Source organism: Nuphar pumila, chromosome 6 (assembly GCF_984573655.1).
Source record: "Nuphar pumila chromosome 6, dmNupPumi1.hap1.1, whole genome shotgun sequence".
Classification (NCBI taxonomy): domain Eukaryota; kingdom Viridiplantae; phylum Streptophyta; class Magnoliopsida; order Nymphaeales; family Nymphaeaceae; genus Nuphar; species Nuphar pumila.
In genome coordinates this window covers 90,033,763-90,105,851 of record NC_143254.1, presented here as the reverse complement: position 1 = coordinate 90,105,851, position 72,089 = coordinate 90,033,763, and the positions used below count along the sequence as shown (strand labels likewise).

At 39.9% G+C, this 72,089-nt stretch overlaps 2 protein-coding genes across 2 annotated transcripts; both read left to right on the top strand.

The window, feature by feature from the left end:
- The first annotated feature begins 46,849 nt into the window (after positions 1 to 46,849).
- LOC149835108 (thylakoidal processing peptidase 1, chloroplastic-like) lies at positions 46,850 to 49,948 on the top strand. The gene is made up of 6 exons (XM_090011695.1): positions 46,850 to 47,827; positions 48,353 to 48,421; positions 48,514 to 48,582; positions 48,661 to 48,747; positions 49,242 to 49,309; positions 49,529 to 49,948. The coding sequence occupies exons 1-6, from the start codon at positions 47,141 to 47,143 to the stop codon at positions 49,647 to 49,649; spliced, it is 1,101 nt and encodes a 366-aa protein (XP_089867821.1). The 5' UTR covers positions 46,850 to 47,140; the 3' UTR covers positions 49,650 to 49,948.
- A 13,571-nt stretch (positions 49,949 to 63,519) lies between these two features.
- Positions 63,520 to 66,176, top strand: LOC149835107 (salicylic acid-binding protein 2-like). Its single transcript, XM_090010405.1, has 3 exons — positions 63,520 to 63,923; positions 64,011 to 64,157; positions 65,759 to 66,176. Exons 1-3 carry the CDS (start codon positions 63,558 to 63,560, stop codon positions 66,035 to 66,037), a joined length of 792 nt encoding a protein of 263 aa, XP_089866531.1. The 5' UTR covers positions 63,520 to 63,557; the 3' UTR covers positions 66,038 to 66,176.
- The last annotated feature ends 5,913 nt before the right edge of the window (positions 66,177 to 72,089 follow it).

Here is a 72,089-nt window from a genome sequence, read left to right as displayed (position 1 = left end):
AATATTAAATATCTTGCAATTAAACAAAAAATATTATGGCAATAATTGCACTCGATTTTCAATCGGTTTCTACTCATTACTTGAGTATCTCGTTGTCATGCCGGATCATTTGATGTCATCTTTGTTGGAGTGTGGAGCCTGATTTCTACCTTTGTATAAATCTTACAATTAAGAACATGCCACAAGACTCATACTTTCATATTACATAAACAAAAATATGATGACAATAATTGCACTTGATTTTCAATCGGTTTTCACTCATTACTTCAGTGCTTTGTTGCCATGCCGGATCATCTGATGTCATATTTGTTGGAGTGTGGAGCTTGATTTCTACCTTGATATAAATCTCTAATTTTTGCGGATCCAACTTCGCAGTAAGTTGGCGGGGGTTGTAGGGTAGCCAACGCTACCCGAAGCAAATTTTTTTTGGAGGGTAGCTTTGTAATTTTACTAATAACAAAGATTTTTTACCTTATCGTACGATACACCCCATATCATACGATACATGCATATATCGTATGATATAGCCACAATACACACTTGTTTAGCGATGCGAGTGAGTATCATATCAATATTCTAAATAGTAACGATACATATGGTACTACACACAACATTGGTATAGACGCTCAGTTGATAAAGTTAAGTATAAACATTAACTTAAACCCAACACTTCTTTTGAACAAGAATGAAACATGGAAGTACCTTGTCCCCACCGGTCTAACAACCCCATGCCCCCCACCTCTTGTTGATAGCCAACCACTGGCCTGCAACGGAAACACACACAACCAACATCTCACTGTAAAGAATTCTAAATCCGGACCTGCATAATTTTAAAAATTTAATTTTATTAAAAATATATAAATTACTCGGATAGAGTACTTTGGCCAAAAAAACCGATTCGGGTCTGATGCCCAGCAAAAAATCATGACCCAAACTCGGCCTGTGTATTGCTTGGGTCGGTTTTGGGTTGAACCGAATATTATTCAGGTCGGCACCTTACAGGCTCATACATGACAATTCGGGTTCGGGCCAGGTTGAGTACACGATACAAACGGAACCATATTGAATTTATTTATTTTTCATTAGCTTTGGGTGGTTTTTACAATTTTATTTTACACATCTTTCTGAATTTATGTTGTAGGTGTAATTAACAATCCACACACTTGGAGCACTAAAGTGTCCTGCACACTTGGTTAATGCGAACTGGATCTTTCCTTGACTGGCCCAAAAAGAAAAACAAAATCCACAGCCGATGGATCTGGCGGGGCCAATGTACTTATCTGACCTCAGTTAATGAACCCAGGCCCAGTATTATGGATCCTATTAAGGGCATCAATTGGTCAGGTTTGACCTGGGCCGGATCCATACCAAACCCTATAGGGTCAGGGTTTGGTGATAAATAAGGTCTGATTAGAATCCGGGTCGGACCTGAAGGGTCTGATTAATATATGGAGCCAGGTATGGTTTGTGAAATTTCATACCAGATCCGACCCAACACAAGTTCCAATTAAAATCCACAAATTTTCAATGTAAAGATGCTAAAACATATTATTTTACCGGGTATAGTTCGGATATAGTCCATGTAATCCTTATAAGATCCATGTATGGTTTCTCTTATGGTCGGTCTGACTAGACCCGAGTCCGGACCTGACACCATCATCTCAAATCAGATTTGGGTCTGGTCCCACCTGGGTCTGAACCAAACCCAACCCCTTGACACTCCTAGATCCTATAGATGAGCCCTGAAAGATCCCTTCTCCTAAAGATTATGTTGTGACCAGTTTTAGGTTGGATCAGGGTCCTACTCATGGTTAGATGGGTTTTAAGTAGAGATGCAAATGGGTTGGATCCAAGATAGAGGTTTTACAATTTTTGACTGTTCCGGATTCAATCGGATCCGACTCTCACATGTATTTAACTGTTCTGGAACCCACCCGTTCACAACCCTAGTTTTAAGATGCTAAGAAGGAACCCTACGAATTAAAAGGTCCCCCACTAGCCTGTTAAGATTTCTTAGGCTTTTGTGACCTACCATCAATACATATGTTTGATATCAAACATGGTCTCACTTTTAACATCTGCCAAAGGAAAAAAAAGTATTGTACTGCTTGTAATTTTAACTCCTTGCCTTTAAATTGTCCTATCCCCTTTATAGGTGATATATTTGCATGGTTACTAACTTGCTATGCTTTTGCCATAGCAGGTCTAAACTGTCCTGACACACTCTTAGGCTAAAAATGGTCTTAAAATCTTGGTGTATATCATTGGCCTTCATCATTTTGATATCAAGACAATGTTATATGTTAGTTGTTAGTGCACATTGCACATGACCAAATTCAATATGAATATAACTTTTGTGGGCTGCATTTTTTATGCCTTTGGCTGATTTTTTCAACTGGGTGCTCTTTGTTTTGTATTTGTATAGATATTATTGTGCTTTTCAAAACGTGTCGTCTATTTTAAGATAAGCAGGTGGTGGTCATTTTTTTACTTGGATATTTTCCTTTATTAAGCTAGTTTATGCTGGTAAAGCTTTACACGTGTTGGCATGTGGAGAAAAAGATAAAAAATAAATTAGAAGATGAATAGGTTAAAGTAGGGATGGCAGTGGACCCGGGCGGGGGCGGGGGCGGGGACAAGGTCTCCACTCCTGCCCATCTCAAAATCTTGCCCTCCATCCCCATTTTATGTCCTCCATTCCCGGTCCAAACGGAGTGAGGCGGGGCCGGGCCGGGCCGGGCCTTGTTTCTCCTCGGTCCATTGGCATCCCTAAAATTGGGGATGGGGCGGGGCAAGGTGGAGATTGGAGACTGATTCGGGGATGGGGCGGGGTGGAAAAAAGCGTAAGTCCATCCCTGCCTCCATTCCGACATAGGTTTTGATTTTAACCTCCATCCCTGTTTCATGTCCTCCGTCCAAATACAGGTTAATATGCTGTTGTATCAAGTTAAGTAATATTTTATGATGACGCAAAATCACCCTTGTGGTTTAGAGGGTGTCAACTGTCACTTTGACTGTGGCTTTGTTTCAGTATGGTGTAAAACTCCATGAGTACTCCCAGGGGCGTAGCTAGGATTCATGTGAGGGGGGGGGGGGCAAACAGGGGTGTAGAAAAAAAAAACTAATTGTGTGATAGTCGGGGGGTTCGGGGGCAGCGGCCCCGAAAAAAATTTTTTTTTGAGATAAAATAAAAAATGGCGACGATTTTTAATAAAAATCTATTTCATATGGACAAATCAAACTATTTGCTGCAGTAAGGGCTGGGCTAGGACTGGGCTGGGCTAAAAAATGGATAAAAATCTATTTCATATGGAATCAGGGCAGGGCTAGGACTGGGCTTTAAAAAAAAAAAAAATTAACTGTTTGGGGAGGCAGGACTGGGCTACAGCCCAGTCCTGCCCCCCCCTAGCTACGCCCCTGAGTACTCCTTTACCACCCTTCGATGTAAGTTTTTCATTGTCTTCCACCTTGAATGCCTTAAAATAACTTGTCTTGGGAGTCCTTATAGCTTTTGTTATGTGAATCTACATAAATTTTTTTTTGATAGGCAAGCTGGCGTTAGGCAGACCAGTACCAGTTCATTAATTATGTTGTAAAAGTAAAGTATATAAAATTCACCTTTGTATCAGTGAGTGCCAATCTTGGAGGAGGTGGGGTGAGTGATCCTTCCATGTATAGGTCATCCTTTCTCTTGCTAATCTAGCTATATATTTCACCAAAAAATGAGGTTTACAAAAGTTGTAGCTAAATTTAATCCTTTCAAAACTGTACAATTTATCTAAAAGTCCCGAATGATGTTCTCTTCTATGTCTCATTCATTCCAAACCTTTCAAAAGTTTATGAAATAAATCCATCCAGCTTATTTTTAGGGATGGCAATGGACCAGGGTGGGGGCAAGGGACAAGGTCTCCACCCCACCCCGTCTCAAAATCCTGCCCTCCATCCCCGCACGGGTTTTGATTTTAACCTCCATCTCCACCTACATCCCCGTTTCATGTCCCCCATCACTGGTTTAAATGGAGCAAGGCAGAGCCCCGTTTCCTCTCAATCCATTGCCATCAAGAAATGGCGATGCGGCAGGGCAAGGCAGGGATTGGGGCAGGGCGGGGGAAAGCGTAAGTCCATCCCCACTTCCATCCCCGCACAGGTTTTGATTTTAACTTTTATCCCCGCCTCCATCCCCATTTCATGTCCTCCATCTCCGGTCCAAATGGGGCAAGGTGGGGCGGGGCCCCATTTCCCCTTGGTCCACTGCCATCCCTACTTATTTCGATGATAATATTCCCTGCAACACCTACTATTTTAAGGATATTGTGCCATGCCTTCCATTCCCTTTCTTTCAAATTCCCGTCCTCATTGAAGCAGCCCACTTTCATTATGTAGCACCTACTATTCCACAACATAACCTTCATGTATAGGGGTCTGGGGGGTTTGTGCCACTTGGGGTCGACCATGAAGTCTTCTCTCTTGGAGTCCTTCCTGCATTTTTCGGGATCCCTTTCTTCAGCATCCACATGGGTTCTATGAGTTGTAGGTAAGTTGGTCCCCTTCCACATGTGTTACTTAATTCTTTCAAAACCCTCTTGCCGGGTTTAAAACCTTTGAAAATCCCTTTGTTTTCTCTTGTTCTTATTGGATATCGGCTGAACTGGACTGGATCCTATATTTGGATCCAATCCAATTCCAACATTGTGCATGATGGGAAGGGCAATGAACCTTGGGGGCACTTAAGTAAATTTATCTCCTTTCGGTCTAAGTCAACCCTACTGATGTCAGTCAGGGGCAGCTCAATAATTTTAGTCCCTTCCGGTTTTGATTGGAAACCACCATTCATTTTGGAAGAATCTGGAAAGGTGAGGTTACTGCAGTCTAGGGATGGCAGTGAACTGGGACGGGGGACAAGGTCTTCACCCCCACCCCGTCTCAAAATCCTGCCCTCCATCCTCACCTCTATTCCTGCACAGGTTTTTATTTTAACCTCCATCCTGGATCACGTCCTCCATCTCCAATCCAAACGGGGCCAAGAGGGGCCTTGTTGCCCTTTGATCCACTGCCATCCTTAAAGAAGGATTGAGGATGGGGCAGGCAGGAAAAACGTAAGTTCATCTTCGCCTTCATCCCCGCATGAGTTTTGATTTTAACCTCCATCCCCAGTCCAAATGGGGCAAGGCGGGGCGGCACCCTGTTTCCCTCAGGCCACTGCCATCCCTACTGTCGCCGGTCTCTTATTTGAGTATAATAGTCGACCTCCACATATTCTCTCCTAAAACAAACCACCACTCACACGATAACGAACAAATTGTAAAAACACAAAGTGGTTTGGTATAAACCTACGTCCACAGATAATCTCTCTCTATTCTAACTCACGAATAGAAGTTCCCTTAGGTTCTCTTTATATGTGTTACATTGAAAGTTCAAAATAGCCAACGTTACATGTGGATAAAGTGTTTTAAACTTAGTCAACATGTGATCATCCTTATCATTTTGTTTTGATAAAACCGTATGGACTTTATTGAGCTTGTGAACTCTTCACTCAACTGAATTATCGTGATCTTCTGGAAGTTCATTTGCTTTATCCTGCTCTTCATCAGGACTCTTAGTAGTCACGCCTCTTAGTCAGACTCTTGTGGAGTTCTCCGAAACCGTAACTCTAAAAGCCCCCCTCAAACCCAATGGGTCTTTACGCACATTGAGTTTGAGCTGCAGAAACGAGAATCTCTAAGTCGATAAGGGTTTAGTGAACACATCAACCAGTTGATCATGAGTATGTAAATAACGAACTTGCAGCTCTTTCTTGGCAACTTTGTCACGAACAAAATGAACATCGATTTCAATATGTTTCGTATGCAAATGAAACACCGGATGAGAGGTAAGATAGGTGGCACCAATGTTGTCACACCAAACGATAGGAGGTGGTCCATTGAAACCGAGTTCCCATAGAAGATATCCAACCCATGTGACTTCAGTCAGAGAATTAGAAAGTGCACGGTACTTAACTTCAGTGCTTGAGCGGGAAACCATGTGTTGTTTCTTGCAACTCCAGGAAACTAATTTAGGGCCAATGAACATAACATACCCATTGGTGGATTTTCTGTCATCAGGGCAACCAACCCAATCTGCATCTGTGAAAATTGAGAGTTCAAAATTAGTAGATCAGTGTATAAGTAATCCATAGGAAATCATGTACTTAAGATAGCATAGAATACGCTTGACAGTCTGCAAATGATCGAGAGTCGGATGATGAATGAACTGACACACTTTATTCATGGCAAATAACACATTCAGTCGAGTTAGGATAATGTATTGCAAGGCTCTCACAATGTTGCAATATAATGTGGGATCTTCAAAGGCAGTGCCACTAAAGGTTGTCAACGATAGACTGGTTGCCATTGGGGAAGTAATGGGTTTGGCCCCAAGTATGTTGGACTGACTCAGTAGGTTCATAATTTACTTGCGGTGGCATAGAAGCAAACCAGTAGAAAGAGAACGAACCTCGATGCCGAGAAAAAATATAGTGGACCCAAATCCTTGAGAGCAAACTCATACCCCATATCATCTATGAGAGACCGAATGTGCGATGAAGAGTTACCAGTCACAATAATGTCATCCACATAGATAAGCATGAACATAATAACTGACAAATTTCAAAAAATAAATAAATAAGTGTTCATTTGGGAACCAATGAAACCCACTGTAAAAAAGAATGCACTAAGGTGATGATACCAAGCATGCAAAGCTTGCTTCAGTCCATACAGTGCACGATACAACTTGCACACATAGCAGGAAAATCGAGGGTCCTGAAAACCTAGGGGTTGTGCCATGTACACGTCTTCATTAAGAACTCCATGAAGAAAGGCATTTTGTATATCAAGTTGTCGGATCAACTAGTTGTGTCCAACTGCAAGAGCAAGAATAATGCAAATAGTGGTGGGTTTAACCACTGGGCTGAATGTTTCAAAGTAATCCACACCTTATTGACTGAAGCCTTTGACTACAAGTCAGGCTTTAAAACATTCAAGACTGCCATCAGATCGCCGTTTAATTTTGTAAATTCATTTGCAACTAATAATGTGATGGTGAGTTGGAGGAACCAAGACGCATGTACCATTTTGAATAAGAGCATTAAACTCTAAGTACATAGCTTCCCGCCACCGAGGGTCTTGGTTGGCAATGGTAAAGGAAGTGGGTTCAACATCTTGTGTTAGCCCGAAAAGAAGAGCAACTGAAAGATGATGTTTGGTGGAAAGGAACATTTTCGGTTTGCAAGTGTCGTCCATGGTGCGAGTAACTATGGGATGAGTGCGAATCGACACTAGGGATGGAGGGACGAATCCTGAAGAAACGAGGTCGGTAGGTGGAGAAGGAGGGGAAGGTGGGTCCACACTAATCGACTGGGTAGACATCACAAGAATTTTGCAGATTAGCGATGGACACTATCCGACGTGAATCTTTCGCAAATCCATCACTAAACTATTTAGCGATGGTTTCGTGATAGTTTAGCGACAGATAGCGTTCATCACAATTTCCTGGTCGCTAATTAGCGACATAACTGATTTGTCGCTACTTTTGTTGCTAATTCGCGTTGGATTATCGAATGTCATGATTCGTCACTAATTCATTGTTAAATAAGCACTTATTTTTTTTTGCAACAGATACATACCCGTCACTAAAATTTAACGACGAATACGTATCCATCTCTAATATTTGTCGCTAATTTAGTGACAGATTAGCGATGGATTACATTCTGTCACAAAACATCAATTGATTCAATTTTTGAGACAGATAAATATTTGTCCCTAATCCGTCGCTAAATTGGTGATGAATATTAGCGATAAATATTATCCGTCGCTAATTCTTCGCAAAATTTAAAATAAAAAATAAAAAAAATTTGTTTGAAATATAATAAATATCAAGAAAAAATTTCTATAACCTGTGTATAAAAAACAAAGTATATATAAAAAATACATATACAAAGCAACTATAACAAATTTAACATAGGATATAAGTGAAACAAATTTAACAACCCAGTATAATCCTCGACAAGTTCGAATTAGTTACAAGTGTACATATACAAAGAGTTTTGTTTGAAACAACAAGTACGCAAAATAAATTCAACACATGAAGCTAATCCACGCCAAGATTCAGAGCATCACCCTCTTCATTGTCTGGATCTGCCCCTTCATCCATCAGCTACTCTACGGTGATCATCTCCAGCATCCTAGAAGAGAACTAAAATGTTTGTATTGATAAACAAAATATAATGAAATAAATTATATGCAATGCACCTAATCTAAGGCAATCAAAGTAACATGGTTGAATGGCATATAGACTAGCAATAAAGTGAAGGACATTAACAAAATTCAAAGGTTGTCAAAAAACTTTCATAGTGATTCAATCATGCATATATGTATTATAAGGAAGTCAAAAAACTTTTATAGTGATGAAATCATGCTTATATGTGTTCTAAGATTGTCAAAAAAAATTCATAGTGATGAAATCATGCTTATATGTGTTCTAAAGTTGTCAAAAAACTTTCATAGTGATTCAATAATGCATATATGTGTTATAAGTCATTCAAAAAATTTATAGTGATGAAATCATGTATATATGTGTTCTAAGGTTGTAAAAAAACTTTCATAGTGATTCAATAATGCATATATGTGTTATAAGGCATTGAAAAAATTTCATAGTGATGAAATCATGCATATATATGTGTTCTAAGGTTGTCAAAAAACTTTCATAGTGATTCAATAATGCATATATGTGTTATAAGGCATTCAAAAAAATTTTATAGTAATGAAATCATGCATACATGTGTTCTAAGGTTGTCAAAAGACTTTCACAGTGATTGAATCATGCATATATGTGTTTTAAGGTTGTCAAAAAACTTTCATAGTGATTCAATCATGCATATATGTGTTATAAGGCAGTCAAAAAACTTTCACAGTGATGAAATCATGCTTATATGTGTTCTAAGGTTGTCAAAAAACTTGTATAGTGATTCAATCATGCATATATGTGTTATAAGGTAGTCAAAAAACTTTCATAGTGATGAAATCATGCTTATATGTGTTATAAGATTGTGAAAAAACTTTCATAGTGATTCAATCATGCATATATGTGTTATAAGACAGTCAAAAAAATTTCATAGTGATGAAATCATGCTTATATGTGTTCTAAGGTTGTAAAAAAACTTTCATAGTGATGAAATCATGCTGATATGTGTTCTAAGGTTGACAAAAAACTTTCATAGTGATTCAATCATGCATATACGTATTGAAATCTAACAACATGAAACTAATGACATAAAACTTTATACCTGACGGGCACCAGAGCTTATGTTGAATGCAGATGAAGTTCTCCTGTCCCGAAAAAAGTTGCACAACTCATTATGGATAAGGTTAAGAATGACTTCATGTAAAAGGTCACGCATTGTGTCCTGAAGAAGCTGACGGACACCATCCCAAGAAATAGCAGGGTCAATCGGCTGCTGGGAGTTGATGCTGGTGGGAGAACTTTGAAAGCTCTGGCTGGAGGAGGCAACGACTGGTGTGGTATTCATATTACTCCTAAACCTAAACACATGACCTTTTTTGGGTTCACCGGTTGTAGTCACTCATGCTGTAGGATTAAAAGGCAGATGCTGAGTGGAGTCATCGCCATATCGCTTTACCATCTGCTGCTCGTATGACTCCTACAAAGTAATGATTACAATATGAATTAATAATTAAAAATTACAATGTTTATGCTAATGTAATTCATGGTAACTTATATATTACAATATTTATTAAAACAATAAATACATACCATTGTCACTCTCGCCTTCTCTGATATGAACTCTTTCGTGCTCTTACGTTTATGTGTTTCAACAAACACATCTTTGAAAGGCACAATGCCTCCTTTTTCGGCTTCCTGTAAGGTTAAATGATAAAAAAATGAATTAGAAAGTATGCAGAAATACTTATAAATTTGATCATATATATTGATGAGTTACCATTTTCTTCTAGTGGCTCCCGAAAGTCCTCGAACCACCTGTGTGAAGGTGAGCATCAGACATCTTCGCTCGATTTTGTGCAGCCTTTGCTGGGCGGTTTCAAAATTCATGGCTCGCCCACTTGTCGTACATTGCATCCCAATAATCTGACTGGATAGTAGAAGGATCATGGCCCTTCCATTGCAGTGGATCATCTATCCCACCAACTGCTTTTATTGTTGCAGTCTTCATATTGTGAAGTATGTCAGCAAATCGACTGACAGTCACCTTCTGCCATACTACCCTCGCATCTTGCTCCTCCTTCGCAGTCGCGAAGCGATTCAAAGCCTACACATAATTTCAGAAAGTTAGTACACATAACCATAACAAAAAATTAAATATGAAGCACATTAGCTATGATAAACGTTTGTATACCATGAATGGGGACTATAATCTGTCCAACACCTTCTTAAGGTACTCTTTTCATTGAGTGACTGATCCTGAAAGATGCTGAACTAGTGACTTCCTAATTTCTCGAATCACTTCTTGTGGCTCGAATCTCGTACTGCATATGAATTGGTACACATTAGCAATTGACTATCGATATACACTATTTATAAGATAAGTATTGGACAAGTGACAATAAAATACTTACAGTTGACTATCGATATACACTATTTGAATGAGTCAGCATGTGTCAGACTGAGAAGACCCTGTATTTGGTGTTGTCTCATGATGTGTATGAGTGATTGGTGTACGTGGGTCATGTGCAGACAAAACATCTGGACATAAAACAATGAGTTAGAAATTCACACAATCATATTTAAACTAATCAAGTATATAATTATTTAAATGATATACCTATCAAAGCATTACGTGAAGACGAAGACTGAGACTGACTATCACTGAGTTGGGATCCTATAAAGACGATTACCAAGTAATAATTTTTATATAAAGATATAAGTCAAAACATAATAAATGCCTATATTTAAATAAAACACAAAGACATCTGCCTAATGTTGTAAGATCTCGTGTTTTCGGACCTTAGTAAATTCATGAAAACTTGGAAATTTGGCTAAGTCTGGTAGGAAAATCGTTTGAGGCTCGAGTTTTAGACCAAGGTCTTAGAGTTTGGGTTTGACCCAAGTCTCATCAACAAGGTCTAGACAAGCCAATCGAAGTGTGGCAAAGAGTTTTAATTTCAACCTTTAAATTCAAGCGAAATTCAAGCGACATTCGGGTTATTTTTGGGCGAAATTCGGAATTTGATATTCATGTAATACATCATTGGATGCGTCTCGAAATTCTGAGCGCAATGGTATTTTACTTCTTCAAATCCGAGTTACGGTTTGTCCAGAAATCACGTTTTTCTAAAATTTTAGCAGTTTGTTGGAACGAATCCGAAATTGAATCAGGTTTCATTCAGGGTGTAGGATCCAAATTTTTATGGATTTGGGTCCTAGTTGGGTCCTATAAAAATCTGGAGTTGATATAAGTCTTAATCCAAATTTTGTATGAGTATGGGTTTGGATCTTGGATCCGGATCCGATCCAAAACCCAAGCTTAACATTTTTATGACTTTAAATTTAGCTGGGAGCTTTAAATTGGGGTTATTAGCATGTAAAAAGTCTCCATGGTCAACATGGCCAATTTTGGGAACTTTTGAATACCTATTAATAAGTAAATTCAAAAAAATAAATTTATTAATTTAATGATTTTTATTAATTTTGGGATTTGGGTTAAGAGGGTTTAGGGTTAACTCTCTTCCCTAATTAAAAAGGGTATAGAGGATTCCATACCTTTTAGGATTAGAAGGTCAAATAGTCAACCAAATGTTAATTAGTAAAGGAGTCCAAGAAATTTTGGAAACTCCCTAATGTGGGAGAACCAAATCTGGAAACTCTCTAAAGAGTTTCCAGCTACTAATAGGAGAAGGAAGGGGGGGCGGCAGCCCTTTCTCTTTCTTTTGGCTGGAGAGAAAAAAAACAGGAAAAAGAGGGGAGAGAAGAAGAGAGAGATAGATAGAGAGAGAGAGAGAGAGAGAGAGAGAGAGAGAGAGAGAGAGAGAGAGAGAGAGAGGAGAAAGAAAGGAGGAGTGCAGGAGGTAGAAGAAGAAGGTGGGAGGCATCAGAGCTCAGCCCAAACGCCCTCCACAGCCTCTATTCTCTTTTTTCAAAAAGGTACGGGTACTCCTTGAAACGAATGAGAAATAGGGTAAAGATTGGATTTTCCATGCATCTTTTGATGGAAATCCATAGAAGAACAGTGGATCATCGATTTCCACGGTTACCCATTCATATATGCTGTATTTTTATTGTTTCAGAAAAATATATATAAACAAACAAAAACAAGGTAGGTGATAGATTTATTAAACAGTTTTGCAAAATCGGTGGTATGCTGTTGTTTTGACAGCATACACAGTTCCAAACTGGACCTGTGTACATGCTTTTGGACCCAGCCGACAGGGTCGGCTGGGCTGGGTATTCTTCTTTCAAAAAAAAAGAGAGGTATATGAATTAATAAAAGCCAGTTTTTTTTTTTCTGTAGTGCTGTTGTTTTTGACAGCCTACACAGGTCCAAACTGGACCTGTGTACACGCTGTTGGACCCAGCCGACAGGGTCGGCTGGGCTGGGTATTCATTTTCCCTTTCAGAGAAAAAAAAATCAGTTTTTGTGTGACCTGTTTTGCTATCGTTTTTGACAGCCTACACAGGTCCAAACTGGACCGATGTGCGTGCTTTTGGACCCAGCCGACAAGGTCGGCTGGGCTGGGTGTTTTCCCCTTTAAAAAAAAAAAAAAACACATGATAATATTAGCAGACAGTCTTGCGTAAATAAATTTTATATGCTGATGTTGTTGACAGCATACATAGGCCCACACTGGGCCTGTGTATATGCTGTTAAGCCCAGCCAACAAGGTCGGCTGGGCTGGGCAGGGTTGTAACAAAAAAAATATATATGCGAAACCTGTTTTATGTTGGGTTTCGGCTGTTGGTTGGCTGGCTGGCAGCCAGCCGAGTGGCACTCGGCTGACTGCTAGCTGCTGGCCGAGCCGACAGGCCCAACCAAGTGATTGGCTGGGTGCGGTACTAGTTTTGGCAGGACCAGGGCAGGCCCAGTCGACCCAGTCGATTGGGTGTTGACTTGGAGCCTTGGGCATTGAAAAACAGAAAAAAAATGTTATATATGTATTTGCTGCATAGGTGAGGGGTTTCTTAATAGCTTACACAGGCCCAATTGGGCCTGTGAATGTGCTGTCAGACCCAGCCGACAGGGTCGGCTGGGCTGGGTGTGTTCCTTTTAAGAAAAAAAAAATATATAAAGTAATTAAATGGTGGTTTTCGAAATATATTATGCTGTCATTTTTTACAGCATACACAGGTCCACACTGGACCTGTGAATATGCTGCCAGACCCAGCCGATAGGGTCGGCTGGGCTGGGTTTAATCTTTTCACATACATATATATAGGTCTGTGTATATATATATATATATATATATATGTATATATATATATATATATATATATATATATATATATATATATATATGTATATATATACATATATATGCATATATGTAAACAGGGATGTTAGCATATGACTTCCCTTTTGTGATACGTTTCCGAACAGCGTACACAGTCTCTGTTTTGGGCCAGTGTATATGCTGTCACACCCAACCGATAGGGTCGGCTGGGCTATGCTGTTATTTACAAAACTTCTCTTATGCTGGGAATCATGCCATGTTAGTAACATAGGTTGTTAGCATATGAAAACAGAGACTGGCTATGTGATTGGTAAAGTTAAAATTCTAATCTTTTGATGCATGATAAATCTTGAGCATGAATTATGTACCTACAGTTTTATTTCTCTTTATGTTAGGAGTTGAGGTGGTTTATATATGTGTTGGAACATGCTTACACATTATTCCATGATAAAGTTGTTTTGAGTGCTTACATATTGATGGACTTAACATGTGTTGTTGCATATACATAAATACATGAATGCTCTTTTGTTCATCTCAATACAATTCATGGTTAGAACCATATGTGGTAATAATTGCATAAAGATGCATGCATGCGCTTACCATGCATATGCACAGGGAAAGGGGTATAACATGGGCAGTTTAATTTGCATATGGGAATGTCATATCTCATGTTCATTATCAATGAATTAATTTGATACATATATGACTAAACCTTGCAGACATATTAAGACCACTGCATACATTACATATGATATTGATTCTTGCATTAGTGCTTCGGTGATCAAAATGAATCATCGAGGGTTTGGTAAACCCGAGTTGTGGAAATGTTTTCCCTTACTCATTTCAATGCATTGCAAAGATCATGCTTTATTAATATTTCAGCTTTATTGCACTGTTCTATATGTTTTCACAGGTCGGAGTCCTATGATGGCTCTCGCGAGGTAGATGCGAGCTTTTATCTTTCTTTTTGCATATGATGTTGCAAAACTTAAGAAATTAATTTTTAATAAAAAGTAATAATAAAGCACAGTGTAATATACCTTCTGGGATCACCCATCTGGAGAATGGGGATCTTAGAAATCCGGTCTTGGGGAGACTGTGAGGATACAAAACTCCGTGTGCTTAATTTTGGTCCCCTGAACCCGATATTGAGGTTCCTTCTCCTGGCCACGGTTTTAGGGAGAGTCCGCCACTTTACCCGGGAGTGGTGTGTTTGACACAGCTGTTGTTTTTGGTACCAAGGAAGTGACCCTTGTGGGCGTGGGGTGTCCCTTGTGTCCCCGACATTAGATGTGGAGGTCTAATATTTCGAAGGTGATTCGGTCAAGGGCTAAGTTTGGAACCTAGTAATAAAATCCAAATTGTGTGCTAAGCTACCCTGAGAACCTAACTTGACCTCGGGGTTTGTACCCGTTTGGTGTATCCGCGGGCAACGGTAATTAAAAAGAGAAACTTAAAGATGTATGCATTTAATCAGGCATGCATAAGGAAACAAAAAACTTAATGGAAGATAATAAAATGATTCATGCATTGCACAAAAGACATGCATTTTTCCTTTTATGCATTAGATCATGCATACTTTAATGGTTTTCTTACTCAATACATGATGGTAAGTGTTGAATGTTTATTTCTTGTTGCATGCTGAAATTTTAGTAAATGCTACTGCTTTACTGTCTTTGCATGTCTAGCATTTATGATTGTTGCATGAATAAATTCCCAAATGCTATAAACTGTTTTGTATGTATTTCCCTCAACTGTTGCATGATATCTTATCTTAACTCTTTATCTCACTTGTTTCATTAAGAAGTAGCTGTGCTCAAGATTTCGATTCTGACACCCTACTTCATTGTTTTTTCGCAGGAACAGGTGATCAGTGAAGTCGACAGCTACTGCGAGGGCGCGGGAGTCACAATGAGTTTTGACAGTTTCCTTTGTGGACAGAGTGGCTCTTTATTTTGGTTTTTCAGTCTAGTGTTCTTGTTAATTGCTTATTGTCATCAGTGGTTACATTACTTTCTGTTGAGTCAAACACTTTATTTTGAGATTAGATATTAATTCATGAATAAAGGTATTGGTTAGATTATGGATGTTAATTGCAAGTTCTTTTGTGGTTTGTGGCTATCCAGTTGGAATTGGAACTGTGAGGACCCCGGGTCTCTGGGAAGTTTTCCGCACTGTTTAAAAAAAAAAATTCCGCATTTTCAAAGGGAATGAGTTGGGGTCGTTACAGGTTTGGTATCAGAGCTACCACAATTACTTGCAATTTTATCGTCTTTGAGTGTTTAATTTTCATAATTGGTATGTGAGCCCTATCCTGAAGCGTCTACAAGTTGTGACTCATCCTCCAGAGCAGTCTTCTTCACTGGTATGGCTGTTTAATACTTTTACTTAATTTATATAAGTTCTGTGTGATTATGGTAATTATAGTTAAATGCTCTTTGGTGTGAATTAAAAGTCTAGTGTGATTACGGGGACGATTATTGTTCGTGATCAACCCTAAGGGGGTAGTATCAATAATAGTCTAATTTGTAAAAGGATGTGCATTGTAGATGTCGCACTATACCCGTAGAGGCGCTTCGTCTTCTACTGCTGCTCCCACGAACTGGCAGGAGCAAAGAGATTTCATGATGGAGGCCATCCATACCCTCACGGAGACTATGACGGCTCAGGCGACACAAACAGCGCAGGCGCTGCAAGCGACTCAGAACCTCCAGGCGGCACAAGCTGCACAAACGGCCCAAGCGGCACAAGCAGCCGTGCAGGCAGCGACTCGTGACCCTCCGGTAAATATTGTTCCAAACGTAGGCGGCGTTTCTTTCGAAAGGTTTCTGAAGTTGGACCCGCCTTCCTTTTCAGGAAAGGCAGACCCAGACGCTGCCGAGAGATGGGTCGAGGAGATTTAGAGGGTGTTTGATGTCTTACTTGTCCCTGAGGAGAGAAAGACACCCTTTGGCACGTACTGCTTGAAGGGCGATGCCAAGAACTGGTGGGACACCCTGCGAAGGGTGAAATTTGCTGATTGGGATGAGATTCCTTGGGAGACGTTCAGGGAGGAGTTTCTGGACGCCTACTTTCTCCCTTACGCCGAGGAGCAGATGCAACAAAAGTTTCTCGATCTGACTTAGGGGACCATGAGTCTCGTGGAATACACTACTAGGTTCCGGAGTCTTGAGAAGTATAGCTCAAACCTCTTCAAGAATGAGAAGGCAAGGGCGGCTAGATTCGTGCGTGGACTGAAGGATGGGTTACGAACTCGTCTGCTCGGGGGTCGTCCTTCTACCCTGGCCGAGGCGATCGAGTTAGCCACCGTACTGACCGAGGACTGGGAACGATCCAAAGGTGGTTTTCAGAAGAAGGGTGGCAACAAAGGGGGTTCTTCAGGCGGGACCAGGAAGAATCCTCCAACAGGAGGGGGAGTGCAGAACGGGAAGAAGCAGCGGACCCGTGACGGGCGACAGCAGGGCGCGCAACAGGGCCGACCTCAGCCGCGGAGACAACAGGGGAAGGCCCAGCCGGCATGTCGCAGGTGCGGCAAGAATCATCCACTAGGTTTTTGCCCATCGTTCAAGGGGGTCTGCTACCAGTGCCAACAGCCAGGGCACATTGCCCCCTTCTGTCCGAACAAGCCTGCGGTTCCGGGTGGACAGCAGCAACAGAGGTCTCAACAGCAGCAGGGTCAGCGCAAGACCAATGGATGAGTCTACGCAGCGACAGCAACCTCCCAGGATGATCAGGATGATCAGGCTGATCTGATCGAAGGTATATTCTTAGTCGCCAACACTTTGCACGTGTTATGTTTGATTCGGGTGCAACACACAGCTTTATTTCCTCTTCGTTTGCAAAGTTGCTTGATTTGGTTCCATCTAGCCTCGAAAGGGCTCTTGATGTGATGTCACCTATGGGTGCATCCTCTTCCTGCGGGAAGTATTTTCCATCCGTATGCGTGGTGATAGAAGGTCATGAGTTGTCTGCCGATTTGGTCATTTTGGATATGACATTTTATGATGTCATCTTGGGTATGAACTGGTTGTCCAAGCATAATGCGACCCTCCAGTGTCGGGGCAAGAAGGTAATCTTGGAGAACCCCAAATTGTCTGTATTGTTGTGTCATTCGACGAGACCGACCGATGGGGTGAGAATCGTGTCAGCTTTGAAGGTCTCCAAGTACCATAAGAAGGGTTGCATGGTATTCTTGGCCAGTGTTTCTGCTCAAGACAGTCAGGCGACGCCCTTGGATCAGTTAGATGTTGTCCGCGAATTCCCGGATGTTTTTCCCGAGGATTTGCCGGGTTTGCCTCCGCATCGAGAAATTGAGTTCTCGATCGAGCTAGTGCCTGGTACGGCACCAGTTTCTCGCGCCCTGTATCGCATGGCACCTGCTGAGTTAGGGGAACTGAAAAAGCAGTTGCAGGAGCTTCTTGACAAAGGATTTATTAGACCGAGTGTATCCCCTTGGGGTGCTCCGGTCCTCTTTGTTAAGAAGAAGGATTGTTCAATGCGACTTTGTATTGACTACCGCATGCTGAATCAAGTAACGGTGAAGAACAAGTACCCTTTGCCTAGGATCGATGATTTGTTTGATTAGTTGAGAAGGGCCAAGGTGTTCTCGAAAATCGATCTTCGTTCGGGATATCATCAGTTGAGGATTAAAACCGAAGATATTCCTAAGACAGCGTTCAGGTCCAGATATGGGCATTATGAATTTCTAGTGATGTCCTTTGGACTTACAAATGCCCCTGCGGCATTTATGGATCTGATGAACCGGGTTTTCAGGTTGTGGCTGGATTCTTTTGTCATCGTGTTCATAGATGACATCATGATATATTCAGAGAGTGTGGAAGATCACCTAGAGCATTTGCGACTCGTGCTGCAGACACTGAGAGAACATCAGCTTTACGCTAAATTCTCAAAGTGTGAGTTTTGGATCGATAGGGTGATGTTTCTTGGTCACGTGATATCCGAGAAAGGTGTAGAGGTTGATCCAGCCAAGGTGGAAGCTGTTTTGTCATGGGAACAACCGAAGACGGTGACAGACATTAGGAGTTTCTTGGGATTGGCGGGTTATTATCGTCGATTCATTCAAGATTTCTCGCGTATAGCGGCTCCGATGACTCGATTGTTGCAGAAAGGAGTGAAGTTCGAGTGGTCCTCTCACTGCGAAGACAATTTCCAAGAGTTAAAGAAGAGGTTGACCACAACGCTGGTTTTGACATTGCCTTCCGGTACAGGTGGTTTTGTGGTATACAGTGATGCGTCGGGGACTGGACTGGGTTGTGTTCTTATGCAGCATGGAAAGGTCATAGCATACACTTCCCGACAGCTAAAGGTGCATGAGAAGAATTATCCCACACATGACTTGGAGTTAGCGGCAGTAGTTTATGCATTGAAGATTTGGCGCCACTACCTTTATGGGGAAACGTTTGAGGTCATGTCTGACCACAAGAGCCTCAAATATATCTTCACCCAAAGGGACTTGAATTTGAGGCAACGTAGGTGGTTGGAATTCCTAAAGGATTACAACTTCTCCATCGCTTACCATCCGGGTAAGGCGAATGTGGTGGCTGATGCACTTAGTAGAAATGCGTCAGTCACAACAGCTAGCTTGATTGGACGCAGTTGGAATCTGGTCGAGGAGTTCGTACGATGGCAACCTTTTTCTGATGACTATGAGCGCATCCTTTGTGCCGGGATGCAGGCACGACCAGAGATCATAGATCGATTTGAGGAACTCCAACCAGAAGATCCAGACTTCGAAAAGTTGTGCGAAAGTGCTCAGAAGCCAGAAGCGCAGTTTCGCCGGGAGGAGGGCGGAACCATTATGTTCGGGGACCGATGGTGGGTTCCAAAAGCGTTACGAGAAGAGTTGATGAGTGAAGCTCACAGGTCGAAGTATTCCGTTCACCCTGGCTCCACCAAGATGTTCAAAGATCTTCAGAGGACTTATTGGTGGAATGAGATGAAACGGGACATCGCGGAGTTCGCATCTCGGTGTCTTACTTGCCAGCAAGTGAAGATTGAACACCAGAGACCAGGTGGTCTTTTGCAGCCTCTTGAGATTCCAGAATGAAAGTGGGATGATATCTCAATGGACTTCATCGTAGGGCTGCCTAAGACCCGACGACAATGAGATGCCATATGGGTGATTGTGGATCGTTTGTCAAAGAGTGCTCATTTTCTTTCGATCAGGATTAGTCAAAGCTTGGAGAGCTTGGCCGATCTCTACGTAGAGGAGATTGTTAGGCTTCACGGAGTGCCTCGTTCGATAGTGTCAGATCGGGATCCGAGGTTCACATCTCAATTTTGGCGACAGCTTCAGAAAGCCCGTGGCACTACCTTGAAGTTTAGTACTGCTTTCCATCCACAGACAGACGGGCAGTCAGAACGGACGATTCAAACACTCGAGGATATGTTGAGAGCGTGCGCTTTGGACTGGGCAGGTGATTGGGACAAACATGTGAAGCTTGCAGAGTTTTCTTATAACAATAGCTTTCATGCTAGTATTGGCATGGCCCCGTATGAAGCACTGTATGGCCGACCGTGTAGATCTCCGGTTTGTTGGGATGAGGTTAGAGTGAGAGCAATGGAGTCCCCAGAAATTGTCCAGCACTATGCGGATCAGGTGCGTTTAATTCGGCAAAGGTTGATTGCAGCTCGGAGTAGGCAAAAGAGTTATGCCGATCAGCGGCGTAGAGAGCTCAGTTTTGAGGTAGGCGATCACGTGTTTGTTCGAATATCGCCTACAAAAAGTATTTTCCGGTTTGGTAAGAAAGGCAAGTTGAGTCCTAGGTATGTTGGACCCTTCGAAGTCCTTGGACGTGTCAGAGAGACTGCGTATCGAGTAGCCCTTCCTCCTCAGTTTTCGCAGATTCACGATGTTTTTCATGTCTCGATGTTGAGAAAGTACGTACCTGACCCCTCACACGTAATTCACTATGAGGCAATCGAGGTACAACCTGACTTAACTACGGACGAGAAGCCGATAGAGATTGTGGAACGTCAGGAAAGGGCACTACGCAGTAGGACGATTCCGTTCGTAAAGGTGTGTTGGCAGCATCATGGGCTAGATGAATGCACTTGGGAGCCTGAGGCAGATATGCGCCAACACTATCCTCTTTTATTTGGTACGTTCTAATTTCGAGGACGAAATTCTTTTAAGGGGGTAGGGATGTAAGATCTCGTGTTTTCGGACCTTAGTAAATTCATGAAAACTTGGAAATTTGGCTAAGTCTGGTAGAAAAATCGTTTGAGGCTCGAGTTTTAGACCAAGGTCTTAGAGTTTGGGTTTGACCCAAGTCTCATCAACAAGGTCTAGACAAGCCAATCGAAGTGTGGCAAAGAGTTTTAATTTCAACCTTTAAATTCAAGCGAAATTCAAGCGACATTCGGGTTATTTTTGGGCGAAATTCGGAATTTGATATTCATGTAATACATCATTGGATGCGTCTCGAAATTCTGAGCGCAATGGTATTTTACTTCTTCAAATCCGAGTTACGGTTTGTCCAGAAATCACGTTTTTCTAAAATTTTAGCAGTTTGTTGGAACGAATCCGAAATTGAATCAGGTTTCATTCAGGGTGTAGGATCCAAATTTTTATGGATTTGGGTCCTAGTTGGGTCCTATAAAAATCTGGAGTTGATATAAGTCTTAATCCAAATTTTGTATGAGTATGGGTTTGGATCTTGGATCCGGATCCGATCCAAAACCCAAGCTTAACATTTTTATGACTTTAAATTTAGCTGGGAGCTTTAAATTGGGGTTATTAGCATGTAAAAAGTCTCCATGGTCAACATGGCCAATTTTGGGAACTTTTGAATACCTATTAATAAGTAAATTCAAAAAAATAAATTTATTAATTTAATGATTTTTATTAATTTTGGGATTTGGGTTAAGAGGGTTTAGGGTTAACTCTCTTCCCTAATTAAAAAGGGTATAGAGGATTCCATACCTTTTAGGATTAGAAGGTCAAATAGTCAACCAAATGTTAATTAGTAAAGGAGTCCAAGAAATTTTGGAAACTCCCTAATGTGGGAGAACCAAATCTGGAAACTCTCTAAAGAGTTTCCAGCTACTAATAGGAGAAGGAAGGGGGGGCGGCAGCCCTTTCTCTTTCTTTTGGCTGGAGAGAAAAAAAACAGGAAAAAGAGGGGAGAGAAGAAGAGAGAGATAGAGAGAGAGAGAGAGGAGAAAGAAAGAAGGAGTGCAGGAGGTAGAAGAAGAAGGTGGGAGGCATCGGAGCTCAGCCCAAACGCCCTCCACAACCTCTATTCTCTTTTTCTAAAAAGGTACGGGTACTCCTTCTTGAAACGAATGAGAAATAGGGTAAAGATTGGATTTTCCATGCATCTTTTGATGAAAATCCATAGAAGAACAGTGGACCGTCGATTTCCACGGTTACCCATTCATATATGCTGTATTTTTATTGTTTCAGAAAAATATATATAAACAAACAAAAACAAGGTAGGTGATAGATTTATTAAACAGTTTTGCAAAATCGGTGGTATGCTGTTGTTTTGACAGCATACATAGGTCCAAACTGGACCTGTGTACATGCTTTTGGACCCAGCCGACAGGGTCGGTTGGGCTGGGTATTATCTTTTCAAAAAAAAAAAGTGGTATATGAATTAATAAAAGCCAGTTTTTTTTCTGTAGTGCTGTTGTTTTTTACAGCCTACTGGACCTGTGTACACGCTGTTGGACCCAGCCGACAGGGTCGACTAGGCTGGGTATTCATTTTCCCTTTCAGAGAAAAAAAAACCAGTTTTTGTGTGACCTGTTTTGCTGTCGTTTTTGACAGCCTACACAGGTCCAAACTGGACCGGTGTGCGTGCTTTTGGACCCAGCCCACAAGGTCGGCTGGGCTGGGCTGGGTGTTTTCCCCTTTAAAAAGAAAAAAAAAACACATGATAATATTAGCAGGCAGTCTTGCGTAAATAAATTTTTTATGTTGTTGTTGTTGACAGCATACACAGGCCCACACTGGGCCTGTGTATATGCTGTTAAGCCCAGCCAACAAGGTCGGCTGGGCTGGGCAGGGTTGTAACAAAAAAAAAATATATATGCGAAACCTGTTTTATGTTGGGTTTCGGCTGTTGGTTGGCTGACTAGCAGCCAACCGAGTGGCACTCGGCTGACTGCCAGCTGCTAGCCGAGTCGACAGGCCCAGCCAAGTGATTGGCTGGGTGCGGTACTAGTTTTGGCAGGACCAGGGTAGGCCCAGTCGACCGAGTCGATTGGGTGCTGACTTGGAGCCTTGGGTATTGAAAAACAGAAAAAAAATGTTATATATGTATTTGCTGCATAGGTGGGGGGTTTCTAGATAGCTTACACAGGCCCAACTGGGCCTGTGAATGTGCTGTCAGACCCAGCCGACTCGGTCGGCTGTGCTGGGTGTGTTCCTTTTAAGAATATATATATATATATATATATATATATATATATATATATATATATATATAAAGTAATTAAATGATGGTTTTCGAAATATATTATGCTGTCGTTTTTGACAGCATACACAGGTTCACACTGGACCTATGAATATGCTGCCAGACCCAGCCGATAGGGTCGGCTGGGCTGGGTTTAATCTTTTCACATACATATATATATATAGGTCTGTATATATATATATATATATATATATATATATATATATATATATATATATATATATATATATATATATATATATATATATATATATATATATATATATATATATATACACACATATATATATATATATATATATATATGCATATATGTAAACAGGAATGTTAGCATATGGCTTCCCTTTTGTGATACGTTTCCGGACAGCGTACAGAGTCCCTGTTTTTGGCCTGTGTATATGCTGTCACACCCAGCCGATAGGGTCGGCTGTGCTATGCTGTTATTTACAAAACTTCTCTTATGCTGGGAATCATGTCATGTTAGTAACATAGGTTGTTAGCATATGAAAACAGGGTCTGGCTATGTGATTGGTAAAGTTAAAATTCTAATCTTTTGATGCATGATAAATCTTGAGCATGAATTATGTACCTACACTTTTATTTCTCTTTATGTTAGGAGTTGAGGTGGTTTATATATGTGTTGGAACATGCTTACACATTATTCCATGATAAAGTTGTTTTGAGTGCTTACATATTGATGGACTTAACATGTGTTGTTGCATATACATAAATACATGAATGCTCTTTTGTTCATCTCAATACAATTCATTGTTAGAACCATATGTGGTAATAATTGCATAAAGATGCATGCATGCGCATACCATGCATATGCACAGGGAAAGGGGTATAACATGGGCAGTTTAATTTGCATATGGGAATGTCATATCTCATGTTCATTATCAATGAATTAATTTGATACATATATGACTAAACCTTGCAGACATGTTAAGACCACTGCATACATTACATATGATATTGATTCTTGCATTAGTGCTTCGGTGATCAAAATGAATCATCGAGGGTTTGGTAAACCCGAGTTGTGGAAATGTTTTCCCTTACTCATTTCAATGCATTGCAAAGATCATGCTTCATTAATATTTCAGCTTTATTGCACTGTTCTATATGTTTCCACAGGCCGGAGTCCTATGATGGCTCTCGCGAGGTAGATGCGAGCTTTTATCTTTCTTTTTGCATATGATGTTGCAAAACTTAAGAAATTAATTTTTAATAAAAAGTAAAAATAAAGCACAGTGTAATATACCTTCTGGGATCACCCATCTAGAGAATGGGGATCTTAGAAATCCGGTCTTGGGGAGACTGTGAGGATACAAAACTCCGTGTGCTTAATTTTGGTCCCCTGAACCCGATATTGAGGTTACTTCTCCTGGCCACGGTTTTAGGGAGAGTCCGCCACTTTACCCGGGAGTGGTGTGTTTGACACAACTGTTGTTTTTGGTACCAAGGAAGTGGCACTTGTGGGCGTGGGGTGTCCCTTGTGTTATCGACATTAGATGTTGAGGTCTAATGTTCCGAAGGTGATTCGGTCGAGGGCTATGTTTGGAACCTAGTAATAAAATCCAAATTGTGTGCTAAGCTACCCTGGGAACCTAACTTGACCTCGGGGTTTGTACCCGTTTGGTGTATCCGCGGGCAACGGTAATTAAAAAGAGAAACTTAAAGTTGTATGCATTTAATAGGGCATGCATAAGGAAACAAAAGACTTAATGGAAGATAATAAAATGATTCATGCATTGCACAAAAGACATGCATTTTTCCTGTTATGCATTAGATCATGCATACTTTAATGGTTTTCTTACTCAATACATGATGGTAAGTGTTGAATGTTTATTTCTTGTTGCATGCTGAAATTTTAGTAGATGCTACTGCTTTACTGTCTTTGCATGTCTAGCATTTATGATTGTTGCATGAATAAATTCCCAAATGCTATAAACTGTCTTGTATGTATTTCTCTCAACTGTTGCATGATATCTTATCTTAACTCTTTATCTCACTTGTTTCCATTAAGAAGTACTTGTGCTCAAGATTTCGATTCTGACACCCTACTTCATTGGTTTTTCGCAGGAACAGGTGATCAGTGAAGTCGACAGCTACTGCGAGGGCGCGGGAGTCACAATGAGTTTTGACAGTTTCCTTTGTGGACAGAGTGTCTCTTTATTTTGGTTTTTCAGTCTAGTGTTCCTGTTAATTGCTTATTGTCATCAGTGGTTACATTACTTTCTGTTGAGTCAAACACTTTATTTTGAGATTAGATATTAATTCATGAATAAAGGTATTGGTTAGATTATGGATGTTAATTGCAAGTTCTTTTATGGTTTGTGGCTATCCAGTTGGAATTGGAACTGTGAGGACCCTGGGTCTCTGGGAAGTTTTCCGCACTGTTTTAAAAAAAAAAAATCCGCATTTTTAAAGGGGATGAGTTGGGGTCGTTACAAATGCTGTCCCACAACCTCCACTTGGTCCTCGACCCCTAGGTGCTCGATCACTGTGACCCCCTTGAATCATATTCTAACAAATAAAAATATTATTTGGATAAGTTACATAACTCTTGATCTTAGCATGAACATGACATATGCTTGAAATGTAAAGATTTAAAGGTCCTACATGAATCAATTTTATAATTATGCATGAACTGTGCATGTACATGCTAAGTATGCATGAAATATAACATGATATGCAAGATATAATGTTAAAATAGATAGTGCATATAAGAAAGTGATATGGTATGTATTACAGGATATATTTTACTAGCTCAAGTATGCTTCCTCATCACTTATTTGGCTTTCATATTCTTTTTCTTTATTCTTCTCCTCTTCGTTCTCTTCATCATCTTCTTCATTGGGCGGCCATCCACTTGGTATATCATTTGGATCACATTCTTCCATACATGTGCTATCGGACAATGGAGATGTGACATGACGACCATGTGTGACATCGTGACTATAAGACAAGTCATACATATCATCTGATTGATAGTAATCACCCTTTTTAACAATCTTGTCTTTCTGTAACCGATCATACTCGGGGTATAGTTTAGAATTCACCTTGCAAACCGCTCACCATTCATTTTTATCTAACGTTCTTGTATTCAGATATGAAGTATAGTAAACTTGTTGAGCTTGCAATGCTATTATGAATGGTTCATATGTTCCAAACCTTGATTTATGATTCACCTCTACAATGCCTGAGGCTTTGTCGACTCTTGTTGCTTTGGGATCAAACCAATGCCACTTGAATAAAGTTACCGTATTATTTATGCCTAAGTAAGTCGACTCTATTATTTCTCCAATAACATCGTAGTAGTCAAGTTCATTTTCACCATAACTGCTACCCTTGACACACACACTACTATTCATCGTTGACTTATTTACATCATAGTCTTTTGTATGAAATCAATAACCATTTACGATGTACCCATTGTAACATTGCACAACTCTGGTCGGACCATTTTATAAATCACATATTTTCTGGTCATTAACATCACCATAGCAAACCTACAAGCATAAACAATGACTATAATCACGACCAATTAAATAACATATTATTGTTTACATGGAAAGAATGCATGTTATCATCCTTACCAACTCTTTAAACCGTGCCCAAACTTATTTTTATGTTCTTTCTGTACTTCTAAATCAGTGAGATATGGAAGTTTTCTTCGCAACTACAAATCAAATCGTCTGCACTTAACAAATAATTATATTACCGAACCATGTACGTATGTAGAGAACTTAGTGTAACATATTATGTATACTTACTTGATGTAGGGGTCGATCTCTGAGCAATTAAAAAAGATATAGATTTGTGATACGTCTTGCTCTTGATCTTCCAAGAGTCTTGACCGACAACTGTCAAAGGCATGTCCAAGTGGTTTAAATATCCATAGTTTGTCAGCCACAATAACTTTTTCTCCATCATCATTACGAGGTGGGCAAGTGTAACGTGTTGAAATATGAGGTTCAAAGTACATAAATGAGAAATTTGAAATCTCTTCTAAAGTGTACACCTCACAAATTGAACCATTCACTCTTGCTTTACTCTGAACCTTTTTTTGAGGTCAAACATGCATCTGTAAACAATATATATCTCATAATACAATAACTTTCCAATAGCATTAGAGATAAAAATATAAAAAAAATATACCTTTCAAATGGGTACATCCACCGATATTGCACAGGACCACCAACCCTAAGTTTATATGGCAAGTGTATGATCACATGTTTCATAATATCAAAAAATGCTGACGAAAATATCTTCTCTAGCTGACAAATAGTAGTGATGATAGAATCCTCATGATTCTTTACCTCAATTACTATAATTTCCGATGCACACAATGTTCTAAAAAATCGACTAAACTCAGATAATACTGTAAGAGCCAAAAATTTTCTGAGAAATGCAATGTATGATGTGATTCAGTGATGGTAAATGACTTGTGTTAATTACGAGGTTTTCGCATATAGTTATGCATTATACATATGTATATGCATATAAGTATGGATATACGAGACCCTAAATTGCATAAGTAAGATGTACATCATGATTGAAGGCAATCTATAATACACTAATTTTTGAGAACCTTAAATTAAATTCATAATATATTAGATTAGTCAATCCACGAATTTGAGACCCAAACGAGGAAAAAATCTCGTTATTTCATGTGAACTACTGGAAAGCGTATATCGATAGGGAATGAGTCATAATGAGAACAATTTTTGCAAGAAATGAAAATTTAAAGATGTGCTTTGAAAATTTACATATAAATGAAAATTTAAAATTTATGTGTGTTTACATAGATCTAGGTATGCATACGTACATATATGTGTATGTATAAGTATATACGTATGTGTACATATTTGTATATGTATATACGTATATACTAAACCCTAGAATGTATGTATATGTATACATATATCGTAGTGATATTATGTCAAACACGTAAGTTTTATTAAAAATGCACAGGGGCATTGGTTTTGAATTACAAAAAATGTAATTGGCTAAACTCAACCCATTTTGAGAAAATTGAGATGAGAGAATTATCGAAATTTGGGTTTTTCGATGATTTAGAGTGATGTTCGCTAAAACTTAGGTGTATTTCTAATAAAATAAAATACATAGGGTATTTTCACTCTAGGGGGCATTTTTGAAACTTTTCCAAACCCAAAAGGGCGTGTAGGGCCTTGGAGAGTGGTGTTTTTGAAAGGTTTCCAAAGAAAATCAAACTAAATAAGCCTATTGGGTGCAGGAAAAGTAAAACTAAAATATTACAAGTATGCCACCACCTAGAAGGGTGTGACATACATCCTAGCCATTCATTTATAACTTTTAATCTTAGTCATTCACTTAAAACCCTAGCATATTTATATCTTTTGAGAAGAGAGAGAAAGTCATTTTCTCCATTTCTCTCTCTCTCTCTCCCTCCTCTCTCCCCTCTCTCTCTCCCAAAATCGTAGGGCTCCAACCATAACCGACCGTGCTTCTCCCTTCCTTCTCTCCTTTTTGCTAGTGTGTAAGATTGGGTACCACGTGGGACTCCACCCTACATGCTCAATCAAAAAAAGATCCCTTCATTATTTCGGTAGCATCGAGGGTGAGTCTTCTTCCATCTTTTATTTATAAATCTTCTATTTTCTTTTCAAAGAAATGTATGTGATTGTATCTTCTTCCTTCATGAAATCGGATTTCACAAATACATGTGTGTGAGTTGCATGTGGATTAGATTTGTGTGTTGTTCCTTACATTCAATTCATAACACCTATGTGAGATGCATCACATGAACACACACATGCTCACACATGTTTAAAAAAAAAAGGTGTAGTTTTTGCATGCATTGGATCTTTCTCGAATCTAGAGTTGTCAAAGACACTTCTGATAAACTGACTGTATCTCCTTGGATACATGTCAAATTTTAGTGTTCTTGGACATTATGAAAAGCTCAGACTCAGGCCTCTAACTTTGTAGTTAAAGGTTTGGCCTGATTTGGTCTATAAAATCTTCTAAATTCTCTATAAAAATATAGTTTTTGCATGCATTGGATCTTTCTCGAATCCAGAGTTGTCTGAGATACCTCTGATAAACTGACTGTATCTCCTTGGATACAGGTCAGACTTTGATGCTAATAGATATTTTAAAAAGCTAAGACATAGGCCTATAACTTTGTAGTTTTTAGTTTGGCCTTATTCAATCCACATAGTCCTCTAAAATCTCTGTAAAAATATAGTTTTTGCATGCATTGGATCTTTCCCGAATCCAGAGTTGTCAGAGATACCTCTGATAAACTAATTATCTCCTTGGATACATGTTGGATTTCAGTGTTTTTAGATATTATGGAAAGCTCAGACTCATACCTCTAACTTTATAGTTAAAAGATTGGCCTGATTTGGTTCGTAAAATCCTCTAAAATCTTTGTCAAAATATAGTTTTTACATGCATTGGATCTTTCTTGAATCCAGAGTTGTCAGAAACACGTCTGATAAACCGACCGTGTCTCCTTGGATACAGGTCGGATTTTGGTGTTCTTGGACATTATGAAAAGATCAGACTCAGACTTCTAACTTTATAGTTAAAAGTGTGGCCTTATTCATTCCATAGAATCCTCTAAAATCTCTATCAAAATATAGTTTTTGCATGCATTGGATCTTTCTCGAATCCAAAGTTGTCAGAGATACCTCTGATAAACTGACTGTATCTCTTTAGATACAAGTTGAATTATAGTGTTCTTAGACATTTTGAAAATCCAAGACATAGTCCTTTAACTTTGTAGTTGATTACTTTTCCTGATTCAGTCTGTAGGGTCATTCAAATCCTCTATCAAGATGTAAAACATTCAGATTGTTGTCGGTCCCTGTTCAGTCCAGAACGACCTGGACAACGTTCCGTATTTTCAGAATTTCTTCTAGATCACTTAATGAAAATTTGTTTGGTTTGATTATGTTGAAAGTTAAGAGATAACGCTACAACTTTTGTGTTTAGAGTTAGGGTTAAATCTTCATCTAAATATCTCAAAAATATCGACCGTTCTGCTGTTATAGGAAGTCATGATTTTCTTTTAACTTGTTTTAAATTTCTCTTCTTTTGGGGCCGAGTTGGGTGCATCCCAGCTGAGACACCAAGTCACTGAACTCAAACGGCTTAATTAAACTTGTTTATTATCTAATATGGTCAAATTGAGATTAGCCAACATGCAATATCATGCTCATATTGCTTTGATTTATGTACGCTTACACACTACATGAGAACAATGTGATATAAATGTTATAACACAAATGAGTACTTTCACTTGCACATCGTGCTACCAAACTTAGAGTAATTGCATGAATCGTGTTGATAATTTAAGTGTCTTAGCATTTAATGAATATTTGATTGTGTTTCATGTACGTTTGCATTGATCACACAATTCACCTTTGGCTCTTGATCTGTCCCGTAAGTATAAAGGGGACTCAAGGTACCTTGTAAGGGCGTATTTGTCTGTGAGACTTTGTAGAATACTAAAAACTCTATGGCGAGTTAGTGTGGGCAATGGACCTACCTTGTGAGTTGAGCTCACTTATGTCAGAAATATGCAGTTACCCATACTTTTTTTCTTATGAATATTTCTTGAGATATAATTCTAGAGAGGTCTTCCTTTGGTTAGATAATTAATAAAATATTCATTGTTGAATGCTAATGTTAATCATGTTAGTTGCTCGATCATGATTGCACTGCTTATTTTGATCATGATGCAAGAGTTGCACCTTCCTTACTCACTTGCTTAAATGATTGATGTACCTGCCTAAGTATGTTGGTGCATGATGTTGTCGTTTATTACTTAGCATTGTTCCTTTACTGCCTCTTTACTTGTTGCAATTACACTTATTTAATCACTTCAATTATGTTAACTGTCTCACCACGATGCACATATATGCCCACTTGTATGTATGCATTGTTTGCGATATTTTATCTGTTCTATCATGATATATTCTCTTGTGTCGTTACTTTGGTTAATTATGTTATTAGATGCATATCATGTTATAAATGCTATGATTTGCGCAAATGGATTGTCGTGGATGATTTCTCACCAGCTCGAAAGAGTACTGACCCCGTTTTATGGGGATACAAGTGCTTGCTTGCTTCCCATGGTGCGATAGAGCTCGATTTGTAGCGGAGGATTGAACCCACACTCTAGAACATTGAAGATCTCGACAGTTGTCTTCTGTAAAGGGAAATGTTGTATCATTTTGTAAACAATATTAATAAAATATTTCTTCTTGTTGCTCACTCCGTAACCCGCCCAGAGTTTCCACTTGTTTTTCCTTTTTGGTTTTTCTGCTTTGCGCAATGTATTTAAAAAAAAAAACTAAAAATCTAAAGGATTTTTCAAGTTGAGATTATGAAGCGTTACAAATACCCCCATATAGGTTTGTCTAACATATCATGGAATGTTAGGAGAATCAACCGTTACATAAAGACATGACAATCATGACTCTTCAACCCATATAATTGTCCTTCGTCTATCTTCACAACTCGAGCAATGTTAGAGGCGTATCCATCTGAAAATCTCAATTGTCTCAACCATGCCATACTTGCGTTACTTGATATGGTCTAAGCACGTACCTTGCCTTTGGTTTCAGTACTTTGCCATTGTACTCTTGAAGTTTCACTTCTGGTCTTTTACATATTACTTTTAAATCCATACGGCCTTCGGATTATCCTTCAATTTTTCTTTGACATTCATTAATGTATTGAACACATTATCAAATACATTTTTCTTCACATGCATCACATTCAAATTATGTCATATCAATAAGGTCGACTAATATGGTACTTCCCAAAATATAGATTTCTTTGTCCAATTGTGATCCTTCTTAAATCCAAGGAAGGGCATCACACCACGGGTATCTATCAGTCCATAAAATCTTTGTGCCAAAAAACCGTATAGGTGAGTCTTCTATTTCAGTTGTGCTTGTTCGAAACACATTCCTTTGTCGTTAGAACGGATGATCGCTGGGTAGAAATCGATAGTGACAATCAAACCAACACGACTTTCTTCCATACGTCAATCTAAAAGATTTTATATCATCTATGCAGTACGAACATGCCAACCTCCAATGTGTATTCCAACCAGATAACATACCATATGCAGGGAAGTCACTAATTGTCTATAGACCAACAACCTTCATATTAAAGTTTTATTTTTTGTGGGCACCGTATGTGAGCACACTGTCATCCCATAGTATTTTCAGTTCCTCAATCAATGGCCTTAAATATACATCCAGATTTTGCCATAGAGACGTCAAACCATGGATCAATAGAGACAAGAAAAGATTTTGATGCTTCATACACAAGCTTGAAGGAAAGTTGTATTGGGTGACAAATACTGGCCAACATGAGTATGGGGTTGATCTACCCCCAAATGGATTAAATCCTTCTGTACATAAACTGAGCTTAACATTTCTCACTTCTATTGTGAAGGTCTGATGAGTACAATCAAAGTGCTTTCAAGCTTCTGCATTAATAGAATGCGTGATTTTGTCTTCATCATGTTAAACTTTATTTGCATACCATCTCATGTGTTCAGCTATCCTCGAAGACATATATAATCGTTGCAATCTAGGGGTGAGAGGAAAGTAGCGGAGTGACTTGTATGACACTTCTTTTGACCTCGTGCTAGCATTGCCCTTTGTCTTTGGCTTGAATCGAGGATACCCACATGACGAACATGATCTGCTATTTTCTTGATCTTTGAAATATAACATGCAGTGATTTAGACAAACATTTATCTTTTGATACCCCATACCTAGAGCGTTGACCATAACCTTCGCACGGTAAAAATTTTATTGCAATTTCTCATCTTTGGACAACATACTCTTCACAATAGAGCACAGACGGTCAAAACATGATTGACTCAAATTATACTTTGACTTCAAATTCAATAGTTGAAGAACTGCAAACAAAATAGTCTGACTCTCACAACTATTTCACAGTGGCTCATCAGCATCTCTAAGTAAGTTATAAAATCTACTAGCTGTATCGTTTGTTGTTTCTTCCTCTACCCCAGTTGATACATCACTAGGACCCATAGCAGAACCCAGTTCTTGTCCTATGACATCAAATATTAAATCCAATTATAGATTATCATGCACCACATTCATATGTGCTTCAAAATTATTCCAAAATTCTTCACAATAAAACATCCAATTCTGATAACCACTGACAAAACCCTTCCTATATAGGTGATGTTTAACGCCATGAGGTTCTACAAATCGATTATTCTTACACATCATGCAAGGGCACCTGATCCAACCAGTGGGATCCACTATACTGACACTTGCTATTGCAAATTCAATAAAACTGTCGACAACATTCATATATTCAAGTGACACTTCATTATCAATTATCCTACGATACATCTATTCACGGTTTGTAGCCATTTTGTCCTATAATGTTACAACTATGATCTTCACCAATTAAAAGAGAATCGTAACAATGCTATGATAAAGAAAATATCTAATTTATCTAATAATTCTTGTTTGGTGATTGTTGGTGAACAATTTTTTTATTTCAGTTAATGCGTAGATTTTCTTTCCCTCTCTACCACAAACATGCTTAACATAAAATGCAATTTCATGAACTGTTATGCATGTATTGATAATTCAATATTTTCGTGTGTAATACCATCATATCATATTTACATATATCACAAGGATATTTAGAAAGATGAAATCACATTCACAAACACAATATATTCAATTAAAGCATGTTTTCATGATACTACATTACATGGTATGCATAATCAAATCCAAAATAACTTTATTCAAGCATAGATAGTCATGTCAAATATTGCAATACATTCAATCATTCATATCACAATAATGTCAAACATGTACCTGCAACAAATACACTCCAATATCCCACTAACTACTACTATAACTAGCATAAAATCCGAACTACAAAAATAAGAGCACTTCTATTCTCATACATTCAAATCATGCCCAGCATGATCTCCAAAGTCCAGCAAAACAGTCATAGATATTCACAACTAAGTGAGTGTGTGAGCAGAAAAGTGTTGCATCCAAGAAAGTAAATAACATGTGATGTGCTTGCATCACTTACTCACCATGGGTATTTACCCGATTTGCATGCTTTTGCTTTTGCATTTTTTTGTTTCTTTTTTGCATGACATTTTAATTGCATGAGATGCTTAGCATTAAACATCACATATTTTGCTCTGCTATGCACCTGCAATGATAAAGACTGCCGGCCAAATTGGTGCATATAGTAAAAAATTTTGTTATCGATATTTTCTTAGCAAAAGAAAATCTTGAGATAAATGTAATTGTTTTCTTGGAAAAAAAAATATAGAGAAAATATTGCAATATTTAAATTTTACAACATAAATAAAATATAACAAAACCCTTAAAATATAAAAAAATATAAATATCATAGTAATAATATGATCCGATAAAAACACAATATTTTCAAAATAGGTGATGATTTGAAAATATCATGTCTTCCTTGTTATTATATCAGTTTTCAAAAATCTTGCGATCAAATTGGGAGATTTTCAAAAAATGGCTAATATTTACAAAATCGTCTCCTCCCCTCCCTTGCCAATCAAAAACCCCAGTTGTGAAAGCCCCTGCTGGCCAGGGTGTCTCTCCTGCCCACCGGCCATGGTTTGCCAAAAAAGAACCTGCTGACATAAAAGAAAGAGAAGGAGAAGAAGAAGACACATGAGAAAGATAAAGGGGGTGAGAGGTTACCTAAAAAGGGGTCGGCGAGAGGGAGAGCACTGACGTCAGGTGCAGTCGATAGGCGAGGTGAGTGACGGTTCGACTATGAGAGTTAAGCGAGGGTTCGATTGAAGAGGGGGTGGAGAAGGAGAGGGAGGAGATCTCTGACGTGCAGGCGGTTGTGGTCACGGTGATGCGGCCGGTCCAGCCGATAGGCAAACGGGGAAGGAAGGAGGATGCTCCCATCGATCGGCAAAAGCAAAGATGGAGGGAGGTGGCATCGCAAACAGAGCTCTCGGTGGCGAGAGAGATGGAGTGAGGGAAGAAGGAAGAGGCGAAGGAGAAAACTCGTGCGGCGACTGTGTGCGATGGATGAAACAGAAAGGGAAAGAAAGGGGCTCACATTAGGGTTTTACGTGGGAAATTAGTGACAAATTAACGATGGAAAATTTCTGTCTCAAAATCTGTCGCTAATTAGCAACAGTGTAGTGACAAAAATTTTTTGTCTCTCATCTGTCATAAAGTTGCGATGGAGTTTGAGACAGAATGTTCTGTCGCTAATCCATCGCTAATTAGCGATGGATTCAGAGACAATATTTTTTCGACGCTAATTAGCGATGGATTTTGAGACATAATTTTTTTGTCGCTAATTCTACAACTAATTCCAATTTCAGGGATGCCTAATTTTCTCTAGCTAATCCGTCACAAAGTGGCGATGGATTATTTTCGTCATAAATTTTTGTCGCTAATTAACATTTTTCTTGTAGTGAGGGGAGGGTGAGTTTGACAATGAGATAGGTATAGGTGCAGCTGGAGCAGGGAAGGAGGGATGCAGGATGATAAGTGGGGTTGACGTAGGCGAGGAAGAGAGCGAAGATGGAAACCGAGGAAGGTTGCTAAGTTGAGAGAAAGGAAACTGAGATTCATAAAAAATAACATGCTTGAAAATAAGGAGTTTGAATATGATCATGTTGAGACACGCATAGCCTTTGTGATGAGGGATATACCCTAAGAAGGTGCATAGCGTGCAAAGACACAAAAGGTATAATCAGTAGGAATTTTAAACAGAAGTTTGAGGAGCATTTTGTTTGCAATGGTATGCGACGAGAGGCGATTGATAAGATAAACAACAATTTGAAAGGCATAGGGCTAAAATTTTAAGAGAACAACAGACTGAGCCAGAAGTGTCAGACCAACATCGACAATGTGTCGATGTTTGCGTTCGACACTCCCATTTTGCTCATGAGTATGAGGGCAGGAGACCCGGTGACCAATGCCACAAGCGTATAAGTAGGTAGAAACATTATGATACTCACCACCCCAATTCGTGTGAAGAAATTTAATCTTTCCATTACAAATATTCTCAACATATGCCTTGAATTGCCTGAAAATATCAAAAACTTGCAATTTCTAATGAAACATATAAATCCAACAGTAACGAGAGTAGGCATCAATAAAACTGACATAATGTCGATCATTATTAAGTGCAGCAATAGGGGCTGATCCCCACACATCTGAAAAAATCAAATCTGAAGGTTTATCCACTCGATAAGAAGAAGAAACAAAAGGAAAGTTATGACTTTTGCCAATTTAACATGCTTCACAAACTTTATTTTCAAAATACTTATGAAAAGGTAAATGAAAATGACTTAGCACATGATGAACAATCTTAGATAAAGGATGACCAAGGCGTTGATGCCATTGATCAAACCGAGCTCATTCATCCACCATTGCTTCGATATGCCATCCTGTTGGCAGAGAAAAACAATAAAGACCTCCATCACTCTTTTCGCTGGATAGAAGTTTCTCTGAAGCCTTGTCCTTGATGTAACAATAATTAGGGTGAAACTCAACAAATAAGTTATTATCTTGGGCCAACTTATTAATTGATATCAAATTCTTCGTAATGGAAGGAACATGTAAAACATTTTTGAGAAGAAATGGAGCTTTGGAAAAACAAATCATACACATATTATGAATTTGCAAACCTGAGCTATTGCCGACTTTAAGAGTGTCATTGTCTTGATATTCCACATGCAGGGACATATTGTTAAGGTCACTGGTGACATGGTGAGTGGCACCATAATCAGAGTATCACGAATCATCACCATACATCACAGGGGCAACATGATATGCTTGCAGAGAGTTCAACTGATAGAGTAAGGCATATTGGAAGCACTTCCTTGCCGTGTGGCCTGGTTTGTCACACATTTGACAAACAACTATATTTGATATATTTGAAGGGCCTCTATAATTTTGTTCGTTGCGAGGTTGAGAGCCTCTATTGCGCCCTCGATAGCTACCACGATTTCCATTATTCTATCTATGATACCCGCCTCTCCAATTTGAGTTTTGATTTTGATTTTGGCGGGTAGAGAGGTTGACCATGGGTATGGTCACCTCAGGAATAGATTTATTTTCACTTAGTTGGGCTTCATGAATCAATAGAAGTTCATGGAGTTCAACAAGTGTTATAGGTTTGATGTGAGTCATGATGACCGTTCGAAACAAGTTGAATTCAGACAGTACGCCATGAAGGATATGGGCCATTAAGTCATCTTCAGAAATCGGTTTGGCAGCAACTGTCAATTTATGCGAGATTCTTTTCGCATCCTGAATGTAATCTTCAATACTTTGGGTACCTTTCTTTAGCTCAAAAAACCAATTTTTCAATTGCATAATTCAGGCTCGAGACTGAGTAGCATAAGCAAGTTTCAAGGAGCTCCATACTTCATAGGACGTGGAGAGACCCACAACATGGGTATAGACGAATTCTGATAACGAGGATAAGATCCAACTAAGTAAAAGTTGATCTTGATGGTACCATAATATGAAGTCTGGATTAATTTCATCTGAATCCATTTTGAATTTCATAGGGCATGACTTAGACCCATCAACAAGACCAATAAGGTCGTGCAATTTTAAAATAAGCAGAAATTGTGACTCCCATAACAGATAATTATTGCCTGTTAATTTGATAGTTAGAAAATGGTGAAGACCGGATTTAAAATTCGGTTGAAGTAAAATCATATTGATATTACCTGAAGTCTCTGCCTGATTTTCAGGTTGGTGAGTGTTGTTGGAGAACGAAGTTGAGCTTACAATTGATGCAACACGTGATAACGAACAAATTGTAAAAACACAATGTGATTCAGTATAAACCTACGTATTTCTCTCTATTCTAACTCACAAATAGAGGTTCCCTTAGGTTCTCTTTATATGTGTTACATTGAGAGTCCAAAATAGCCAACGTTATATGTGGATAGGGAGTTCTAAACTTAGTCAACATGTGACCATCCTTATCATTTTGTTTTGATAAAACCGTATGAACTTTATTGAGCTTGTGGACTCTTCTTTCAACCTAATTATCGTGATCTTCTGAAAGTTCATTTGCTTTATACTGCTCTTCATCAGAACTCTTAGCAGTCATGTCTCTCAGTTAGACTCTTGTGGAGTTCTCTGGAATCGTAACTCTAACATCCCCCAGGGCTCTTGCTGTGCTCTCAAAGTCATCTGTCGACCATAGTTCAACAAAGAATTTCAACAACTGGATTCATTTGGGCACCAGGTTCAGACTTCCAGCCACATCAGCATCCCCGGCTTCCATAGGTTCTTTACTACAGTGTGTCCCACCACTATTCATGTGCCTCCCTTCTTGGTGATGCATCACAACCATCCTTGAGCGTCGAAAACATTATCACTCTAATGTATGCCCACCAACTTTTAAGCGCCTCAATCATGAATCTTTTTTTTTTAAAGAAAAATATCATTGATAAATAGATAAGACTAGAGGCATACCCGAAGGATGATATATCATTTGTTAAGCCAAATACAACCGAAAGATATTCCATTCTTTTATTGTCAAGTCTCTCAAAAAAGCCTGCAAGTACTGTTAGGCTCATGGGTTCTAACAACTGGGAATACTGTCCCGTAGGAATTCAGATTCTTTGCTGGGCGTTGCCTTGGCTTGCTTGAAGTATCTCCAAGGCTGGGGTCTGTGGCATGTTCCCTCTAGTCACTACGGTGGCCCATGAGAAATCCCTCCCTGGTTCAGCTGAGCCACCAGCCGGCTTGTCTACTCCTTTCAATTTCGCTCCCCACCTCTTTTTCCCTGTTCGACGACAACCATTCCTCTTCCGCTACTGGAATTGACTGAAAAATTTTAGAGGCCTCTTTCCTCATGAAAAGAGACACCCAAAATTGAGAGGGTGGTGTATGTTCACCTCCGATGATTCACTGAATCCCACATCTGTGTTCGGGGGTCCCAAAAAGCACCACGTATATAAGCACATGGGGCTCGTATTCCCATGTATGCTGACATCACTCAACATTGAAGTCTGGTTCGGTTGCAAAGACTTAAGTACCCTTTCTTGCTATTCTTGCCATAAAATGACGGTTTGAGAAAATGTCCTTTATTCAAAAAAGGAAAACAAACGGTTCAAAAAAAGGACAAACATGTCCTTCACCCAGAAAGTCGAGGATGATGTTGACTCTTTAAAGTCTACACAGCGAAATGAACCTTAGCCAACGATCCGATGGTGATCCAGCAAAATGATGGTGAGCTGACGATCCGATGGTCATCCGGCGAAACGAACCTGAGCCATAAAAAATGTCTGTTTGAACTTTTCATCGTCATCTTCTTCTTCTTCCTTCTCCGTAAAACACTGTAAAACCCTCTCTATCTAGAGAAGAAATCAAGGGAGGCAAAGAGTTCCCCTTAGAGAATGCCATGCATGAACATCAACCCTCTTACTCTCTCTCCCTTATCTTTCTACTTCTGTTCACATCCAGCAGACGATCCTACATTGCTCCATCAAACACCGACTGACCTGCACACTGACTGTAGCATTGTTCAACTTGATTCATTGTGGAGCCTGATTCAGAGTTTTTGCTCTTACAAGAGGGAGGTTTGGGGGTTTCTCCCAGCGTGAGTAGCATCGTTCAACTTGATTCGTTGTGGAACTTGATTTAGAATTTTTGCCCTTACAGGAGGGTGGTCCGGGGGCTCCCCCCCGACGTGGGTCCCGCTGCACGGTCAGCGGGCGGGGGTCCAGGGGGGGGGCCCTGGCGGGGGGCAGCGCCCCCCAAACCAAATTTTTTGGGGGCCTTATATAATTTTTTTTATTTTCTTTTCCTCTTTTAACTATCGAAAAAGGGCAATAAAGCATTTTGTTTAATCGTGGGGCTAATGTTTTCTTCGGTTGTTTCTTGCTTAAAGTTTTCGTAACACCCCTTCCCACGATTTTTCTATTTTTCTTTTTCTGTTTCTTTCCCATGATTTTTTCAATGACTCTTCTATAGCAATTTATAGTGTTTTTGGGTCTCCAACGAGCCCCATAGCAATTTATAGTGTTGTCCGGTCCTCCAACAGTGATTTGTAGTATTGTCGGGCCTTCCTGCAGCGATTTATAGTGTTTTCAGGTCTCAAATGAGCCTCACAATGATTTATAGTGTTATTCGGCCTTCCAACAATGAGTTATAGTATTGTCGGGCTTTTCTACAACGATTTGTAGTATTTTCGGGTCTCCAACGAGCCCCACAATGATTTATAGTGTTATCCGGCTTTTCAACATCGATTTGTAATGTCTTTCGCAAATCACTATAGCGATTTATAGTGTTTTTGGGTCTTCAACGAGCCCCACAGTGATTTATAGTGTTGTTAGATCTCACTATAACGATTTGTAGTGTCTTCCGCAAATCACTATAGTGATTTGTAGTGTTATTCAGTAAGCAAATCGCTACCCGAATTAGGACCAACTTGTCAGGGCCATATCTCCCTAACCGGAAGTCATATTCTAAATCCGTAAAAAGTGGTGTCTTCGTTATTGAGTCTAGTTTATTTCTATAAATTTTTAGCAATTTCTATTGTCATTTCATTCTTCATTTTAACTAAAAACCAGACCCCTATTATTCAATGTTATTTAAGTTGTACAATACCATTCTCGCTTGACATCCACATCTTAATTATGGCATGCTCCTTATTGGATTTCTCATTGATTTCTTTCAACCTTTCTTGAAATAAACATATGTCCTTCTCACCACGATACCTTGTGGATTTTTTGACAAAGAAAACCTTCTCACACTGAAGCCAACTTTTAAGACATAATCATTGTAAAATTTATATGCAACTTTCTCATTATTAAACTGCATTCCTTCTACTGGAACATAGTCAAGTGTACTTCTATGTACATTCCCAGTGCCTACACTTTTGTAGTGTTGTGCAACTCAAATAACACAGAATAATAGGGGTCTGATTTTTAGTTAAAATGGACAATGAAATAACAATAGAAATTGTTAAAAATTTACAAGAATAAACTAGACTCAATAACAAAGACACCATTTTTTACGGCTTTGGAATATGACCTCCGGTTAGGGAGATATGACCTTGACAAGTTAGTCCTAATTCGAATAACGATTTACAGCGATTTGCTTACTGATTAACACTACAAATCGCTATAGTGATTTGCGGAAGACACTACAAATCGCTATAGTGACATCCAACAACACTATAAATCATTGTGCGACTCGTTAAAGACCCAAAAACACTATAAATCAGTATAGTGATTTGCGGAAGACACTACAAATCGTTGTTGAAAGGCCGGATAACACTATAAATCGCTGTGAGGCTCGTTGGAGACCTGAATATACTACAAATCGTTGTAGAAAAGCCCGACAATACTACAAATCGTTGTTGGAAGGCCGGATAACACTATAAATCGTTGTGGGGCTCGTTGGAGACCCGAAAACACTATAAATCGTTGTAGAAAGACCCGACAATACTACAAATTGTTGTTGGAAGATTGGACAACACTATAAATCATTGTGGGGCTCGTTGGAGACCCCAAAACACTATAAATCATTGTAGGGGAGTCATTGAAAAATTATGGAAAAGAAACAGAAAAAGAAAAATAGAAAAATCGTGGGAAGGGGTGTTACGAAAACCTCAAGCAAGAAACAACCTAAGGAAATATGATCCCCACGATTAAACAAAACACTTTATTTCTCTTTTTCGATAGTTAAAAGAGGGAAATAAAATAAAAAAATTATACAAGACCCCAAACAAATTTGGTTCGGGGGGCGCTGCCCCCCGCCAGGGGCGCCCCCTCCTGGACCCCCACCCACTGACCGCGCAGCGAGACCTGCACCGAGGGCGAGCCCCCGAACCCCCCTCCTGTAAGGGCAAAAACTCTAAATCAGGCTCCACGACGAATCAAGTTGAACGATGCTACCCACATTGGGAGAAGCCCCCAAACCCCCCTCCTATAAGGGCAAAAACTCTGAATCAAGCGCCACAATGAATCAAGTTGAACGATGCTATCCACGCTGGGAGGAGCCCCCAAACCCTCCTCCTATAAGGGCAAAAACTCTGAATCAAGCTCCACAACTCATCAAGTTGAATGATGCTACCCACGCTGGGAGGAGCCCTCAGACCCCCCTTCTGTAAGGGTAAAAACTTTGAATCAGGCTCTACAACTCTTCAAGTTGAATGATGCTACCCACGCTGGGAGGAGCCCCTAGACCCCTCTCCTGTAAGGGTAAAAAATCTGAATCAGGATCCACAACTCATTTAGTTGAATGATGCTACCCACGCTGGGAGGAACCCCCAAACCCTCCTCCTGTAAGGGTAAAAACTCTGAATCAGGCTCCACAACAGTCAATGTGCAGGTCAGTCAGTGCTTGATGGAGCAATGTAGGATCTTCTGCTGGATGTGCACAGAAGCAGAAAGAGAAGTGAGAGAGAGAGTGAGAGGGTTGATGTTCATGGCCTCCTTCATGAGATATTTCTTTCTCGGATAATCCTGTAGTGTAGAGACTGAGTCTTAAATAATCATCTTCGGGGCACTTAAGTCTTTACAATCACTCCTTTTCTAGAATCGTTATTTTTTTTTGCACCAATGGAGGAGAGGGTACTTAAGTCTTTGCAATCGCATCAAACTCCAATGCTAATTAATGCTGACAAACATGGGGATACGAGACACACATGCTTAAATACGTGGTGCTTTTGGGACCCCCGAGCATGAGATGCCCTGTTCGGGGGGGGGGGGAAGGGGAACATATAACCTGCTTCGCCCAAAATTCATCGATCTCGATCATTCTATGGGACCCACAACCTCCTGTCGAAACACAGGATTATTACAATACTATTTTTTTTTTATATTTACACCAACAAACCATTCTCGAGATAAAAAGACCTAATCGCGCTGGCTCTGCCTGTCATACTTAAGTCGTAAAACTCTGTGGGCTTACCCTCAGAAATTCACTAGGCTTTGGCTTGAGCAGGGATGACGTTCATGGGATTTGAACCTAGACTGCCCACCCAAAGGCTTATAGGCTCCCAACTCACTACGCCAAACCCTCTTTGGGCAAATACCACAATACTTTGAAAAAATCTTAGAAAGATATTTGCCTATCTTAAATTTAAAAATGTACAAATATAAACACATAAAATAGAAGCCGTAACCAACTCGGGCAAAGAAGTCAGCTTCTGTCGGAATAAACAATGCTGTTCTTTTGGAAAGCAATAAATAATTCAGCAGTGTCTTATATTATAATATTTTACAGACGGTACAAAACTATCAAAATCTTTGGATCTTGTGAACATAATTCTTGTTCAGCTTGTTAATGTTTCAGATGATGAACATCATCATCAAATGTCAATCTAACCGTCCTTTGTAGGAACGGGGGCTCTTTCTAGCCACACATCAAGTAGTTCTCTCAGTCCACTACTTTTTGTTGGACTATTCCAACTGTTTGTGTTGTGATGGTTGATTTAGTGAGCGTGTTTGGTGCAAGGAATCACTTTGTATATGCGTATGTGCATACGTCACAAGTTCCCTAGTTGTTTGCATCACCATCAAGGAAGCGTGCTTGTGCTAAAAACAGAGACATGAATTGAAAATTTAGTTGGGAGATTTGATCCTCGAGGTGGTTGGCATAGTGGGGTTTGGCCAAGCCCATTAGACAGGCGGGCTTAGGTTCGAATCTTGCGGGTGTCATATTCTCCTATGTAGTATATAGGCCATGGGGGTGAGTAGGGGTGGCATTCGGGTCGGGTTGGTGGGTCAGCATACCTCAACCCGAACCCGAACCCGACCCGTTTATTAAATGGGTCAGCTGTGGCAAACACGAACTCGACCCATTTATTAAACGGGTAACCCAACATGACCCGCCAACCCGCTTAATAAACTGGTTGGGTCGGGTAAACGGGTTGGCTGGTCGGGATGGCGGGTTGACCCGCCCGCCTAACCCGTTTATTAAACGGGTCAACCGGGTTGGCGGGTTGACATACCCCTAACAAGAACCCGACCAGTTTAATAAACGGGTTAGGCGGGTCGACCCGTTTATTAAACGGGTTCATTTTTGCCCAACCCGAACCCGCCTAAGAGGCGGGTTGGCGGGTCATGTCAGGTTTTGCCACTCCTAGGGGTGAGGGTTCTAGCCCTGGAGTTTTAAGCTACCGGAATGACAACTATGTATCCGATTTTGATGTGGTTTCTTCGGGTTATAAATGAAAAATAAAAACTCTTAACCAAAGAAAAAAAATGATCAAAAACCTGTTCACAAGTAGGGGTGTCAACCGGTTGGGTTTACTTCACCCAACCCGAACCAAACCCTATAGGGTCTGGGTATGTTGACAAATAAAAAGACCCGATTAAGACCCGAGTCTGGACTTGAAGGTCCAATTAATACATGGACCCAGGTATAGTTTGTGAAATTGTATACCAGAGCCATGCCTAATCCGAATTCCGATTATGACCCGCAATTTTTCAATATAAAAATGATAAAAAAAATATTATTTTACCAGGTATGCTTTGGGTCTGGTTCATGTAGTTTTTATGGGGACCCAAATCCAGACCCAATATCATACCCAAAAATCTAGTCCAAGTCTGATTACACCTGGGTCCAAACCAAACCCGACCCGTTGACACCCTACTCAAAAGGGCTCTTGCTAGAGAAATCTAGTCATAAAACTGCAGGACAGGACTACTACACCAACTATGCTCTAGTCAAATTGACCAAATATGCCCGGTCTGAGTTAACAAAAGTGTGGGCCTAGTGGCTCGACCATAGCTAATGAACCCAGATTGGCACGACGTCCATGTCAAGACATAGGGCACAGTCAAAGTCAACCACTCTAAAGAAGTTTGTATTATTGTTGGTCAAAGTAGCTCCAAACAAAAGACAAGGAAATTAAAAAATCAAGATAAAACAAGATCAAGATAAATTATTATTACAACTTCAATAGGGATTTGCGGATGTTCATTTCTTGAAGCCATGGTGGTGCACACCTGAGGAAGCCTGGTCCATCCTCACCTCCATCCCGGTTTCATGTCTTCCATCCCCAGTCCAAACGAGTCCGGGTTGGGCCCCGTTTTTTCCTGATCCACTGTCATCCCTAGTCGGATTGAATAGAGTAGTCAACAAATATCATAATCCAAACCTGGCTCGCATTTTGCTCAGGTAGGGTTCAGGTCGACAGGAATAGTTTGAGTCAACATGAAATATTATTCGGGTCCACATTTTTATGTCATACCCATAGATTCGTATTCGAATCGTGTCGGGTATCTGATACAAACCCGACTCATTGACAACCATAGTCAGGCTGGGAGATAGACCCCGTTTGGTTTAAGTAATAGTTTGATTTCGAATTCTCGAAGTCCTTTACTTTATTGGGGCACCATTTTTGTCATCAATTCGACGCCCACAAAAAAAAAAAAAAAAAATCCTGATTTGGATCTTCTTGGGTTTGGTTGGTTAAAAGCTAGCCGTACGATGGATCCCCAAGCTTGCGAGAGCATCTTCCTGGAACGTCACCCGAAGTAGACTTTTGCAAAGAGATAAAATGACTAAACTACCCCAAGACCTCATCTAAAGTCTTTCTACCTTAACTCCCTCCAAACCCAATAAGATGTACATCTACACCTGAGGTATATGGCAAAAAGTCCGATTTACCCTAGCAATTTATTCTCGTGCATCATTTTTTTTTAATGAAAATTATACAAAAACGATGTGTTGTACCAGAACAATAGCCGCCCCCATGTGGCAGAGGGATTCGATCTTACGCCTTCAGCTTGACACAGGACACCGCTTACCACATGAGATACCATCTTCTCTTCTTACCAAGAGAGTCTTATGCTCACACCAACGGGGGCTCCACGTGAATGGTAGGAGCTGTCCGTGCAAGTCTCCTTGTGCTGGGACGTTGCAGGTTCAAACTCCAGTACGTTGAATAATAACCTAGTGGAGGTCTGCCTAACCTCGGCTTGCCTTTCTAAGAAAAAAAAAAAAGTCTCTTGCTCATACTTATTGTAGTTACAAGCAGGTACGACCACCGTGGTGGTTGAATCTTGTATCATCGCTTAATAATGGTTGGGAGCAAGTAAAGCCGATTGGTCGTACCTTCAACTCAGAGTTTTACTTCACAGAAAGAGAGCCCACTGAGTGAGCCGGTTTTCAATGAGGGCTTTTCTTTTGTCATAAAAAAAGAAAAAACAAGAAATACTCATCATGTATGAAGATTTTACCTAAATTTTATTAAAAAAACACTTTTTTAACATTAAAAAGATATTTTAAATATCTAGAAAATTCATTTTCATAACTGGAGCACCAAGCCTTAGGGATGACACTGGACTGGGAAAAATGAAGCCCCGCCCCACCTCGTTCCGTTTAGACCAATAATGGAGGACATGAAACAGTGATGGAAGTGGAGATGAACTTAAGCTTTCCCCAGCCCCACCCCGTCCCCCGTCTTGATCGCCGCTTTGTCATGTCCTCTATCCTTCTTTAAAGATGGCAGTAGACCAAGGGAAAACGGGATCCCGCCCCACCTCACCCCGTTTGGACCAAGGTTGGGGAGGCAGGGATGAAGGTTAAAATCAAAACCCAGGGATGGAGGGCAGGATTTTGAGACGGAGCAAGGGTGGATACCTTGTCTCCTGCCCTCGCCCCGGTCCACTGCCATCCCTACCGAGCCTTCTATTAGGAAAAAAAGAAGAAGTCAGTTTACTGTAGTCTCAGGGTTTAAAAGGCATAACTTTGTACATAACATAAAGTATTGAGGGTAGTTTAGTTACTTCATTATTCTTCAACCCAACTCGCGCCAAAACCACCAGTCAACGGCGCAGTGGCGTAACTGAAATTTCCTGCCAAAGTGAGGGTGAACGGACCCCCACCCAACCCGGCGCGCTGCTTATATAAACCCTCGCTCGGCTCATTTTTTGCCCTCTTTCCATCTTCCACTGAGCCGTCTTCTACCGGACGTCTCAGGCCGGGGATCTCCCCGGATTCCTCCCCTCACCGAAACTCTCCGTCCTAGCATTCCGGACATTCTTCCCGATCGGCCCTCCGGCGAATCCAGCACTCGCACTCCTCCCCCCAAATTTTCCGTCGTTGTCTTAGTGAACTTCGTCATCTCTAAGGCGATGGCTCTTTGATCTCCGCCCCATCATCCCCTCCCCCAACCTTCGAGACCGCGGTGTACCGATTCTGCCGTCGGGTAAAAGAGTTTGCGAATATGGCGATCAGAATCACGGCGGCCTATTCCGGCTATGTCGCGCAGTCGCTCGCCGGAATCAGGTCGGGTAACCCTAGGCTCTTCCACGATTGCTGCAGGTCGCGGGTCCTCCTCTCCAACCAGAGGGCCGATCTCGAGCCCTCGTCGATGAGTTCCTCCGGTGTGAGCAACCCGTATCGTGTTAGGGTGCACCGGAGTTACGGGTGCTTTGCCGCTGAGATCCTCCCGGAGAATAGTAGGTTTAGGGTCTTGGTTGGGTTGGTTCCCGCCATGAATACCTCCGGGATTTCTTGCTCTGGTTCGGCTCAGATGGGTGTATTCAGGGTGTCGTCGGGGTGGAAGTCGTCTTCGATCATTCCCTTCTTCCAGGGGATGAAGTGGCTTCCTTGCAACGAGTTCTTTCAGGGTTCTTCACGATCAGCGTGCGCAGAGAAAGCTAGTAGGGGGAAAGACGGTGAGGTTTTGGCGGAGAAGGCCAAGAAATCGGGGAAGAACATGGCCGAGAGCCAAAAACGGCCGAGTTGGTTCCCGCAGTGGGTGAATTTCAGCTCGGACGATGCGAAGCTGCTCTTCACTACGGTGACCGTGTTGCTTCTGTTCAGGTCGTGTATGGCGGAGCCGAAATCGATTTCTTCCTGGTCAATGTACCCAACGTTCGATGCAGGAGACCGCATATTAGCGGAGAAGGTATCTTTGGGTTTTGTTTTTTCTTTTCCAACGCACCAATTTAATCCCCCTTTTTTGTTATCTTTTTTGCTGTAATCATGTTGCGTGTGTTGGCTTAAACATCTTTAATTGGATACATACGAATGACTTCTGGTGGTTTAGAGAAGATCCTTGATTTTCTTTTTGTTAGTTATTTGTGATGAATTCAAAGTAAATATGAGAAGTTCTTGTATTCAATTTAGTTACTTTTTCTTTTTCTTTCTGTTTCATCTTAACATGCCCTTTGCACATATTATCTTTTATCTTTTTGTGGCCTTCTCGTTCATAAAAAAACAAAGTTCTTGTTTCATCTTCCGTTGCTTGGCGTGTTGGTTTACAATGACACGTTTTGCCTCAACATCTCCAAAAATGGCCCTATTCACGGTGGCTTATTGGTTTGATGATGAGAAGAAACCAAGTAGAGCTTAAGTTGTCTAACTTGCTATTATGGAATTTTATGGATGGTTTATCCATCAATTGATTCGATTTTGGTTGTCAACGTCTCAGGTATCCTACTGTTTCAAAAGGCCTGAAGTTGCTGACATAGTGATTTTCAGCCCCCCTCCTGCCTTACAGGTGATACTTAGTTTCTTAGATTGTGGGTTGTGAGAATTAATCGATTTATTTTGCTACACAGCCTGAAAATTGCTATCATTTTTTCCTCTCAGGAAAACGGTTACAATCCTAGAGATGAATTTATCAAAAGAGTTGTTGCGACTGAAGGGGATTTTGTGGAGGTTAGCGCTTTGCATGTTCGGTTTGGCTTTAGCTGTTTGTTGTAACAAACTGTTAAAATGTCTTTTTTCTTGCTGTAGGTACGAAGTGGAAAGTTATTGGTGAATGGTATTGTTCAAGAAGAAGATTTCATCTTGGAGCCTCTTGCATATGAAATGGATGAAGTGGTACTGTTTCTCTACTAGATTTTGTTCCACCTGTAGCATTAACTGTATATAATTGTAGCATAATCTCGAATGCTCTGAGCTTGCTTGGCTATACATCATTGACTTGTATGGGTGAAATTATTCCCAAGACCTATGCCTCCTAGCTCAGAGCATGTGAACTAGCTTACAGTGAGCAAGTCAGCTCACGCTAGACGATGGAGAGATAGTTGTAACTTGACTGCAGCAGTGCGATGCTTCTTTTCAGGTTCATTTTTCATGAACTATTCTCGTCGCCAGCTGCATCATGGTTGCTGTGGTGCAATTAAATCAGACCCTCATATTTGTTGGGGATCAACTGCTTGTAAATAATCGGCTGAGCTTTAAGGTTCCAAAAGTTGTTTGTATCTTGAGTCGTGATCAAGTTCTCTTGGCACTTAAACTGATGAGCACTTTCATGGGGAAACTTTTCATTTGCAACTTAAATGTCTTCTGACATACTTCCATCTTTTATGCAGAGAGTGCCCAAAGGTTATGTGTTCGTGCTGGGAGATAATCGCAATGACAGCTTTGATTCCCATAACTGGTATGTGCATTTTTAAGTTCAATTACTGGTTAGCTGTTATTCTTTTAGGGATACAGCTGTTTTTTTAGCTGAATAAATGGAATCGAGTTCATACATTGCCTTTGGTGGACTCTTGATTGATTACACAAACTAGTTTAAATAAAATTTCAATTTTGCATTTTACATTCAGCCATGGCAATCACTGTGTACCTAACTGGCTTTACCGAATGTTGTTTGCAGGGGTCCACTTCCTATAAAGAACATTGTGGGTAGGTCCATACTTCGCTATTGGCCTCCATCTAGAATATCAAACACTGTTTATGAGCCACGGGCAGAGCAAATTGTACCTGTGCTCATCTGATAACCAAGTTCCACTCGAGTGACAGCAAGAACTTCCTTGACATATTTATTTGGCTGGCGATTTTTCTTTTAGCTTTTGTGTATCCGGTTTTTGGTCGGCTTCTGTAAATAGTTGAATCCCCCATTTCTGTATTGTTATATTTTACAAGCAAAACTGGATTTGGGATTTGGTGATGCATTTCATCTTTCATTGTATGGAGGTTCCAATTAAATGGAACTTCACATTTGTAGATAAAAGCTGAAAGAATCAGCTAACCATGATCTAGCCTAACTATGGCACTCCCTTCTCTGGAGGCAAAACTATGTTTGAATCTGGTTTTCCCTGTAATTTTACCTTTTTTTTGGTCCGAGACTCTGAATCGAATTGCTGAACCAATTTTGAGTTGGTCTATGCTTGTGAAGCCATCTGATAACATCATATGCTTTTTTAGCTTTTGTAACTCTGCTTGGATGTCGTCTATTTTTGGATGGCTTTGATCACTAGCAACAAAAGCATGAGATTCACTCTTGATCTCAATCCAGCTGAGACTTGGATTCTTTTCCACCATTAGCTCCTCCTTACCTGAGAAACGGCATCCCACTTGCCAGCAGCAGCATAAAGGTTTGAAAGCATTATATGGGTTTGTATACCATCTGGTTCATATAGGAAAGCTTGCTCTGCATGCAAGCCCATCTCTAGGTCGCTGTAAATAATGCATGAACTCAGCAAAATTCTCCATTGCTCTGCTAAGTTGCAGCTAAGTGTTGAGCTCTCAATCAGTTCCTTTGCTTCCTTCAAATACCCAGCTCGACCCAGAAAGCTCACCATGCAGGCGTAGTGTTTGGGCCCAGGAGATAATCCATTTAACCCTCTCACAGGAGATAATCCATTTAACCCTCTCATATACTCCCAGTAGAATCTGCCCTTCTCAACTAGGCCACAGTGACTGCAGGCAGACAGAAGGGAGATGAATGTCACCTGGTCTGATTTCACCCTATTGTGTAACATCTCAGCAAACAGTTTGAAAGCCTTCTCTGCTTTTCCGTGATGACTGTACCCTCCGAGCATCTCATTTCAACACTTCAAATCGGGTTTTGAGATCTCTGAGAAGATTGTGATTGCTGCATACAAGCCACCGGTTTTGGAATAAATATCTACTAGACTTCCTGCAGTAAACATGCTTGCATCCCTGTCTTTACTTCAAGTGAATGGATCATCTCACCCTGTTTCTGTGCTGCATGATCTGCACAACAGATTATGATACTGCTAAGCACTGGTCAGGGTTATGCCCTTCCTGTTGCATTTCACAGAGGTATTCCATAATTTTCCATCTCATACACTCGAGTGATCTGTGATCATTGCTGTCCAGATTGCATCTTTCTCCTCGATCCCAATGAAAATTTTGCAAGCAGAAACTGGCTCACCATTCTTGAAATACATGTCGATCAGAGCACTTCCCACAGATACTGGATTCAAATCCTTTCTTCACTATATAGACATATAGTGGCTTTTCCAAAATTCAATGCCGTCGAACTCCCAGTTGCAGCAACAACGGCAGCAAATGTATACTCATCTGGATCTTCTGCAGGCTTGTGCTGAAAATTGACAAAACAAGCACATTGCTTTCTCTGCATCAGGTCTCTGGGCATACGCTTCTAACATGGAATTCCATGTAACCAGATCCGATTCTGCAATGCTGGTGAAAATACAATAAGCAGCTTCAGGGTCCTCAATGTTGTAGTACATGTCAAGCAAGGAGTTCTGCAGTAAAATGTCTGGGAATGAGATGGTTTTAATTATTTGGGCATGTACAGTTTCACCCATTAGCCTATCCTCCAATCTGCTGCAGGCATTCAAAACAATGGCGAATCGTGAACTGGTTTGTCCTAGAATCAGTCAGTAGCATGTTGCAGAAATGCTGCAGGCATTGTTGAAATTGATTGTTGTGGAAGAACCCCATGATCAACGAATTCCAAGCTATGGTGTCCAATTGAGTGATTTCACCGAATACGAGTTGTGCATAATCAAGTCCTCCACACCTGGCATACATTCCTACTAGAGATTTGAATGCAGACATCGTCCCTGCAACCGGATTTTATAACATGGCAAGAAAAGATGATGCTTGAAGTAGGCTTACGTAGGTGGATTGATTGGGCCTGATACCTTGCATTTCCATGTCATGGTATAGCTGGAATGCAGAACAGGCATGAAGGGGTGATGTAGAAAAGGCGGAAATGATGGCATTCCAAGTGACCGTGGTTCTATGAGGTGCTGGGTCGAACACTTTCTTGGCATCCTTGAGACGCCCACACTTTGCATACATGGAGAGGAGGTTGTTGCCAAGGAAGGGGCTGGGATTGACACATGAGGTGAGCAACAAATCATGGAGTTGGCGCTCTTCATGTAGTGAATTTTCAGATTCATACTTTTGAAGAAGCGAAACAAAGATACTTTCGTTGCCGGGAGTGTTTGGGGGATCTAGAAATTCCAGGATATTATTGTTGGATCATAAATCTACCAAAAACTAAAACAGGATCGATAATATGCTCACTGAACCGTTAAAATTATAAACAGAATAAAACCAAAAGCGGAAGCTATACCTAAATCCATAGTACTCCGGTTGATCGTTGACGGGTATGAACTTTCAGAACCTGTATATTAGCCCTTTTTCTTTCTCTAAACATGATGAGAGAGACTAAATCTCTTTTTGACAATGGGAAGTTTGAAGAGGGAGGGCCTTTATATAGGGTTTGGAGATCACAACCTAATGTATTTAGGAGTCTGTCTCCAACTCTATCCATTAAAGAGTTTTAGACATGGCAGGTCTCTTCACATGGAGTTTCATACCATTTGAGATATCACAGAGCCCATCCAAATTAGACCACATGAACCAGGCTTGAACTTAAGACAAACTTACGATGTGTGGTTCAACGTATGTAGGCCCACACGATTTTCTAACAATCTCCCACTTGAGCCACATACTCAACCTTATAATCACACATTGTAACCTTATGAGCTCAAAAATTACTGTCTTATCGATTGATATCTCTACTAATTCGGTCTATTGATCATGTCAACATAGAACCAAAGTGGTCTTCATTACAAATAACGTAATTGGACCCATCAATGATCACGTATATTGACACAACCAAATGACATGGATCAAGTATGGATGTGAAACATAAAAATTACATGCAATGTGATCAAACATGCCTATTTTCAACTGGACTTATTGAAAACTTTAGTGAGAACACAATATAATAAGTATAAAATGCAACTGAAACCTTAACTTTATACTAAAGTGGTAAATACAACTTTATTATATCATAGAACGATAAAATACAAACTCTCACTAAACCAACATATCATGAAATGATAAAACACCCATGAGAGCAGTATGCTCGTGAAAGACTTTGGGTGGCAAACCTTTAGTAAGCAGATCTGCAATCATGGAGTTTGTGCCAATATGTTCTATTGATATCTGACCATTCTGCACTATTTCTTTAACAACAAGGAACTTAATGTCAATATGCTTTGACATAGACGAACTCCTGTTATTATTGAAATATAGCACTGCTGAATTATTATCGCAAAATAACTTAAATGGTCTTTCAATATTATCCAAAATCCATAGCCCAGTGACAAAATTACGTAGCCATATCCTATGGTTTGATGCCTCATAACAAGCTACAAATTCTGCTGTCATGGTGGAAGAAGCAATGAGTGTCTACTTGGCACTCCTCTAGAAAATAGCTTTCCCGATCAACAGAAAAACATAGCCTGACGTGGATCTGCGACTGTCTTGGCATCCCACAAAGTCAGAATCAGAATACCCAATGATCTCCAACTGATTTGTCTTTCTGTATGTGAGCATGTAACTTTTTGTTCTTTGCAAATACCGCATAACCCATTTGACTGCTTTCCAATGATCCACACCTGGGTTACTAAGATATCTGCCTAACATCCCAGCAATGTACGCTAAATTCAGATGCGTACATACTTGAGCATACATAAGACTCCCCAGAGCAGATGCATAGGGAATCTGTTCCATAGCTTTAATTTTAGACTGATGTTTAGGGCACTGAGTGAGACTAAACTTGTCTCCTTTAGCAACGGGAGTATCCCTTGGTTTACAATCCTTTATGTCATATTTTTTCGATATAGCTCTTTTGTGATAATCCAAGAATACCCCCAGAATGGTCTCAATGTATTTGGATCCCTAATACAAAAAAGGCATCTCTAAGATCTTTCATTTCAAATTTTTTTGTCAGAAATCTCTTGGTTTCATGCAGTATGCCTATATCATTACTGACAAGCAATATGTCATCCACGTACAAAACCAGAAAAATAAATTTACTCTCACTGAACTTATGGTATATGCATTCATCAATCACATTCATCTCAAAACCAAATGAGAGGACAACTTGATGAAATTTATGATACCACTGACGGGAAGCTTGCTTAAGTCCATAGATAAATTTCTTTAGTTTACAAACCATTTTCTTGACATCGCCTGAGACAAAATATTTTGGTTGGACCATGTATATTGTCTCATCGATGTCCCCATTAAGGAATGTAGTCTTAACATCCATCTAATGTAGCTCTAAGTCATAATGAGTAACAAGTGCCATCATGATCCTAAAAGAGTCTTTCGTAGAAACCAGAAAGAAAATCTTTGTATAGCCAATGCCTTCCTTTTGAGTAAACTCTTTTGCAACAAGATGGGCCTTATATATTTTCACATTACCCTTTGAATCCTTTTTTATTTTAAATATCCATTTGCAACCAATGGGTTTCACACCTTCAGGTAATGGGACAAGATCCCACACGTCATTATCACTCATGGATTTAATCTCCTCATGGATTGCTTCAATCCACTTTTAAGAGTTAGAACTTTGTGTGGCTTGATGAAGGTTGATTGAATTATCTTTCATTAGGCCAGTATCACCATCATGTTCTTGTAGAAAGATAATATAATCATCCAAAATTACCCTTCTCTCTCTAGTAGATTTCCTTAATGACACTTATTCTTAAGGTGTTTCTTGAGGTTGTTGCGTTTGAACTTCAAGAGTAAAAGCTTGATTTTGGGTAGGAAGATCTGAAACATTACCTTAATTCGAATTTGTGAGAATAATGTCAAGAACGAGAATTTGATCATTGTCATCCACAACTGTAGGAAGAGAAATAGACTCTTCTTCAAAAGCAATATCTTTTACTTTATCACTCCCCCCAAACTCAATACCCTCAAAGAAACAAGCGTTTCTCATTTCGAAAAAGGACTTATTTGCAGGGTCATAAAACTTATAGCCCCTGAACCTTTCAGAATACCCAACAAAATAGAAACTAACCGCTCTGAAATTCAGTTTTTTTCATATGGCTTGTAGGGCCTAGCCTCAGCTGGACATCCCCAAATATGAAATTGTTTTAAAGTAGGCTTTCGGCCTGTCCACAATTCATATGGGGTCTTGGTTACTTCTTTAGAGGGTATCTTGTTCAAAACATAGGATGCGGTCTTTAATACTTCTCCCATAGAGACTCTGGTAGGGTAGAATGAGAAATCATACTCCTTACCATATCCTTAAGAGTCATGTTTCATCTTTCAGTAACACTATTCATGCTAGGGGTGCCTGACATGGTATACTGAGGGACGATCTCACATTCCTCTAAAAATTAAGCAAAAGGCCCTGAACGTTGTTCACTTGATCCATCATATCTGTTATAGTACTCACCACTATGGTCAGATCTGACGGCCTTAATTCTTTTGCCAAGTTGGTTTTCAACTTCAACCTTATACGATTTGAACACATTCAAGGACTGAAACTTTTCATGAATCAAATATATGTACCCATAATGAGAATAGTCATCTATGAACGTAATAAAATATTATTGACCATTCCAAGAAGTCCTAGGGAAGGGTCCACAAATATCTGTGTGGATTAGTTCTAAGACGTCTGTTCTTCTTTTGATACCTAATTTTTTTATGTTTGTTCATTTTTCTTTTATACACTCAACACAAACCTGAAGGTCAGTGAAATCAAAGGAACCAAGAATCTCATGTGACACAAGCCTTTCAATTCTTTGTTTAGAAATATGCCCAAAACTCTTATGTCATAACAAATTAGAATTTTCATTTGTTAATTTTTGTTTTGTACTACGAGAACTTATTTGCAAGGTTTCATTAACCAAGGCAATAGTATCAAGCATATAAAGGTTATCAACTGTAGATAAAGAACCACCCAATAAGATTTGAGTCAAGAAATAATTTAAATTCATTATTTCTAAATAAACAAGAATAACCATATTTGTTCAAAATAGAAATAGAGACCAAATTCTACCTAAAAGACAATATAATAAATGTTTCTTTCAAATCTAAATAATTTTCAGTCTTTAATGACAACCTAAATGTTTCTATTGCCTCGACTTCAATTATTTTGCCATCGCCCACATAGATGAATCTTTCAGCATCAATTGACAGTCGGTAACTTAGGCAACCCCACATAAACACACTTATGTGAGTAGTAGCACCAGAATTCATCCCCCAAGTGTGTTCGAGCACAGAAGTCAAATTAATTTCAGAACAAACCAAAGTAAGAAGCGTACCTTTCTTCTCACGCCATGCATAATACTTGGTACAATCCTTTTTCATATGACCCTCCTCTTTGCAAAAGAAACAACTAGACTTTGGGTCCTGATGTCTTTTCTGTTTCTTCTACGATTGAGGGTCAACTGCAGCTTCCTTAGTCCTTTTTTTTTAAATTTGTCCTTAGAGGTTACTGTGAGATGAACACTTTCAATCTTTTCTTGCTTCATCCTATCATCTTCTTGCACACAGTGTGAAATGAGCTCATTAAGAGTGTATTTTTTCTTCTGGCAGTTATAACTGACTGTACTGCGCAAGAAGAGATATCAAAACCAAGTGCACGAGTAAGTCCTCAGACAACTCCAACTTTAGTGCCTTGAGTTTTAAAGCAAGATAAGACATCTCCATGATGTACTCCCGAATGCTTATTTTGCCCTTATACCTCATTAAGACAAGACTTGAAAGAAAAGTAATTGTCTTAGCCTTTTCGTTTTTCGCAAAACATTTTTCAATTTTTTCAAGAAAATGTTTGGCATTGGCCTCTTCGGACATAGTGCCCCTGAAGGATTCTGGGATCACACGTTTCATGATCATGAGACTCATACGATTGAATCGATCCCACCGCTTAGAGTTCTTTTTATCCTCAGTAGAACTCTTATCCGTAAGAGCAGGTGGTTGATCTTCTCGTAGTGCGAGATCCAGATCCATACAACCATGCATAATCATAATATTTTCTTTCCAGTTCTTGACATTTGAACCGCTCAAAACATGGATGAAATTAATGTTGGCAGATATCATAGAAGCAGATGTATTAACTGAATAAAGAACAAACAAATTCATAATTAACATATATTTTCACATGTAATAACATAAAATGACATATTAAATAGTGGTGAACCCCATCACAGGATACCCAACACAACATTAACACTTAGTCTTTGGACATAAGTGTCAACTTTTAAGTAATACTCTTAATACAATAATCAAAATATGAACAATCAGCCCTGTCAAACAACGAGCCTTTCTTTGAATTGACTCATTATTCACATGAAAAACTGAATGATTGTCCCATATTTATTACTGAAAGTATATATTTGGGCTCAACCAAATAGTAATCTTCCTTTGAGCCGATCACTATTCGTATGAACCACAAACATACAACCATCACAATATTCTAGAATGAATTAACCTACACAACAGAGGTTACTTTGGCAATATATTGATTCAATTAATTCAATTTAAAAATATTGGACTCATAATCAAGAATAATACCAACGTTCAAATATGCTGATATGAAGAATAAAGCAAACACAATAATATGCATGTGCCAAAAAGTAAATGAATATCGACCCACCAAAGTGACCCATAATATGCTCCAAATAGCCATACAAAATCCTTATTTATTATTATTATTTTTATAAGGCATGCACACGGGTCCGTCCAAACCTGGGTACTATCTTCCACCTCTGAGTCGAGTCCAACCAAACCTTACCCGCACAATGGTGCACCTTGACCCGATTCACTCCCCTAAAATAAAATAGAGACTGAACTGGTCAGCAACCCCATGACCGAACATAACTGAGCCAGTTTGACCTGATTGGTCACCAGACTCGGTTCTAGTCACCTTAGAGGCCAGGATCTAGCAATACACAGGACCGAACCAGTCCTGTGTATGCACACCAAAATGACCCTGGCCCAACTGAACCAGCTATGGGTCATTGAATGGATTGCTGACTCAGTTGGTTGGGAACCGAACCAGTCCAACATAGTGTTCTGGTTAAAGACTACCGCTTTGTCTCGTGCCTAATGGCCGAACTGGCCTAGGATGGACGACCAAACCGGCTTACTTGGCAGAATTGTCGGGAGTGCACTGAATCGGTCTGGAACCAAGATCTGCCCCGCTCAACTGAGTTGACCATATGCCGCTGAAACAATACTGAAGGGTGATTCTATCGGATCACTGGAATATCAGGAAATCGAACTAGTCAGTCCACCCGATTGAAACACCCGAAGTCCAGAGTCGAACGCCAATACCCACCGACAGACAGTCGAACACGATGGCAAATACATTCACCAATGAAGGTGGGAACCGGATGCTGACTGTCGTCGGCCTTCGCAAGTTGCAAATGATGATCAGATGACCCTCTGGATGATTGTCAGCTCTGAATCCCCTTTCGACGGTGGCTGGGGCAAACTGAATGCCCTGCCGTTGTCGTCGAAGGTAGCCGACTGCAGGTTATCGGCCCCAATTGGTCACCAACGGTGGCTGGCAAAAACCGCATATCCAGACCACCGCCTATGGCCATTTGGCCTAGCATGACCCATGCTATGATCGGCGAATAGGACAGCCAACTGCCCATCTGGCGATCAGACCGGGTGACACCCTAAGAATCCGATAAACAGTCGGCGAGCAGAGTATATCCGGTGATGGTTGAAATCGACCCCGGATGCCGACATACACATCGCTTACCAAGTGCTCACCTTCCAGTTGACCGACGATGAAAAAAAAACCCACCGCTCGACAAACTGATGAGAGCTGTCATCCTTCGCTCGACGAATCAAGCAGCCTCCGACACCTCCTGTTGTCTGGCGACAGAATCATGGTTGGGCACTACCTGATGGCCTCTTGTGGCCTCAGCCACCTGTTGGACCCATCAATGCCTGGACAGAAGGCTGTCGGCTGCAGTTGTCCGACGAGATGTGAAGGCAAGAGCTCGTTCGACGATTGGACCGAGTGATGCCCACCCCTGATTGCCTTGATGAGAGGAAGTATCGACCATTCTGTGAACTGAACGATCGATCACCCTCTCCATGGGTCCGATGAATAGGAAAATCGTGGAAGGGCCAATGAGCCCTTCCGTCCGATTAGCAGGTAAAGGAAGGACACGATGGCCCTCTCGTCTGACAAGCTGAACAAGGGTAACCTCCCTTTGCCGCCCGACGGCGATCCGATGAACATAATGGATCATTGTCATAAAATAATATAAAATACATAAAATCATATATTTTCAATGATTCAATGAAATCATGTGCTCTGATAGCAATTGTTGGATCATAAATTCATCAAAAACTAAAACAGGATCGATAATATACTCTCGCTGAACCATTGAAATCATAAACAGAACAAAACCAAAAGTGAAAGCTATACCTGAATCTATAACGCTCTGATTGATCGTTGACAGATATGATATTTCAGAACTTGTATATTGGCCATTTTCCCTTCTCTAAACCTGATGAAAGAGACCGAATCTCTTTTTGACAATAGAGAGTCTGAAGGAGGGTCTTTATATAAGGTTTAAAGACTATAACCTAATGTATTTAAGAATTTGTCTTCAACTCTACTTATTAGAGAGTTTTAGATATGGCAGGTCTCTTCATGTAAAGTCTCATACCATTTGAGATACTACAGGACTCATCCGAATTAGATCACATGAACTAGACCTAAATCTAAATCTAAGACAGACTTATCGATGTGTGGTTCAGCATAGGTAAGCGCACATGATTTTTTAGACTCTGAGCGTCCTTTTGTCGTTGGGGAAAAGTTGTTGAATTTGGCGGGGACGTGTACAACGCTAGTGAATCGTATATTCAAAGGATCGCAGTTTGTGGCAAATCTTTGCCTGCCCATCATGCCAAGTATGAGCAATAAATGGGCCACTCGCATTGACTAAATGAAACCCTGTGGCGATTGTGCACACCACACATTGGCCTACAAAATTAAAAGGATTTTACCAAGGTTTGCTTGAGCTTCACGCAACATGCTTGGACTCCAATATTTTATCAAAGGCAGCAGGGACGGGTGGGGAGTTCCTGAACTTGGCCATGTTTGTATGATGCCCAAACGTAATCTTGTAACAGGAAATGGGAGACTGGTGTTTGGTACAACCAGTTGACACCCCTCAATTCACACCTATTAGCTAGGAAAATTTGTGAAGCAGAAATGTTGAACAAAAAGAAAAAACTAACGATTGTGGCCCACGTCCCAAGAACAAGCTTGTGATGCAAATGTAGAAGCAGAGGAAAAGGAGTTAGCTCCATGGTCTCACAATGAGAAAAACTTACCATAGCATCAAAATCAGTTTTTTACAGGCAAAACGTGCACTCAAGGAGACCCAAACTTCTGGTGATCAGGAGTGACACCTAAAACCCCATGTTTATATGAAGGCACATACTTGTGGAGTGACTTTGGCTTCTTAATTGCCATGCCATCAGCTGACGTAGGCTGCATTACATAAAAAGTAGGATTTGAACAGGGTAACCATTATTTTTTATTTTTTGGATTTGTCACAGGAAGAAATCTGGTCTGGGCTTGAAGAACTGGTTGCACTGGCTCAACCAGCCACATATATATTTTTTTGGATTCATTACAGGAAGAAATCGGGTCTAGGCTTGAAGACCTGGTTGCACTGGCTCAAACTGCCATTTTTTTTTTTTTTGGATTCATCACAGGAAGAAATCGGGTCTTGAAGACCTGGTTTGCACGGCTCAACCTGCCATACTTATGGTGATCGGCCTAGAGGCATAAAATGCCAAGGCAAAGACCCTCTCCCTCAGGGCCTATACTGAACGTCAGCTTGCACAAGGGTGTGACGCTTGCATGGATCAAACCTAACTGCTCGTCTTATGGCCCAGGCCCCGCCCCGCTATGCCAAACCTTCTCAGGGTAACAGGATAACCAGGTTAACATAGGTTGTATTGACATAAAACTTTAAGGGCCCTACCGTTTTTTCACAAAACTAGGTTATAACAAAACTTTGATGGGACCCAAAAAGACCATCAGACTAACTTTGAGCGTCTGGACTTCCACAGAAACTGGACTTTCATGTCATTTGGGTTGAGTTTGGATCAACCCAAATAACATTTTGGTCATCATTTTTTCCCCATAGTTGGATGTCTGGGCTCTTGTTGAGTTAAGTCAAACCCAGCCCATTGACAGCCCTACAAATCATATTAGGTTGACTGACCCATGCTAAGCACAAGTTTGAGACTTCAACTAATTTAGATAAGTCTGGCTAGGCCTTGATTCGATTCAAAATAGGTATGAACGCACTGAATCCAAATTGTCACCCTTAAAATGTGACGCACGGTTGGTTTGGACCCAAAACAAGTCCCAATCAAGAATACAATGGTTGTGCAGATACTTAGACTTAAGAGAGAGAGAGAGAGAGAGAGAGAGAGAGACGAAAAACGATCAATAAAAGTGAAACTCAACAAAGCTTTGAGTCCCACAAGCACAAACACATTATCAAAACATGAAAACACCATTTACACAAAAAAATAAAAAACACCTGAACACAAAACATAAAACTCATACCACAAACATCTAGATAAGGATTGGTTGGTGGCAGAGGCAGGTCTTTGAGATATATGCGTAAGATAGCATGCACATCAGCCAAGACCCTATGAGTCAGACGATTAAGGTTGAACGGGACATCCCGAAAAATAGCATCATTTCTGGCCATCCATATGAATCACCATACTCTAAATAACCAAACTCTCCAAATAGTCCTCCACTTCTTTTTGCGTTTAATTATAGCAGAGTCGAGGATAAGATCTAACGCAAAGTAGCCCTCTCGCACAACAACTGATCGAGCCCTCCAAGTTTTAGAAAACAATTCTCGAAACACTTCACACGACCAAAAAAGATGTGTGGTTTCTTCAGCCTGTCGACAAAGCACACACCAACTGAAAAACTGAAACCCCATCTTCTTGATATTGTTATGAGCTTGTATTCGGTCATGAAGAATCAACCAAGCCAATACCTTGGTCCTCGGAGATGGTCCCTTCGCTCATAAAGCATTTTTGGGGATCTAGCCCAGACCTGAAGATAAAAGAGAATTGTAGACCTTGTGGACTTGAAAAACTCCCACATTTGACAGCCCATTAAAGCCAAGATCTATCTATCCCCACGTCCAAATTCCTGTCAAGAAACAAACGCAATGCCTTAAACCACGTTTTCCTCAAATGTGATGTGTATGGTCCACGAGTCCCCCGGCGAACAACAAACGAATCGATTAGACCATATTTCAGTCGGAGGAAGTTTGCACATGCATTCTGTGAAGTATGAGCCAACCAACACTGCTTCACAGCCAATGCCACACTCCTTTTACACAAAGCAAAAATTCCTAAGTCAGTCATAGTCCTTGGCATAATGATGGAGTCTCATCCCACCAAGTGCCTCTTATAAGGTCCATTTACACCACGTCACAAAAACCTTGACAGAACGCGCTTAAGCTGTTGCTCAACGTTGACTGGCATGACACAAATCGACATGAAGAATTCTGGAATCGTTGACAAAACATGCCTAATCAAAGTAATTCTACCTGCAAGAGACAAATATCTGGCATGCCAAGACTGGAGCTTAAGACACACTTTGTCAACAATCGGTGCTCATGATGTTTTAGAGGTTGACTTGACTTATAGGGGGAGCCCCAAGTACTTGATCGACAATGGCCTTAAAGTGCATTTGAAAAAAAAAATTGCCGCGTTTTGACTGGTCGAATTGTCATTCAGAAGCGTGACCGAACACTTATTTTCATTGAGCCTCAGCCCAAACAAAGCTGCAAAAAACATAAGAATAAGCCTTACGTGAAACATCTGCTGTAGTGAAGCCCTTTCAAAGACTAGCATATCATCTACATATTGTATAATATGCCCAGAAAAACCTTGGATATCCAACAACTGTACGAAGTCCCTTGTCAGTGCGCGTCTAAGAACCACCTCAAGTCCTTCTGCCACTGTATTAAATAAAAGTGAAGATAACGAACATCCCTATTATAGGCCGTGGAGTAATGAAAACTACTCACCCTTTACTTTGTTAGAAAAATGGTTGTCGAATCTCATGTGATTCACTACTTGCAAAAGAAAAGACCAGTACGCAGAATCATATACTTTATTAATTAGGGTAAACTCTATTTGTGGTGGCCCCTATGACCGCCAAGGGGTGGGTAAGTAGAGAAAGCGAATTAAGTCATGCTGAACATGAATCATGTTCCATTTGTATTTTAAAAAGCTAACAAGTCAACAAAACCACTTGGCATTCATCCAAATGTCTGCATGAAAAAGAAATGCTCATGATCTGCTTCCGTAGGTAGGTAGCTCTGGCATTTCTATTGAATGCATCAAAAGAGGGAAGCAAATCAGGTCGCTGAACATGAGTGTTTTTTGCTCACTCACGCCCACATCGTGACAGTCTGTTTGCATTTTGGATGAATGCCACGTGATTTTATTGCCTCAAAAGAGAGTCGTACAACAAAGGGCCGTTTGGACTGTGGATGGTGGGGACCTCATAGGCTCCTCTTCTATTTAGCTAAGTGCAGAGTCAAGGCCCATAGGATTAGGGAGGCCACATGGAAGGGAAGAAGCACCACTTCGTCCTGGTGCATGGAGCTTGCCATGGAGGGTGGAGTTGGTTCAAGGTGGCCTCCTTGTTGAGAGAGGCTGGCCATGAGGTGAGTCCGTTGGATTTGTCTGCGTCAGGGATCGATCCGGCATCGCCGGACCAGGTGCTCAGCTTTGCCGACTACAGCCAGCCTCTAATAGACTTAGTGGAGTCCGTTCCGGCAGGTAAACGGGTCGTGCTGGTCGGTCATAGCTTGGGTGGCCTCAACATCGCTCTTGCTGCTGAAAAGTTTCCGATCAAAGTCTCTGCTGTGGTCTTTGTTGCTGCCTTCATGCCCAAACCTTCCATGCCACCTGCTCAACTTCTGCACAACGTGACTCTCTCTCTCTCTCATATTTCATTTCTTCTTGGATGAGAAAATGTCTCACTGCATTTTGTGTTTTCTGGACATGCCAAACAGTATTTCTTTGTTCAAAAGGATCGGATTGAGTCGTGGGACGACTCGAGCTCCGTACGCGACAACGACCCATCGCAGACTCTCCCGATAACACTTGAATTCGGCCCAAGATTCATGCTCATCCACTTGTACAACAATTGCTCCAATGAGGTATATCATCCTATCTTTGCACTTACTTATGGATTTTTGGCTAAGCCTGAGCCTGAGCCTGAGCCTGGTGGGGGATTAAGCTCTTGTAGAAGCATATCTAGTGCCTCATAAAGTTTAGAAGTATCCACATAGCACTAGCCCCGAATCCGTTTATGGACTTGCCAGAAATCTGGATAGTTTTGCCTACGGGTCTCTTATATATATATATATGAAAAGGGGACCGTTCAACCAAAAGAAGGTGCAAAATCTGGACCCAACAACCATCATACACTTTCCCTTCTCCAATGTTTGAGCATCTCATCGATCAAACCTAATATATTTGCTGTTTCTAATTTATCTTTTAAGAAATATGTTTTACACAAAACTTTACACCATATAAACATGTTTTTCTAATAGTGAAAAATTTACCAATCACAATGCATTTGTTTGAGTTTTAGAACTTTAAAAAACTTATCTGGACATAGAAAATTCATACTTCAAAACTTGTGTAGATTTTGGATTTCTTGATTGAAAACCTACCAACGTACCAACCCTACCACTAAGAATCTTTTTGGTGTTTTTTCAAAATTCTGACCAAACAAATGTGTTCAGCATGATTGATTACTAAAAATTGACACTTAGATCATGCATTTTGGAAAAAAAAATCGTATTTGAAGCCTAAAAAATTTATGAAAATTGTAGACCACTGATTTTTGAACCTTATAAAAACTTATAAAAACCTACACATGCATCAGAATCAAATGATCCAAGTGTTAATTTTTAGTGAATCAATGATGCTGAACACATTTGTTTGGTCACAATTTTGAAAAACCACCAAAAGATTCTTAGTGGGTAGGGTTGGTAGGTTTTCAACCAATAGCTTCTCACTAATATATATATATATATGTGTGTGTGTGTGTGTGTGCGCGCGCACACCCCAACCAAGACATGCATACATCATCAAGCTAAGTCCACCTGGATCAGACAGGTTCAAGCCACTAGGCTCCTAATACCAATTCCCCATGTAAGGCAGTCAATGGTCGTTTTTTTATTATCAGAGGTTACCTGCACATACACGAACTAACACTCAGTGAGTAGGGGTGAAAAAGGGTCGGATTCATGCTGGATCCTAACAATTCGAATTCAAATTTGAAATGCAAAGAATGGATCCAAATTCAGATCCAAGGGGGGTTAGATTAAATCAAAATCCAAATCCGAAATACATGTAAGAATACCGCCAGAAAAAATAGAACAACACAAACTATTTACATGTATAAAATGCTTTCGGATTCGGATAAACTTGAGATCCAACTTAAAACGCTGATCAGAATCAGACCCGAATCCGAAAGTGATCAGATTGAACAGATTCAAATCAACATCGGGATTTTACTTAAAGGATCTATATCAGAAGAATATGTTGGTCTTGGATCCAATATCTGACCATATCAGATCCATTTGCAGCCCTATCAGTGAGGTTGGGTATTGTGTCGGGTCAAGAAAATAAATCACCCGGACCACATGTCCATGTCGGCAACTGCAAAATACCAACTATGAAGGAATGTGTGTAATATCTAGGGATGTGCAGATTAGCTTTCATTAATGTATTGGGGCATAATCTGCAGGACCACACTTTGGCAACAATACTGAAGAGATCAGCACCATTTTACAGAGAAGATCTTTCCAAAGAGAATTTCGTATCCGAGGTGAAGTATGGGCGTACAAAGCGAGCTTACGTGGTGTGCAAAGATGACCAAGTAATCAAGGAGAGTTTCCAACGTTGGATGATAGAGATGAACCCTGTGGATCAACTGGTTGAGATTGAAGGTGCTGATCACATGCCCATGTTCTCAAAGCCTCTTGACCTCTGCCATCACCTCCTCCATATCGCTGAAACCCCATAGCTACTTAAAGAAGAAGCTCTACTAATAAAGCTTGTTGCAGCCACTCCACTACAGCCTCAATCTCTTGTTTATTTGGCTCCTTTAATTATGTGTGTGCAACAGGAATAAAATGGTTTAGTTTAAAGAGTTTTGGAAAGAAGATTGAGGCCCCCACTCTCTCTCTCTTTATATATATATAAGGTATAGACACCCAATTTTTCACAATGCCCAAATGCTGATCTCTTTTGGAAAATGAGTGCTCAGATTCTAAGGCAAAGATTTTAAAAGAAATGCCATAATTTTAAGAAAGTCCCACAAAAAACATCATTTTTTTATGGGACTGCCAAAACCCTTGTTGTCTGTCCATGGGACAACAAAGACCTTTGATGTCCGTTCCCCAGGATGGCAAAGACGTTTGCCATTTGACCGTTGGGACGGCAAGTCCGTTTGTCATCCGTCTATGGGATGACAATGAGCTTTTCATCCGAGCCTTGGGACAACAGACAACTTAGTCGTTCGGTCCTAGGACGTCATTCTGATTTGCCGTTCATTCAAGGGATGACAATCCTCTTTTATCGTTCGTCCCGTCGAGAATAAGGATAAACCTCAAAAGCTTTGTATCTCAATCATACCCAAACTCTTCGTACGCGTTTTCAAGCAGGACTCTTTATGGATGAGCGTTATCTCTCATTGGGATAAGCACAAATCCATTTGGGTTGGATTCGAATAAAAAAAGTATCTTGTTCATGATTCTTATAAATATGGGTTGACCCATATTTTCTAAAACATTTAAAAGTTTTCTATATGAGTGCTAGTTGTAGAGAGAACTAGCTCTAGTTGTGACCTCACTCTGTGCTCCTTCTGATCACTCAATAGCCATACCCTTTGCGAAGGTGTTGTCGATAGAGAAAAGCCAACATGAGCACAAAAGACGAGACCCAAAGTCCAAAAATGTGACCTATTAGATCAATCTGTGTGTTTATTCATCTATTTTAGTTTCTATCTTTAATTTGTTTCATAAGTGCTTATACATGCTTGATCTTGCTTGCATACCTCATTTTTCGCAGGGTTGAAATATCGAATATGAACTTTTTCGATGGTAAACTTTGAGCTTCGGAGGTCAAAACTTATGTCAGCCATACCTTCTCGTTGAGAAGGACGATCGAGGCTTGAAATGAGTGTCTCATATCTTTTAAATGAATTTGAAAAGAGTTTTGCAAAATCTAGGTGAGTCCATATTTCTTTTCTTTTAACAATAAATTTTTTGTTAACAATTTTTGTTGATTACAATGGAACACCATATTTTTCAATTTTTCGTAGTTAGAAGTGAATTATCGGAAGGTTTGAAGCCTAGTGAACTCAACACTACCGATATTCAGGCGTTCTTGGTTTGGCCGACAAACAATCTTTGTCGTCGAATCTTTGCCATCTGTAGGCTCTGCCATTCGCAGAGTCTGCTGTCTGTAAGATTGTCATCCGTGAGGACTGCCGTCTGTAGACTCCATCATCCAATAGAGTAGGTTGTCCATAGGATTGTCATCCATGTGCATTGCCATCTGCAGACCCCATTGTATGGTAGGCTAGGTCATCTGCATTTCATTTGTTCTTTGTCGTCTACCGACTCTACCATATGTAGAGTCTACCCTTCCCAGAGATTGTCATCTAATAGGCTCGATCATTTGCATGGATTTGTTGTTTGTTCATTTTGCCATCTGCAGACTGTCAATCTGCAGGGTTTGTCATCTACATACCCAACTTGGGATGACAAAGCTTGGTTGTCATTGCAGTTTGGGATGACAAAAATTTATTGATGTTCCTTCTTGGGACGACAAAGATGTTTTTTGCCCTCCCTCGCTTAAACGGCAAAGCGTGGAAGTTGTTCCACGTCGAGATGACTGTTTATGTTGTCCCATGTTGGAACAATAAGAATGATTATTAAAAAAAAAAGTTTGCCATGAAAGGAATCTATGATTGGGACAATAAAAAGTCTTTGTCATCAATGTCAGAGATGACAAAATGACATTGTCATTTTGGTTGGGATGGCGAGGCATCTTTGCTATCCATTGCTCGAGATGACAAAATGTTCTTGTCATCTAAGTTGGGATGGCAAAGTACCATTGTTGTCCATCTTTACATCATCTTGAAAACTACGTGTCTTGTTCCTTCCGTAAGCTATGCCATTTGTTGCACTTGTCCTAATTCTTATTTCAAATCTGGCCTGACCTCATTTGGCGAGACTCAAACAGTCTCAACAACTCAATTATTTCTAAAACTAGTATAACCTCATTCCACGAGACCTAAACTAACTCGATAACCTAGTTATTTCAAAACTGGCCTGACCTCGTTCGGTGAGACTCAAACAGTCTCGTCAACCCAATCATTTCTAAATCTAACATGACATTATCTAATGAGAGATAAATGTTTTGACAACTAAGTTGTCCCAAAATTGGACCAACCTCGTTTGACGAGACCTAAATGGTCTCAACAACCCAATTGTCTCAAAACTGGCATGACTTCTTTCGATGCGACCTAAACAATCTCGGCAACCCAATTGTCCCTAAACCGGCATGCCATTATTCGACAAGACCCAAATGGTCTCGATAACCCAGTTATTTTTAAAACTGGTCTCACCTCGTTCGATGAGACTCAAACAGTCTTGGTAAACCTATTGTCCCAAAATTAGTCTTACTCTATTTGGCCAAACCCAAACATTCTTGGCAACCCCGTTGTCTCTAAACTGGCTTGACCTTGTTTCGACGAGACCCAAATGGTCTTGACAGTCCAATTGTTTCCAAAATTGGCTAATCCCATTTAAGGGTGTCTATTTTTTTTATAAATCGAATCACATTCGATTAATGACAAAGTGGGTCATCTATAGACACCCAATTTTCACAATGCCCAAATGTTAACCTCTTTTGAAAAATGTACTCTTAGATTCTAATGTGAAAATTTTTGAAGAAATGTCATAATTAAAAAAAATCCTAAAGTATATCACCCATTTTTATGGGACGGCTATGACCCTTGCCGTATGTTTCCCGGGAAAAGACAGACGCTTGATGTTCAACTCTTAGGATGGAAAATTCATTTGTCGTCATCTGTAAGACAAAAATGTGCATGCCATTCACACTAAAACTGCATAACACTATGTTGTCCAAGCCTTGAGACAATAGACAACTTGGTTGTTCGGTCTTATAATGACATTATACTTTGCCATTTGTTCGCAAGACAACGATCCCCTTTTGTTATTTGTCTTGTCAAGGATAATGATGAGCTTCAAAAGAGCCATATCTCAATTATACCTAAACTCTTCTTGCGAGTTTCCAAGCAGGATTCTTCACGTATGAGACTTATCCCCCATTGAGATAAGCACAAATCCATTTGGATGAGATTCGAATTGAGAAAACTCTTGATTTATATCCCATTCATGATTCTTATAAATAGAGATTGACTCGTAGAGCCTGAAACATCTGAAAATGCCTTATCTGAGTCTTGGTTTTAGATAGAACAAGATCTAGCCTTGCCCTCACTCAGTGTCTTTTTCAATCCATCAATTGTGATACCCTATGTGGAGGTGTTGTTGATGAAGAAAAGCTAACCCAAGCGTAATGGATGAACATACCGCAAAGTCCAAAAAAGGTGATTTTTTAAATCAATCTACTTGTTTATCCATATGTTTTAGTTTCTTTAATTTGTTTCATAAGTGCTCATACATGCTTGATCTTGTTTGCATACCTCATTTCTCGAGGGGTTAAAATCCTAAACTGTACTTTCTCAATGGTGAGCGAGCTTCGGAGGTTGAAATCTGCATCAACTTTACCTTCTCATGGAGAAGAACGACCAATGATTGAAATGAGCATCCCATATTTTTTAAGCAAATTTGAAAAGAATTTTGCAAAATCCAAGTGAGTCAATATTTTTTTTCTTTTACTCACAAAATTTTTCTTAACAATTTTTTATGATCATGGTAGCATGACATATTTTATGATTTTTTGTAGTTAGAAGTGCATTACCGAGAGGTCTTGCGTTCTAAATAACCCAACATCACCCAAGATTTGGGCATTCTTGGTGTGAGTGACAAACAGTATAATGACCTGAAAATTCAAAGACTAAAAATTTCACTACAAATCTTTGCTTTTTAAAACATAGCGAAAAGTTATTTTTAAAACATAGACCAACTCTAATTCTTTAGACTCGTCATAGGTAAAAGAAAAACTACAATAATTATTTCAAAAACATTTTATTCAATTGAATTAATATTAGAGTACATATAAGCCAAAATTATAAAAACTCAGATACAATTCAAATTAACATAATCTACATTAAAATCATAGTTGAATCCTCATGTATTGCAACATCTATTGGTTCATTTGTGTGAACCTAAATTTTTTTAATAAAATAAGTAAGACCACTAAATGTAACGACCCTAACGATTTCAAACAAAAAATACCCAAAAAAAAATTTCTTTTGTTTTTTTCTTTCTAAAATGTAATAATGCAACCGTCTTATCAACGAACTCATTCCAACTGTACCAAGTACTAGACGTCCCACCTGAGCACAAGCGCGAGCATGTCTTACGCTCCTAGTACCGGATCCAGTACATAATCATTCATTAATGAATCCGATTGAACCATTACATAAAAGAAATTATTAATATACCAAGTTTTTAACCATTGACTTCGCCTTAATCGAATCAAACTCTAGGGAGTCAGTCTGTGCATGCACCAATGTTTAATAGCTTCGTAGAAAAAGGTTCAAAGTTAAAGCATCCAAATGATAAAATTCTTATGTTATTATTAGGTGAGTAAACACAAAAAAAAATATTAATTTTTTTTGAAATCAATTTTATAAACTGGTTTCATGGTTAAATATCTGGACACATTATATTAAGAGACTACTACCATCACATATTCGAATAGACACTAACTATACACAAAGTAACTAAAATTCATAATTTAACTAATAATCAAATGTCTAATTAAATAGTACTTTAGCAATTCAAAAAGTATTAGAATTCAAATAAAATCAAAAGCCCTTAGGATCATAAAAAACATCAGTGTACACAACCCCCTTCGGTTTTTTCACTCGCTCTGGCCATCACATGTCTCCTGAAAAATAATTTATTTTAAAAGAATGAGACTTTGAAAAGTCTGAGTAAAATTCATACAACTAATGCAATGTACAACACATAAAGCTTGAATGATATAAGTATCTCAGAATTTGCATCAACTATCTACAAGGCAAATATAAAGTTTCTACCAGCTATTCATGAATTCCAAATTCATAAGCAAGTATGAAATAATAATCTTAAATATGCTAACATTAAACTCCAGATGATGACAAGATATATCAATGAGTATGAATTCACCAACTTTCAAGAACAAGAATAATTTGCAGTAATAAAAAGTAAAGTAAAGAAAAGTGAAATAAAGTAATGTGAGCAAAAAATTTATGTTTTATCTTGATTTTTTGGTCTACCTGGGTATGACACAGACCAAACCAAAACAGGCTGACTAGCTCGGGTGTTTATTATGATAGGTAATTTATTATGCTCGAGCAGCCCCCTGAGTCGTATCTCCCAAGGATAAAGCCCAAAACTATGAGAGGAAACAACCGCTTCAAAAGAACTCTACTCGGGTGCAAGACACCAACGTCACAACGATGATTATGATCACTCACTTCTACAGAAGTACTCGAGAACTGCCACTCATGACGAATTGACAATCTTGGTCCTCCTAATCTTCCTGAATGGAGGACTTGGTGAGAAAGTGCCATTCGCGAGTCAAACTCAAGGGTTCAGGAAATTTCATACATTCTACCTTCTCTAAGGTAGATCGTTGCCAAACAACCGGTTAAGCTTACCTCGATAAAATAAGGCATACCCGAAAGGGCTGTCATAGGGTATCTTTAACTTAGGCCATAGGTAACACAAGAAACTACCATTTAGGCTAGTGTACTTTCCATGTCATTGTTCCCTCTTATGAAACTATTATTATCTTAATTTCATCAAGCACACCAAGTGCTCATCAAACCTTGTGGGATATCATATTTCCTGCATGTATTTATAAGTACCGCA

Excerpts from the sequence above, each read along its gene's own strand:
- LOC149835108 (XM_090011695.1), top strand. The coding sequence starts at position 47,141 with ATGGCGATCAGAATCACGGCGGCCTATTCCGGCTATGTCGCGCAGTCG. Across the intron at positions 48,422-48,513 it reads GCCCCCCTCCTGCCTTACAG|GAAAACGGTTACAATCCTAG; the intron begins GTGATACTTAGT and ends TTTTCCTCTCAG. Across the intron at positions 49,310-49,528 it reads AGCTTTGATTCCCATAACTG|GGGTCCACTTCCTATAAAGA; the intron begins GTATGTGCATTT and ends TGTTGTTTGCAG.
- LOC149835107 (XM_090010405.1), top strand. The coding sequence starts at position 63,558 with ATGGAAGGGAAGAAGCACCACTTCGTCCTGGTGCATGGAGCTTGCCAT. Across the intron at positions 63,924-64,010 it reads CTGCTCAACTTCTGCACAAC|TATTTCTTTGTTCAAAAGGA; the intron begins GTGACTCTCTCT and ends CATGCCAAACAG. Across the intron at positions 64,158-65,758 it reads ACAACAATTGCTCCAATGAG|GACCACACTTTGGCAACAAT; the intron begins GTATATCATCCT and ends CATAATCTGCAG.